This window comes from Anoplophora glabripennis, unplaced genomic scaffold (assembly GCF_000390285.2).
Source record: "Anoplophora glabripennis isolate ALB-LARVAE unplaced genomic scaffold, Agla_2.0 scaffold166, whole genome shotgun sequence".
Lineage (NCBI taxonomy): Eukaryota > Metazoa > Arthropoda > Insecta > Coleoptera > Cerambycidae > Anoplophora > Anoplophora glabripennis.
In genome coordinates, this window is record NW_019416519.1 from 29,825 (window position 1) to 101,913 (window position 72,089).

At 31.7% G+C, this 72,089-nt stretch overlaps 2 protein-coding genes across 6 annotated transcripts; one reads left to right on the forward strand and one right to left on the reverse strand.

Moving 5' to 3' along the window:
- Positions 1-2,972: 2,972 nt before the first annotated feature.
- LOC108907027 (muscle M-line assembly protein unc-89-like) lies at positions 2,973-41,542 on the forward strand. 4 transcript variants are annotated; one of them, XM_018710535.2, is made up of 7 exons: positions 2,973-3,427; positions 3,488-3,641; positions 4,232-4,488; positions 8,164-8,299; positions 34,173-34,909; positions 40,244-40,341; positions 40,404-41,542. In XM_018710535.2, exons 1-7 carry the CDS (start codon positions 3,237-3,239, stop codon positions 40,457-40,459), a joined length of 1,629 nt encoding a protein of 542 aa, XP_018566051.1. In that variant the 5' UTR covers positions 2,973-3,236; the 3' UTR covers positions 40,460-41,542. The 4 variants fall into 4 exon arrangements, with proteins under 4 accessions (XP_018566051.1, XP_018566047.1, XP_018566049.1 ...); XM_018710531.2 differs by lacking the exons at positions 34,173-34,909; positions 40,244-40,341; positions 40,404-41,542 and adding exons at positions 18,382-18,862; positions 19,375-20,863; positions 23,720-23,848 and having other exon boundaries at positions 2,996-3,427; XM_018710533.1 differs by lacking the exons at positions 2,973-3,427; positions 34,173-34,909; positions 40,244-40,341; positions 40,404-41,542 and adding exons at positions 18,382-18,862; positions 19,375-20,863; positions 23,720-23,848 and having other exon boundaries at positions 3,571-3,641; positions 4,227-4,488.
- Positions 41,543-45,420: 3,878 nt separating this feature from the next.
- LOC108907023 (tafazzin homolog) lies at positions 45,421-59,475 on the reverse strand. 2 transcript variants are annotated; one of them, XM_018710528.2, is made up of 4 exons: positions 58,900-59,475; positions 58,718-58,846; positions 50,327-50,539; positions 45,421-46,661 (listed from the first exon to the last, which is right to left on the reverse strand). In XM_018710528.2, the coding sequence occupies exons 1-4, from the start codon at positions 59,033-59,035 to the stop codon at positions 46,321-46,323; spliced, it is 819 nt and encodes a 272-aa protein (XP_018566044.1). In that variant the 5' UTR covers positions 59,036-59,475; the 3' UTR covers positions 45,421-46,320. The 2 variants fall into 2 exon arrangements, with proteins under 2 accessions (XP_018566044.1, XP_018566045.1); XM_018710529.2 differs by having other exon boundaries at positions 58,906-59,468.
- Between the last annotated feature and the right edge of the window lie 12,614 nt (positions 59,476-72,089).

Consider the following 72,089-nt stretch of genomic DNA (forward strand, 5'->3'; position numbering starts at 1 on the left):
TCCATTACCAAACACTTTTCTGGCTATATATTTTCTGTTTTCAAAATTAATACCTATACAAAAAACAGATGGTAATCTGCACGATGAAAATGAATAGGTAGCTGAAACTTCTTAAAACGCATAACGTTTATGTTTATAAGAGAATTATTATTCGCATTTCTACATTTGTAAAGTAAAAAGTTGAAAAGTACTTTAAAAAAATAGTCCTCATTGACAATAAATAACATATGATAATCACTGTTATTTATCACATTCATCGTTGAAGAATGTTTATTTATGAATTTCTTGGTATCACAGATTAGTAATATTGCTTGGTATTGTCATATCTAAAATTCTTGACTGTGGCATGGCATGGCAAGGCAAGTAACACAAGAAATTTAAAAGTAACTGGTTTTCACAAATGTGCATGAACGAATGTTAAATTTTTGTCGCATAAATCGTAAAACCGTTAATCGCAACTCGCAAATCACTGCTGCATGAACTTACCTTTAGGCTAATTCACCTATATCCAAAATCGCTTCGTTTGGCCGCTAGATGGCCTCAAAGTATGTGAAAAATTTTTAAATTTTATAAATGACTTGAATACGTATTATTCGATTTCGATTATTTTTGGGGTGTGGACTTTTGCTTTCAGTCTACACATTTTGGTGTTATACAAGGTGTTTTTTAAAACTTACAACTCTTATAAAATTGATGTATGGTGATAATATCCGTTCATAACTTTTTCCTCTTTTGGGCAATAATGACAACTATTTTTTATTTGATAGGTGATACCATTTGAAAGTTTTTGGGCCTCTTGTAGAATATTTTTCAAATGTCTACATTATCTTGTCACCCATATTGCAATACTTAACAGTGCTAGTAGGCACTGATTTTGTAGGTTGACTGTAATTTCAATTTGATCTTTTAAGTCATTGTACCTGCTAATTCTTAATGAGTGACAAGGTCACATGTTACTTCGATATGGATACACACACATAAGACGAATTATTTACAACATGCCTTATTTTATTGAGATAATTAGTAAAAACAATCAAATACAATAAAAAATGCTGGAGATAAAAGTAACAAAGTTGATGTTGTTAGATTTAGTACAACTTATTATAAAAACTGTTCAAAATAACCACAACAAAGGTTAATTCGGCGAAGAAAGTTAAAGGACACCCTTTCTAGTTTTTCAGGGCAATTTTTTAAAACATTTATGGCAATTTGGATATGCCTCCCACAACTCTTTTTCAGTGTTAGATGAGGAAGCATACACTATTGTTTTCAAAGTACCCCAAAGATATTAAGTCTGGTGAATGAACAGGCCAGTTAACAGGAACATTATCCCCTCTACCGATCCATCGACGAGGGAATCTTTAGTTCAGATACTGCCGGACATTGAAAGTGAAATGTGGTGGAGCTCCATCATGCATAAACCACATGTTAGCCCTGTGGTAATAATGGCACACCTTCCAATAACTCGGGTAAAGTGTTTTGCAAAAATTCTAAACAAAATTAGCCATTCAGTCTATTGGGTAGAATAACAGGGCCAATAATAATGCTATCAATGCTTTGTATTTGATGGTTTTTTCTAATTTTTTAAATAAAATTAGGCATGTAAATAATTCTAATTTGTAGTATGTGTGTGTATTCATATTGAAAAATGAAGTAACAGGTGGTATATCTCGTCATAAACACTCACTAAGAACTGTCAGGTACAGTGAGTTAAAAATCAGACTGAAACTACAGCAGGGTTCGTAGCGGCAGTGAAAACTGTGAATACCGGGAAAAGTCAGGGAATTTGTTATTCTTCATAAAAAACAGGGAATAGTCAGGGAATTTTAAAAATATTCATGAAAGTCAGGGAATTTGATGTTTGCAACTGGAAATTTTGTGAAAGCCGGCCCTGTGTTCTTGAGAGAAAACTAATTTTGGTTTTGAAACCTTTATAATAGCTGTTTTACATTGACAATTTATTAATCAATTAATTCATGAAGTCGCTTCATCAAGAAATTGGAAAGTGTAATGCACCAAATCAGCTGTCAAATAACTTCATGAATTTANCAAGAAACGAAGACAACGACACAGACACACACATACACACCCCCCATACCCTCCTTTCCCCTCCCCTCCCGCGCTAGCCTAAGGGCCACCTTAGCAAAGCGCATCCCAGGCTGCATAGTCGCACTACCCTACCCAACCATCCCCCCCCCTGCCCGCTAACCTTTTCTGTTTCAGAGACAGCCAGGATCAAGAAACGAAGACAACGACACAGACACACACATACACACCCCCCTCCCCTCCTTTCCCCTCCCCTCCCGCGCTAGCCTAAGGGCCACCTTAGCAAAGCCCATCCCAGGCTGCATAGCCGCACTACCCTACCCAACCATACCACACATAAACATGACACTACCCCCGGGGTTTACACAGACGAGCCGGCGAAGCAAGAAGAGCGCCAGAAGAAAGGGCCCTAGCCGGCGGGGCCCAGCCAGGACAAAAGGAGGTCCCACAAAGCGCCTACACCGGCCGCATTTGCGGTCGGGGTAGACGACGGATGGGGCCCACCTACGAAGGCTGTCCAGGCCTACACGAGATGAGGCAGGATAAAGAGGGATAATCCCCCTCGATCCCAAATCATTGAGGCCAATTTCTAGCCATGGAATAATGGCAGTCTCGTAATATGTCAGTGTTTCTTATGTACCAGGGCGCGTCGGTGGCCGTGCGGACTTTATCGTTTACGGTATTCTTAAAACCGATATTCAAAAACTCCCTAATATCTGCAATGAATGCTATCATAATCGCGTGCGTTCTAGAGTGAGATAGTATATACTGAGATACTGTATGTCTCTCTCGCATACTCAGACACACTTTTCGCAATGGCATGCTACCTCCAGTAGTACCTATATGCTCGAAGATATGGAGATTAAATGAATTAATAAATAAAAGCTGTGTAAATACTGACATTTCCGACATTTGTTGTTGGAAAATTTATAGCCAAATTTTTATTTGTAGTTTCAATATTTTAATAATTTGTATTTGTACACTTATAAGCGCTTTCAAATTCAAGGAATTAATTATATATGTATATTTTATAAAATTATTTCATTTTAAATCTACGCGCTTACCTATCGGGTTACGGGTTCTGTGGGTCACGGTCATTTTTGAAATAGTTCAAATTTACTATCGTCAAATACAAACAAAAGTTATCATTCTATATTGAATATTCTTGTTATATTTGCAAGTGTCAGAAAATGGCTATAAATAATTATTTTGACAATGCTGATATAAATATTTATTATCATATGAAAAATCACTATAAAAAATTGAGAAGTGCTAGAAGTACCATTGATAATTCTTTGCCTCAGAGTTTCGTTAAAACAAGTTCTACTTCTACTCCGCCAAACTCTGAAAGGTCCCTAAAAAGGACAAATTTCGAGGAAAGGTACGTGTTATGTAAATAGGTATTTGAGGAAAATTTAAATACTAAACTATTATTTTTTAGAGATATTAAGAATGATTCATATTTACCTGTTCATTCTGGTATTGTTCGGAAGCACAATTGTATTACCAATTCTGCCTCAGCAACTAGTAACACCACAACTGCAATAAATTTACCGTCCAGAAGAAATCCGTCTATAATTCCTTATAAAATGAAGGTGTGAATTTATTACTTTAATTTAATGTATGAGTGAAGATTTGTGGCAAGTTTATAAAACATTAATTATTATAGATGCAACGGATTAAGCTAAGACTAAGACTAGGCCTTAAAATTAGTATACAGTTATAACTTGGTTAAGATTTAAGATATTTTTATAAACTCCATTATTGTCAGCTAAACATAAGGCTTTTTTGCGACTGAATATTGGTGAATATCTGACTTGTAGTTACAATTTCTATCTCTTTTAATCTTAATTGTCATATGGTAGTTTAAAGGCTGGTTTTCATTTCGGGTACTTTGCTCCGATCATGTTCCGTTTATGTTGTGTTGTTTAGAATCTCAAATTTATATTTCTCCCTATAATAACACGGAAAACATCAATTCTCATATTCACTTGAAGTGAGCACAATACCCTGAATGAAAATCAGCCTTAAATCTCTTCATTCACTCGTACTACACATACTACAACATACTATTCCACTCGTGAAAGAGCTTTTAAATCTTTTAGCCTTTTTAAAGCCTTTAAATTACCTTAAACAAAGGTAGCTCATGGTTTTGTTTTAATCCTATTAACATTTGTAAGGATAGCATTTAGCAGTAAGATCGTGTTCCACGGACTCAACTAGACGGAAAGACATGAGCATTAAATTGAACAAGTTAAAAAAGAAGAAAAAAATTGCAGACAATAAATGTAGCACTGGAGATAGTAGATCAGAATCATCTCTAAATAAAATAGAAGATCTTATGGGTGATCATCAGTGCACAGTCGGAGAACACGATAAAAGTGAAACAAACCGAAGCATAATCACACAACAGTCTGAAGAAAAATGTAATATGCAGCCTAGGTAATATTTATTTATTTTTAACAAATATGTATTTGTATAAAAGATATACGTCAGTTTTATAATAATCTTTCAATAGCCCTGAATTCCAGTTTCTTTTTTCTAATAAACTACATAATACGATAAAATAATTGAAGAGTAAATTCACAGGAAAATTCACAACTTTGGCTAATATTAATGAGATTATTAACAAAATTAACAACAAAAAAAGCGCATATATTTGTGGGTTGTCTTAAATTTTTTTTTTGTAAATAATTTTTATATACATAGATTTCTAATTCGTCTTAAACTAATTTTTTCAAAACATCTTGATCTGCATGTATAGTTATTTTTTCTCTATTTAGATATTTTGCCACCAGTGAAAAAAATTAGTGGAATAAACCCTTGCCTCAAAAAGATCAGTCAAGGAAGGCTTATTTTTATGAAACTAGTAATGCCTGTTCAAATATCTCGTACTGAAAAAATACACATCACTATCACTCATTTCCATAAGTTGTTAAGTTTAGAATATATATCAATTTTTGTTATGCCCCGTACGATGTTTTTTTTTTAATTGGGGAATAAACTGTCACAAATAAGTAACTTCAAATGATAAGGAGTAGTTATTGCCATTGCAGTAGTACTTTCAACTTAGTAGTAAACGGCATTAAAAATAAAAGAGTTATAGCAATATTTTCATATTGCCGCTGATCACGAAAAGCCACTCTTGAGTCATTTTTTAGGAAAGAACTATTATAAAGAAAAGTCATCACATATAAGCTCGTACCTGTATATGTTCACTGTATGTCATAGTACTAATTATAGTAGGGAAGCCCACGATACTAAACAGGGATTTACTTGAGCGTCGTGGGGACCTATTGGATTTTGAAGATTAGATGGTAGAAAGAAAAAAAGGTTATATGATGTATACCCTGTCAGCGATGGGGGAAGCGTCTACAGGCTTTCAAAAATGTAAAAAAAAAACGGTCACATGGAAATACTCGGGCACGTCAGATATTGATAGTGTATATGCTGTACGTGTCTCCGATGATGGAGATATGTTAATCTGCCGATTTGGATGGTGGGAGCGGCCATACGGAAAGGTTAGAAATGGGGAAAAAAATTTACTCTAGCGCGTCATGTATTCAGAGCTCCCATTCAAAAGACTGACAATTCGGATGTGACGCAAACTCGTGGCAGCTTTTTGAAAATCCAAAAAAAAATCGCCATTTTGAAATACTCGAGTACGTCAGATTTTCATATAGATGGTTCAGTTTGATGCTCTGGATGGATGGATGGATGGATGGATGGATGGATGGATGGATGGATGGATGGATGGATGGATGGATGGATGGATGGATGGATGGATGGATGGATGGATGGATGGATGGATGGATGGATGGATGGATGGATGGATGGATGGATGGATGGATGGATGGATGGATGGATGGATGGATGGATGGATGGATGGATGGATGGATGGATGGATGGATGGATGGATGGATGGATGGATGGATGGATGGATGGATGGATGGATGGATGGATGGATGGATGGATGGATGGATGGATGGATGGATGGATGGATGGATGGATGGATGGATGGATGGATGGATGGATGGATGGATGGATGGATGGATGGATGGATGGATGGATGGATGGATGGATGGATGGATGGATGGATGGATGGATGGATGGATGGATGGATGGATGGATGGATGGATGGATGGATGGATGGATGGATGGATGGATGGATGGATGGATGGATGGATGGATGGATGGATGGATGGATGGATGGATGGATGGATGGATGGATGGATGGATGGATGGATGGATGGATGGATGGATGGATGGATGGATGGATGGATGGATGGATGGATGGATGGATGGATGGATGGATGGATGGATGGATGGATGGATGGATGGATGGATGGATGGATGGATGGATGGATGGATGGATGGATGGATGGATGGATGGATGGATGGATGGATGGATGGATGGATGGATGGATGGATGGATGNAGATAGATGGATAGATGGATAGATGGATAGATGGATAGATGGATAGATGGATAGATGGATAGATGGATAGATGGATAGATGGATAGATGGATAGATAGATAGATAGATAGATAGATAGATATATAGATACAGACAGACAGACAGACAGACAGACAGACAGACAGACAGACAGACAGACAGACAGACAGATAGATAGATAGGTACGTACCTACGTACATACATTCATACATACATACATACATACATACATACATACTATTATAAAAAAAAGGTACAATGTATATATCCTAAAACAATTAAAACCATTTTAACAAAAATCACAGAACATAAAATTATACAACATGTCTACATACATTCGCACAAATTATACTGTGAACTGTAGAGCCATTTCTGCTGTCATAACACATAAGTTAAACAACATATAAATCCTATACAGAATTTAATAAAAAACGATATTTTTAGTTTTTTATCGTTTTATTAGCAAAAATAAAAAATACGGGTCCCCTAAATTTGTCTTAAGAATCTATGACCAAGTTTTGTTGCATTAATTTCGGGACACCCTGTACATAATTACAGAAAGAATGATCAAAAATTTCATGTTTAATAACACATTAATAGCGATTTCCTGGTAAACGGTTACATTTATCGGCTTGAACAAAGAGTACATATTTTTTTTCTGATATTGTTTCTCTTTTCAATAATGTTTAAATTTCTGTGATGTCTAGCAAGAGAAAAAAATTAAGAACCAAACAAATTTTGAGTTCTAGGTAAAGTGCCCTCTAGTGGCGCATAATGAAACTTTTATCTGACTGGTCCAATAGAGCTTCATCTACTTAGTGGGTGTGCCAAATGAGAGATTAATCGAACATGAATTAAATAAGTTATTTAAATAAAAAAATTAAAAAAATGAACTTGGACAAGCTGTAACTTGCAAACAATTGACAATTCGAAAAAAATTTTCATTACATACTGCTATTATTTTAATCCATAGAATCACCTCCCGGAGTTTCCTGACGGAGTTTCAAAACAACATGTATTTCCCTGCAGCTGCACGCACTAAGCTTTATTAACGATTTTTGTTACTTCGTCTTGTGGAAATCGGCAGATTATATTTTTCCCGTTATCCTTGAATTATGTCCTTCAAAATAAAAAAAAAAATCGACCGCTCTCGAGAATGCTGAGGTGACGTTTTTTTTTTTTTGCAAATTTGTGACCTTCCGACTGCCTTACGTCATGCTCAAATCGTCAGATTATTGAAATGCACACTTTTCAGCATGTAATTAACCCATCATATCTTAATCTGACGCGCTCGAGTATTTCCAACTATCGATTTTTTTTTTTACTATTCTGATTGGCTGCCCTACACGCGCTGCCTTATATAGAGGACTTAGATATGGTGGACGTACTCAACAGGGTGCAAGGTATCCCCCATATGTTAATCTGCTGTGCTTGAGTAACTCCCAAAATCCCTTCTTGGGCTCCCCTACTATTATGTATCATCATGGATGAATGTATTCTTTCATAATTTTAAGATTTTAATTCTAAAAAAGACTTGTGGAGAGACACTTTTTTATATGGATTTTTTTTTTTGGTCGCTAGCATCCATTTATGAGATCAGTGACGATATGAATATAATAATATGCATAGCACAAATACTAATACATTTATTAATATATTTAGAGTGGAAGAACATGAATACCTCCAATTTCTGTTAAGAATAACTGAAGATATAATCATCAATAACTTATATACAAATGAAGATATAGAAAAAGTATTTCACACACATGTTGAAGCAAATAAGGATCATCTAAAAGTGGTAAATTATTTTTATATTATACTGCAAATTTACTAGAATTGTCTAGTCTTGAATTTATTATTTGAATTCATGAGGTGGTGATATCCATTATATTAATTTAAAATCACTCTCACAGGGAAAACATGTACTTATTTAATTATGGTTTTTGGCAATTTTCTTCAATTGCATCAGCAAAAGCCATAGCTTATTTTTAACATGAAGAGCACTAATAAGTCAAAGTCAAAAGTTATTTAGTTCAGTTTATTACTGCAAAGTAACGTAACAATTAGATATGTATCTATTAGAAAAGAGTAGAAAATTAAAGACTGACAAAACAGTAATCAAAGATACTAAAATAATAATATTAAAGTGGCCCTTCACGTCGGTAAGCAATCATTTTTGTGATTATTTCTTTATCTTTCCCATCGTCTGTTAAATCTCAGCACCTATGCTATTTCTAGTCTGTTCCATTGGCCTGTTGAAGTGTGTCTCCACAGATAGCAGCACATTACACGATTCTTGACAAGTTGCCTCAATTTTCGTTATATTGACATTTCTTAGAAATTATGACAAATCTCAACTATTTGTTAAGGTATTATTTTTATAGATTTGACAGTATACAATGGATGGAGCTATGACTATGATACAAATTGCGCAATATTGACTTTAAAAGAAACTATTATGAAATTCATTAATTTAACAATGAAAAAAGTTACTGTCAAATACGCAATAACGCTTAATATCATGTATTAAATATGAGAAATTGTGAGTACTAAGCTTGTAAATTCCCCATCTTGTTTTACATCCTGGCCCCTGCCGCCTCTCTACATACCATCCATAGTATACTATCAGATCTATGATTATTTTTATACCTACATACAGTGCTATTTTTTTAAAACCTAACATAGGCCAACTTTTTTATTTGAAGTGATAGACTAGTACTTCCAAATGCAGAGTTGTAGGAAATAACTAGATTAAGAAAAATTTACTAATAATTCTTTCCGGTCTTGTTAGATTTCTGCAGTAGCTACTAAAACGATATTTTTTAAATGGCAACACCGTATTTTTTTAACATAATTTGACAAACCTTAAAATTCTAAATAGAAAATGTTATGTCACATTTCTTTATCGGAGTAGCCCTTTTAAAACAATCAATAAAAACAACGAAAATAATCTGCAGTCGGCAGGAACTAAAAAAAGCTAACATAGCAATAGTAGGCCTTGGATATTAAACAAAAATTGTGTTGTTTGAGAGGAGCCATCATTATTGTGCTGTCATTGTGGTATTTGACAGCTGTTGTATTTGAATGTGTATAAAAATGTCTTAATTAAGTTTTTATGATGATTTTCAGTAGTGATGTGAGTGAAAATATATAACAAATTGATATATATATCAATTTTTGATACATATCAGCTATTATATATATGTTAATAGCTGATATATATCAATTTTCCCGCCATTTCATCAATAAAGCCAAATTTCAAACTTAACCTTACATTTTAAAACTAAAAACTTGTGGTGTGGTAGGCTTGAGTTGGACTGTAGTCCATGAATATAAAAATTTGAAATTTTAGGAGTGTACTATAGATGGGAAGAACTAAGAGTGCACGTAATTTCAAGTCACCCCTTCCACCCTAGGGGGTGAGGGGTGTTTTTTTTAGATGTACCCTACTCATTTTGCGAGTTTCGGATTCTACGCGTAAAACTACCCCCGAAAGCGCGTTCTTGCCGAATTCACACAAAAACCAAACCACCACCCTCGTATGGACTTTTTCGTTTTTTGGATGGGCATTTGGGCACATCTCCGTCAGAAATAAATATAGAAATCTGAAATTTTAGGGGTGTACTATAAGTGGGGCGACCTAAGAGCGAACGTGATTTCAACTCACCCTTTCCACCCTAGTAGGTGCAAAGGGGGTTGAGGGGTGGTCTTTTAGACGTATCCCCAAGAACGCGTTTCCGGGGGTAGTTTTACGCGTAGAATCCGAAAATCGCAAAATAGGGTACGTCTAAAAAAACCCCTTCACCCCACCCCCTAGGGTGGAAGGGGTGAGTTGAAATTACATGCGCTCTTAGGTCTCCCCATCTATAGTACACCCCTAAAATTTCAGATTTTTAAGTACTACTTTAAAGCAGTTTCTTTATTATCATAAGTTTTTGATAATTTTTATTTCAATTTTTATATTTAATTTTTTTTAAGTACGTATTGTGATATACAAAGACAAAATTTTCTTGTTCTAGAAATTTCCCATTTTTTATTTGTGGGTTGAAACTAAATTGCTAATAAACAGCGTACTTGCTTATAAACAGTCAGTAGTACGCAACAAAAATTAGAAGTCATTATGATAAAAAAAATAAAAAATTCCAATCTAAATATGAAAAAAAATAAAGATCACTTGATAACTTTTCTAAAAGTTCATATATATGACATGTATTTGGTGTCAAATTAATCAGCAAGGCATTAGCAATATGAAAAAACTAATTTGAGTATAGTTTTTTTTTAACAAAATTCATCTGATATATATAATGATATATATTTTGATATATTTCACCCAAAACTAAATAGCATGCTATTTTACATCACTAATTTTCAGCCATGTTAACTTCTTTTAGTTCCTGACGACTACAGATTATTTTTGTTGTTTTTGCTGATTGTTTTAAAAGAGCTACTCCAATAAAGAAATGTGACATAACATTTTCTATTTAGAATTTGAAGGTTTGTCAAATTATGTTAAAAAAATACGGTGTTGCCATTTAAAAAAAGTATTAGTAGCTGCTGCAGAAATCTGGAAAGAATTATTTGTAAATTTTTCTTAATCAAGTTATTTCCTACAACTTTGCATTTGGAAGTACTAGTATATTACTTTAAATAAAAAAGTTGGCCTATGTCAGGTTTTAAAAAAATAGCACTGTATATATCAAATACCTTAAAATAATGCAGTTTCTTGTGAAAGTAAAACAGCAAATCAGTTATTACTAACGTGTTCATGCACAATTTTCTCCAAAATGTAATGTTATGCGAAAAGTGTAGATAGAATAACTATGTAGGCTGGGAATGATATAAATCTTATATATTTTAAGTTTTAAAATATCACACAATAATACGCATATTGAAATAAAATGTGGATATTTTCTGTAAACTGCAAAAGTGTTAAAATTAAATGTGAAAGATTGACATTTACTACCTGAGATTTATGTTTCTTGAAAGAGGGTGTGTCTAATTGTTGACAGTGCTCACAGTTTCAGATGAAGTTAGGCTGTCTGGGGTCAGGGGGTGGCACGGTCAACGTCATTAGATGTAATAATAATAATAATTATAATAATAATAATGCATTTATTTTCCTTTAAGACGTGTGTATATAGGAATAGTCAATGTTACTTAACCTAAGACGACAGAAATTCATGATATATAAATTTATATAGAGGCATCCGGAAGTCACCATTTTGTCGCGTATTAATTGAGTGAATGTCCCTATTCATTTTGAATGTTGCTCGATTTTTAAAAATATATATACACAGTTCAAAAATTAATAATTCTGTACCGCAAAATGCGACAACTTGGGACACTATGATAAAATGGGACAATTTGCACCTGTTTTGCTGTTTTGGGAAATACACCTGGCATCGCTGAGATTCAATATGGCGCATCAGCACACGTCACGCTGGTCGGATATTGTTATTCAAGAGCGGTTGGTGCCAGTTGTTTGAGGTTTCTCGAAGAGACGAGTGCTGCAGGTCACATCTATTTTGCCGCTTCAGAAGCATCATTTTTGTACTTCGAAAACTTCTTGTGCAGCGCTGTAACCGTTACACATGGTAAGTTCATATTTTGCACAGATTAAAGGCTTATCTTGTTGTTAGTTTAATGTTGTAATTGGTTCTCTCGATTTTTTTAAACACTTGTTTTAGATCATGATTCTACAAGAAAGAGCATTGCGTCTTCAACTTGGGACGACCTGTCCCAAGTTGTCAATGCGTCCCAAGTTGTAAAACATATATGATTTTTTTTCACATTTGCTTAATTTTGTTGGTACTTACTATTTCAGGGCCTTACTATACTAAAAAAATTAGCGGACGAAGAAAAATAGGAGCCAGACGTTAGAGACAGTTTGATGATGACTATCTACAATTGGCCGTTGAAGCTGTAAGGAGTGGGAAAATGTCCATGAGGAAAGCAGCTGAACGATTTAGTATTCCAAAATCGACCATTAATAGGAAAGTAAGAGGAAAAAATATGAATCAGGTTGGACATCCCACAGTGTTGAAGAGGGAGGAAGAGAAAATGTTGGTTGAAAACATTGTTACTGCTGGCAATTTATTATAGTATTTTCGAATAATCTACCCGGTCCATGTTGGTGTCGAAGTTTCTTGAAGAGGAATAAGCAACTTCTTTCCGAGAGACTAGCTGAAAACATTAAAAGATGTAGAGCTGCCGTTAATCATGATACCGTGAACAAGTACTTTGCAGAATTAAAGGAATCATTAGAAGGTGTACCACCTGAGAGAATATTGAATTTTGATGAGACTAACATAACGGACGATCCTGGGAAGACCAAAGTGGTGGTGCGCAAAGGCACCAAATATCCAGAAAAGATCATGGACTCTTCAAAGGCAAGCATATCTGTCATGTTTACCGGCTCAGCTTCAGGTGTCTTATTACCACCATATGTGGTATATAAGGTGGAGCACTTGTACGATTCGTGGAAAGAGGGTGGCCCCAAATTTTGCAGATATACAAGATCAAAGAGCGGGTGGTTTGACTCTACGATTTTCAAGGACTATTTTCAAACTTTGGTTATCCCATATTTCCAACGATTGGGACCAGGAATAAATGTTGTAATCTGTGATAATCTAGCAAGCCACAAGGCTGTTGACATCGTCGAAATGTGCGAACAACATAATATTCGTTTTGTGCTACTACCTAAGAGTTAACACCCCAAATTCCCTAAATAAAGCTTTGCACGTGTGATAACTTGGAATACCCGCAATACATCTCAATACCCGTTTCTGGGCAATAATTGCACCAGGTGATAGGGTAGTATCCCCCCAAAATCATACACCGTATCTCAAGCGGGAGTCAACTTGAGCGTGGTACAAATTCATAAGCTGATGCTTCGTCAGAACTGATTTCAAGTATCTAAACAAGTAACACAGAGAATTTAATATTGCTATTAGGCTGGAGTAGTGATCTTTCCAATTTAGGCACTCGTCCAATGTGAAATCTAGAAAATTTACGGTTGTTACAGTATCAGACAATGGAGAATTGTATACTTGAACATTTAGTTTAAACATTCTTTCTGATAATTATGAAATCGAATATAAGATGTTTTTGAGGGATTAAAATATAATGAGTGAGAGCCGCACCAATTGCTAACTTTATTTAGGACCGAGTTGCATTTGAGTGCCAGTGCATCATCAGTTTTATCAGATACAATTAGCGACGTATCGTCAGCATACATAACTGGGAATGCAGCGGAGATTAAGCTATCAAGTTCACTCGTGTACAACACAAATAATACAGGTCCCAATATCGAGCCCTGTGGCACACCCATACAGACTTTCCACGTATCCTGAATTTATTCCTTGAACGGTACCAATTGAGGAACAAGAAATACTTACATATTGTGTCCGATTTTTGAGAAATCCATTGAGAGATCCATTCATAGGCCACCCCCCTTATACCATATCCATCTAGCTTTTATAATAATTTTTCATGATTCACACAGTCAAATGCCCTGCTGAGATCACAGAAATACCAACAGGGCACTCGCCTGCCTCCATAAGTTCAATAACCCTTTCACACAATGAGTGTAAAGCGGTTGTGGTTGATTTACCCGCACATAACCCATGTTTATCTGTAACAATATCATATTTGTTGAGAAATCTTACTAATCTATCGTGAAAACAATATTTGAATATTTTGGAAAAACATGAAGGGATGGACACACCTATAATTTTCCACATTATGACAATTGTGTTTTTTAAAAACAGGTACAACCTTTCCAATTTTCAGATAGTCTGGAAATGACCCAGTCTCAAAACGACAAATTAATTAAATACCAAAGAGGTTTTACAATAGCTGTCAGAACTTTTTTTATGATGAAAACCGGAACGTTATCCGGTCCCGATGAATTTTTATTTTTTAATTTATTTCCTAATAAAATCAACAACTCGTCAGACGCATACGGTTGAATAAAAAAAGAAGGGTACAGTTGATTTTGGCTGAAAATGGGGTAATTATTATTAGCCAATGGAATATTCTCAATCAACTTAAGGGGAGCATGTATAAAATAATTATTGAAAATTGAAGCTACAGACAGGGGATGGGTACACAATTCTCCATTATCCAATTTTATACTTATATTTTTTACAATGTTAGACTTATTGGACAGTTCTGAAATTACTCTCCAAGCGGTACGGGTTGGGTTATCAGAATTTGCAATTTTACTTTGATAGAATTCCTTTTTTGTTCTACCAACTAATTCAGCATGTGATTTTCTTGCGATTTTATAAAAGGGGTTCAACTCAGGATACAAAGCTCTCAAAATATGCAAGTCCTTCAGTTTAACACTGGATGTTCTTACAGCGTCATTTACCCACCACTTATGACTTTTCTTATAAAATTTCCGCCGAGGAAAACTTTTATTGAAGTGATATAAAAAAGTATTATGAAAACCTTCATATGCAATATTCATATCGATTGTGTAGCGCACAAATGTGTTAAGTGAAAAAATGTAAATTTTTCAGGAGGAAAGAAATAAACTTCTGAATGTTATAGTAATATAGCACAATGCCTAATTGTGATTATGTTTGTTAGGTAGGGTTTGTTGGTTTAATATTTATTGCAGGTCACATGGCACATACTCAAATAATTTTTTGAATAAGAAAAAAAAAATATTTTTTTTATAAATATACAGCACTTAGCACATTTGTGGTTCTCCAGTAATGCTTTACTCACTGAACAAAATAATTAACAATTCACTTTTAAACTAGATTTTATTGCAGAAAACAACCAGATTTTATCAAATTAAAAGAAATACAGTTACTGTAATCAAAAGTTATACAAAAAGAAAGTAAAAAATTAGCATTAATCATCTAATTTTGCTGCATCAAGCTGAGTTCCATTGTTCACTTCAGGAATTTCCTTAATAAAGTTGGTATAATCCTCGGGAATGATTTTGTTCGACAACAAATAAAGATCTTTTTTTTCTTCTGAGAAACCGGTATTTTGGAGTCATACTTTTGATTTAATGTTACTGTTTCCCAGCTTTTCTTTTTTTCTGGTTTACGTTTGTCAGACACATCGATTCCATGAAATGCTTCGTCAGAGAGGTTGTATTTATACTGTATAATAAATGGTTTTTCCTTCTGATATCGCATCCACTTTATATTGAGCCAGGTAACTTTTTCTTTTTGAATATTGTGGGTTGTATTGAAAACAATATCAGTCACTAGTTGTTGCAAGTTGAAAAAATCAGTATATTTAAGGTCATTGACAAAATAAGGACGAGGTTTAATTCTAGCCATTGATATCAAAAGTCCCCATTCACGGGTAGAATATACTTTTTTTTATGTCTTTTAGCCCTTTCTATAGTAGCGTGCATGGAATCGGCTTCCAGGTATGAGTGACCTGATTCCATGAACTTCATGTCTATAGTTTTTAGGTGTTTTATTTTATTAACGGCAAAAAGCATCGCTGCTGCGACGAATTTATTGCGGTTTTGTCCGCTACATGTATCAGAAAATGATGTGACATGTGTAACAGTTTCTGGTAAACTCGCCAGATATTTGATGAGACAAGTTCCTATTTCTGTACTACCTATCTATATCTATCTCATTTTGCTCGAAAAGTGTACTTAACACATTTGTGCACTACACCATCGATATGAGAAGTATTGTATTCCATAGCCCACTGCTCTCTCAATAGATCTAATTGAAACTCTTCGATATTATTAAAGCTTCTCCGAAAGTGAGAAGCCTGAAAAGGCTCTTCATCCCGCCCGTAATCGATTTGAAACAGCACAGTTCTATGGTCAGATACATCATTGTCAACTACAGCTGTAAGACTGTTCCGTATCATATTTGTGAAAACATGATCAATTATGCTTGAGCTGGAGTGTGTAACCCGAGTTGGCCACCATACCATCGGAACCAAATCGAAACCAGATAAAATGTGACACAAATTTCTAAAAACATTTATATTCCGACAAGTCTCAGACGAATCCAAATTAAAATCCCCTGTTAAAATTATATTAGCATTAGGCACAAATATAAAATCCAACACGTTAAAAATATTTTCAAAAAATAAATTTAAGTCTCCACTAGGAGATCTGTAACAATTTAAAACAATTGTGTGCATGGTGTTTACTTTCCAAGACACAGCACATATTTCTAAATGTTTATCCTTACAGAATTTATCAAGATTAATTGTTTAGACATTAATATTAGTTTTAGTATAAATAGCAACGCCGCCCTTGTCATAAACACTTCTACAATAGAAACCAGACAATTTAAAACCACTAATATGCTTAGTATGAATAGAAGCAACTTTTGCATATGTTTCGGTCAGACATAGAAAGTTTAAATTACTATAATTACAGACATCGACCTCAATTAAATCAATTGCATCTTGATTAAGACTTTGTACATTTAACAATAAGATGTCTGGGTTAAACATCATTTTTCCCGGAACAGTTTTCTTTCGAAACTGAAAAAAACCTATTCACACACGCTCCCTCAGGCCAAACCTTAGGATCCATCGCTATCTTGAAGTTGTCCTCAAACATAGTCACCTTGAAGGAAGAGTATAGATTTGGGTACTTGGATGTCATAGACTCACAGATCACTTAAGGAAAAGTATTCTTTAGTAAATTTTGTAGGTCCACGGCTGTAGTATGAACATCAATTCTATACACATGTAACGCTACTAACTTTCGCACACCCTTGATGGATGCTTCTTTATTATTCCCTATCACCGTTGCATTACGGTTACGTCCTCTCCGATGAATCACTGGTTTCCATTTATTATCATTTTCAGATAAATTTTCTTCATGAGAGACTAAGGTTGTTCTTGTATCTGAGCCAGGCATCTGCTGATTGGTCAACATAGTGCCTTCAGATTCTGTATCTCTTGTAAGATTAATTATTTCCTTACATTTTAATTCACTTTGTACCATCATAATATCAGCTGATAATTGTTTACTTCTGACAACAGAACTATCAATTTTCTGTTTATTAGTTTTTGTTTCATAGCTACGTCCAGTCTCTGTTTTTGAGCCATTTGATTTTTGTCGTTTTATCTTTCCATTCTTATCCATTTTTTGCGGGTCCTCGGTATCCTTATTCTGAACTAATGATAATTTATTTAAAAGGTCAATCTGACATGTTAATAACTTTATTTCATCACGTAGCTCAGTAATTATTACATCATTTTGTTTAATAACGTAGGAAAAAATGTGTAAAAAAACATGGCTTAAACAGAGATGAATTATTATAATGGGGTAACAAAAGATTATATGTATTAAGAAGTAATGATAAATGCACAATTCATTAGATCTGAGGGCGTCATTCGCAGTGCTATCTGGATCCTGATGGCCTACAAACATCAAGTGTTTAACTTATCTGATAGCTGATAAAATTAATGGCCACACAACAGGTTTGTCATAGTAACGAAGTTAATTACAGAATTCCTTAACCAAATTCGGTTAATTCAACAGAATGGTATTTCAAAGCCGATGTGATCTAGCTGATTATGCCTTTCAACGTGAAACATAAATACATTTCAAGTATTCACATTTTTAACTTGACATGTCGGGGTTTAAACAGATACAGCAATTTGATTTTTGATCGTAATGTTATGCAAAAGCTTAAATAAAAATTATGATTTGTTTTCCCTATAATCACTTGTTTGGTCAAAACAGCGCCATTTCTTGGTCGTTTATTTTTATAAATAGCAAATCGGATATAAAGGATTCAAATTGGAAAAATTTAATGAAAATAATTTGCATGGTAACTAGCTGATTTCATTTGTTTTTTTAGGAAACCTGACTCTCCTTAATTTTACTCTTGTACCTGTAGACATATTATTAGAAAATTATTTTAGGTGAAAATGGAAGCTCAGTTGGCTAGGCTGTGTACAGAACTAGAAATTCCATACAAAAATATTAAAAATAATTCTAGAGACTCGGCATGTTATGAGCAATTTTTTAATTCATATGCTCCTGATCAAAACGAAAGAACAGAAGATTGTGAATGTACTACAAAACGTGTATTAGATATTGAACTAAAAGACAACAAAATAATTTGTGAGAATGAACAAAAAGAAGAAAACAGTGAATTTTATCTAAAAAAAATATGCAAAATTATAGCAAGTAAGTGTAGTTTGGACCGAGTAACAGAATGTTCAGAGCCTAGTCATTCACTGGATGCAATTATTGGATCTATGAAACAACTTTCGAACACAAGTGTTTATGATTCACGCAATATTCTATCCTATTTTATGGAGATTAGTAACAAATGTTCAGAAGAGATATTACATCACAGTGAAATACATCTTGATACAGAAGAAAAAATTGTATCTAATGGTATGTAATAACTTAAAATTGCTAAGAAACTTATAATGTTTTTTTACCATGGGAGAAAATTTTAATAACCTACTTTAAAGATAAATATTGTCATGAAATAATCAGTTTTCCAGAATAAGTAGATATGTGGTTGCCAAATAATACTTAAATAAAGTTTTAATAAAATATAATTCCAGATTAATATCATTGCTAATATTAAAATTGATGAAATGAAATTATAATTAAATTACAAGGCATATCCACAAAATAAGGGTACTCAATTTTTCGGAATAACAGCACTCTTCAACATGTCACTACAACAACAGTTCTCAACTGACTGAGACAAATTAGGGCGTGTTCTGCTCCAACACATTGGCCTTGAATGCAGTGTTACCAACTTTGTCGAAAACAAAATCCACAGAGCATCTCAGTACTCTTACATTGTAGATATTCCTCGAACTGAACACAAATTATTGAAGTTTCCTCACCTCTTTCATTTCATTTTGTATATGAATTTGCTTATTTGCTTTTAGATAATCTCACTGAAAAAGAAAAGTTGGGTTGTAAGGAAGAGGAAATTTTGTTTGAAAAATTAAATAGTACTTCGATAAGTCCAATAGGGGACAATAATATTAATGCAACTGTAAATTTGAGTACTGAAAATGATATAAGTACAAATGAAAATGATAAACAATCTGCAGTATATATTCCTGCTAATGTTTCAATAGAGAATTTAATAACTCGTACGATAGATCAGGTTAAAGAAAAACCAGACATTATTTTGAACAGCCATGTTGATAGATTAGTGGAAAATTTCAGCACAACCTCCTGCAAAAACATAGAAAATTGTGGACAGGTATGTTTAAATTGCGACAAAGTGGAAAATACATCAGAAACAATTTCATCACAGAAATGCAATGAAAACGAAACGAGCTGTACCGCAAATGATATATTAGACACTATTCAAAATAATAAAGAGGCAAGTTCAAAAGTAATCAATGAATGTTTAAATTGGCCCCCTGTTGGAAATGCAGAACATTGTGATGAAGATTCTTCTTCTTTATTAAAATGTAGGGAAAATCGTGTAAACAATACAAACGATATGAAAGAAAATGTTAATAACATCAAAGAAATAACATTGAGATGGGATAATGTACAAGCGGCATTTGCTGAAAATTCATGTAAAGTTACTAATGACCAGAGTACCCAGATGGAAATAGCGCAATCAGATAAAGAATGTAATACGAGTTTAATATTGAATGATTACCACAGAAACGATTATGTTTTACTTAATGGTCCAGTTTATGTTTTGAAAACAATTCTAGATTCCTCAGATAAATTAATCATATATGATCAGGATAACGTTGGAAAAAATGTTGGTAAAGAAATCGACCAACCATTACACGATGAAGAAGTTAGTCCCATAAATTATGATAGAATTCCCACACTTCAGATACAACCAAGATTAGAGTATATACCTCCCTATACCCAAGACGATTTTTCAAAGCTGTTAAACTCCGATTATGACTTAATGCCACAACGCGACAGCGATACATCTAACAAATACCATCACCTACTGGTAGATGCTACGACCAGTATTTCTAATATTGATTTGAACGAGGCAATAAATAATACATTCACAAATCCTGATGCCTTGTTACTCAGTGATAAGTATGAATTAATCGGTCAGTTCCGCAAGGAAGAAAACCTTATTCCTGAAACAGACAATGTAAAACACAGTAATTTTAAGAGAAAGGACTTTCATTTTGAGCATAGTCATTGTGAATTACAAAGCACTCTGCTGAAGGAAGTAAATAATCTCCCAAATGTTTCTGATAGCAACAAAACAGAAACGTCATCACATATACCAAATCTGGATGTGCCTCTAACAAACTATCAATCGTTTTCAAAGGATATTATAAAAGAAAATGATGTCATAAGCAAGGATTTAAGTGAATCTGGAGAAATTGTTAGGGCTTGTGTTTGTACAGATGAGGAACTTTCTCAGATGTCAACATTTAGGTAAGTTCTTTTTGATCATCTAATCTAAAAATAAATTCAGTTAAAAACTTCTATAGAAATGATGTTAAAATTGTAATTAAAATTCCAAAATTATTACATAAACAAATCTATACAGTGGAAATTGGGTTTCATATTAACAGAAAATTAGAGAACATCATGGGGAAATTAAAAAATATTAATAGTTGTTGATTTAGTGAACATTTAAAAAATGGTATTGAAAAACGACAAAAAATTTTACTTTAAATTATTTATACAGGGTGTCTCACGATCACGGCCCATTAGAATTACTTCAGAGACTACTTCGATTTGAATTTTGAAAATTTGGGATACCGGGCTTTCGGGCATGACCTTCTTAACTAAAATAATGGCGTCCACGTACCATTTCCGGTTATACCAGAAGTCGCCATCAACTTGCTTATTTTAAATGGAACACCCTATATATTATTGCAATTTTGGATTCTACGTGTTATTTTAGGTGGGCTTTTATGAAGTTTCCCTATTCCTAAAATTAACCGTTTTCAAGATATTTAATTTTTTTCAAAAAAATGGAGAGAAACAGTGACTAGCTTCAAACCATGTGTATTTATAGTAAGAAAGATCCAGCAACAATATTTATAGGGGGGATAACTAGACCCTTAAGCTTTCCATCCATACTTTCAAAGTGGGTTAATTGCATACAGGGTGCTAGAAATTTAATGCCGAGTTTAGTTAACTTCAAACCTTCATAAGTCGGTTTTTTTAAATGGAACACCCTGTATGTTTTTCTATATTCTGATACACAATTATAACTCTTATACCTATCTCTTCTAGTTTTTAAATTATCTACTATTTTTTGTGTAATCACCTAAAATCATGTAATTTCTTGCGAGGATAGCTGTGGAATTTTTAGCAAAACTTCAAAACAAACAACTAAACTGTCAATTTGTTGTTAGTCTCTTGCAGTGACAGTTTAATTTAGTGTTTATAGGAAATTAAAAAAAAAATACATATTCAAATGCTGATATTTTAAATTTGTTATTCATTCACGGACGTTGCAATGGAATTATAAGCAGAACATGTACAGTTTTTAATTAGACATCCAAATTTGCCACCAATGAGCAGAAAAAAGTTAAGAAGAATTTTAGCAAATCAACTAGAGTATGGTCGAATTTGTGCAGAAAAAAATTTACCAAAACCAATAACTTCAAATGAAGATAATGTAATAGATTGTGAAACGATGTTAGTCCGATACCAAGAAGATTCACAATTTTTGCAACATATTATATGGACAGATGAGTCAAAATTTACGAGAGAAGGTATTTTTAACAGACATAATATTCATTTGTGGTCATCTGAAAATCCTCATGTTATCCGGGAAAGAAACTTTCAAAATAAATTTAGTGTAAATGTTTTTTGTCTAATTAAAGATAACCAAATTTCTTACTATATCTACGAACAAAATTTAAATGCCGACAGATATATCAATATTTTGCAAACGGTTGTGGCAGATTTTCTAGATGATATACCTTTAGACCAACTAAGGAAGTGTTGGTATCAATTATACGGGGCTCCACCTCACTGTCACAATCAAATCGATCAACAGCTGACTGAAATGTTTGAAGATAGATGGATGAAACGCCTAGGACCGTGGAATTGGCCAGTCAGGTCTCCCGACCTCACTCCATTAGATTTTTATGTTTGGGGAGTAATAAAGCAAAATGTTTATTCTACACCCGTTGCTTCAAAAGAGGATTTTATTACTCAAATACGAAGAGCGTTCCATGAATTGCCTTCAGCTGAAATAGCAAAAGTGGTGACTGATGGTGTTATCTCTAGAATTCACAAGTGCTTAGCTGCTAATGGGGGTCATATTGAACACTTATGACTTTTTTGTCATTTTTTTATCTTATTGCATTATTATTATCAACATACATAATTAAAATTGTGTACTATGTATGAAGTCGATTTTTTAGAATTCTTCTTTATTCTGCTCATTGGTGGAAAATTAGGATATGTCTCATTAAAAACTGTAAATGCTCTGCTTAGAATCCCATTGCAACGTCTGTGAATAAATAATAATAAATAACTGGTGACAGTTTACACAAAAAATAGTAGATAACTTAAAAACTAGAAGAGAATTAGGTATAGGGAACCCTGATACCGTTCGGAAGAGAATAAAATTGTGTATCAGAATATAGAACAACATACAGGGTGTTCCACGTAAAAAAACCGACTTATGAAGGTTTGAAGTTAACTAAACACAGCATTAAATTTCTAGCACCCTGTATGCAATTAAGCCACTTTGAAAGTATGGATGGGAAGCTTAGGGGTCTAGCTATTCCCTCTATAAATATTGTTGCTTTATCTTTCTTACTATAAAATACACATGGTTTGAAGATAGTCATTGTTTCTCACCATTTTTTTGAAAAAAATTAAATATCTCGAAAACGGTTAATTTTAGTAATGGGGAAACTTCATAAAAGTCCACCTAAAATAACACGTAGAATCCAAAATTGCAATAATATATAGGGTGTTCCATTTAAAATAAGCAAGTTGATGGCGACTTTCGGTATAACCGAAAGTGGTACGTGGACGCCATTATATTAGTTAAGAAGGGCATGCCCGAAAACCCGGTATCCCAAATTTTCAAAATTCAAATCGAAGTAGTCTGAAATAATTCTAATGAGCCGTCACCGTGAGACACCCTGTATATATTTTAATTGTAACTGACGTCCTGTTTCTTGAAATCGGACGTTTAAATGAAAAACCACTTGAGAAATTTTCAAAGAATCTATTGTTAATGGCTCGATCTATTTCTTAGTAACACCCTGCAAAAATACAGTGCATTATGCTTCATGATTTCTAATTTTCTTGCAGATCTGATAGAGAAAATAATAGCAGCAGTTTATCTCCTAATCACAATATTTTGGGTAAACGAAAACTTAAACATCCTTTGTAACTGTTAAAAGAATATGTGCTATTAATTTTTTAACATTCAATAAAATATTGAAGTTACAATATTTTTTTATTTAATTTGCACATTATTACTAATTATTATGGTATCGCATTTTATATGTTAGGTACCTACTAAATTCAAAATTTAAAATCGATTATTCTCGCGAGACATGCCTGGTCAAAGAGATACCTATCTTCATGCAGCAAACTGTAGCATGGCAGGTATTCATTTTATGAGACATTCTGTGAGAGTTCTCCTGAAAATGCTGCCATAACATCGTCAACAACAATGCAGATGTTTTAGATGGTCAAGTCAACTCAAAGCTTGTCACACTAAAGTCTGAACCAGTTTATGTGAAAATCAACTTCATCCATATTACATCCAGTTCAAGTCATAATGCCTATTATTGCAAAGCATTACTTTGTACCTACTGGCAAAGAATAATCTGCTGATCTGTCGATATTATAAATGCATGATTTTCTTCATACTAGGTGATATAAACTTTTTATCTGATGATGTGGGAAACAACTACTCTGTGAGCTCTACCACCAACATTGAATTACACCCCCAATATAAACAGCTGAGATCAGCATCATCAGACTGTGACTGGTATCAGCATGCATAATGTGAGAGGAATGACAAAGGATTTAGCTACAAGAAAAGTTGGTGTATAAAGCAAAAGGAATAATAGAAAAAATATGGTCGCTTCTAACAGCATGCAGTGACATATGGCTTTCATATCTTAAGTGCCATTGCTGCTCAAAGCTCAGTGTGAAATAAGCCATGTTTTCATAGTACCTACAGATTAGCAGGTGACTCTTTGCCAGTAGGTATACATGCAGTAATGATCTGAGTTGTTTAGTAGATATTGGGAGTGTAATCCAATGTTGGACTAAGCATGTAGCTCGCAGAGTAGTTGCTTCCCACAATGTTGTTACAGTAAAGCTCGGTTACAACATACACACTTATTACGTACTTATGGTTATAACGTATCAAATAAACAAGTCCTGGCATTGTTATAGGGCCTTTAATGGTTCATTATTTTGTTAAAACGTACTCCGTTATTACGTTGTTCTGATATAAAGTACCAAAATACCTGGTCCCAGCGTCTAAATTTCATTATAACTTACTTTTTATACATAGATTTATTTCGGCAAGAACGGCAAAAGCACAGGGCACGTGTAGCACGGCGGCGACATCTAAATCAAAGGCGGCCGCTTTGACCAGGCCGATATATATGTTTTCGCCGACTAGCTGCCCGGTATTGTTTATGTATCTACTTAAGATTTTTTCTCCCAACACATGTTGATAAAATGCAGTTGTCTAAGGTTATTTTAACCATTCTTTATTCAATTTCTTTGTTGACATCGTACAGTGTGTATCTAAGCGTAAGCGAATTTTTGCATACTGTTAAGTATGGATGATTCAACCCAAGCTGGTCCTAATAAAATGGCTCGGAAGGCCTTAACAATAGATGAAAAAATTTCTATAATTCAAGAAATAGAAGGAGGTGTTAAACAAGTTGACATCTGCAAATCTAGATGTATGAAAAAAACAACAGTGTCCACGATATTGAAAAACAAACATAAATATTGAATTCCCGCGGAATTTCTAAACAAAGTAAAAGAATTTGCAAACCCGTCCAAAAAAAAACATCGATGAGGCATTACTTCAGTGGTTTATATATCAAAGAAGCTTGAATACTACAATAAGTGGGCCCATTCTTCAGGCAAAGGCTCAAGAGTTTGCAAAGTTACTTAATGCTGATGGATTCTCTTGTGGTTCGGGTTGGTTACATAGGTTCAAAAATCTGCACAATATAAGTTCCAGTAAAATCCATGGGGAAGTTGCATGTGTGAACATGGAAAATGCGTTGGATTGGGTTAAATCAACATTGTTCTACTACTTATGAACTACGGCAAGAGTGATGTTTTTAATGCCGATGAACTTGACCTTTTTTTATAAACTTGCTCCAAATCGTACAATGAGCTTTAAAGGTCAAAAATGTGTTGGAGGAAAACTTTCTAAGGAAAGAATAATGGTTCTTGTATTATATGATTGGGACAGAAAAACGTAAATTCTTAGTTATTGGTAAATTTAATAGGCCCAGGTGTTTTAAAAATTGCTGGTTAATTATATGGCAAACAAGCTCGCATGGATGACCGCAAATATTTTAAAAAGTGAACTAAGATCTTGGGACAAACAATTGGTAAAAGAAAACAGGCGGATATTATTGCTTGTTGATAAATGTTGTACTGCTCATCCTCACGTTTCCAATTTGACCAATATTGAACTGGCATTTTTCCCACCAAATTTTACATCTGTCCTGCTACCAATGGATCAGTGTTATCCACAGTTTGAAAGTTCATTATCGACAACTGCTTATGACCAGTAATCTTAAGTGCATCGAAAATAGCACATCAATAACAATAAATTTGCTTGATGCTATTGAAATGGTTGTGAAAGCGCGGCAACAGGTTGCCGAAAAAACAATTGAGAATTGTTTAAAACATGCATGGCCCTCTCTTTGCGAGTTCGACGAAACTCACCTTTAAGTGTGTGTGTGTGTTTTAACTTAAAAAAATTAAATCCAACTGTGATTGATGCTTTCATTGACGTGGATAAAGAGCTTGTTACAACAATTTTGCCTACAGAGCAGATTAACGAAAATGAGCAGGTTGATAGTGGACAAGATGAAGAAGAACTGGAAGAAGAAACGCCTGCAATGTTTAATGACGGAATAAAAAATGCATAACGATTTTTAGAAAGAAAAATTAATACTGAAGATCGTATTGTAAGCGCATGGCTGGAAATAGAAATGTATTTAGAGCAACAGATCCTTATAAATCGCAAAAAACAAACTCATAACAGACTTTTTTGGAAAATAGTTTTAGTTTTAGATATTTTATTATTATATATATTATATTATATTATTATTATACCTATTTTGTGGTGCAAATAAAGTGTATTTTTAGTTTTGCTTTTAAGTTTTAATAATAAAATCCATATATACTGTTAATCTATTGCTGCTTTTGTTAAACATTTGTGTTTGTATTTTTGTTAAGAATTAATAAAACTAAATAATTTTTTTAAAACGTAAGTACTTCTGATATAACGCACCGATTTTTTAAGTCCCCGCCAGTACATTATAACCGAGCTTTACTATAATTAAAAAGTGACTCCTGGATATGTCAAACAACAGATTGTGTGAATGTGATACTTTCAAATATCTTCTTTAGGCGGCCTCAAAATGAAAAATTTTGCTTCTTTTCATTGCTTTTGGATTTCTGACAATATGTTATTTGAAACATGTCCGTTTGTCTAATTCTGATTGTGTTAAAATGGACACTATAATCATTATAAATGTGGTTTTTAAATTAATTAAATGTGTCCTAGAAATAATAAATTACATTTTATTTTTGAAAATAAATGAATCGGTGAGTTCGAAAACCATACATGTCCAAAAACTTCATTTTGAGATATACGGACATATACGATTCTCCACCTCATTGGTCAGTAACGACCTGCTAAATACTGTTAACGGTTAAGTATATTGTATGTCCAATTTTGGACTTGTATGGTTTTCGAACTGATTCAATATAATCAAGTAACAGCAAATTTTTATAAGAAAAAAAATAGCTTGTCAGTGTCAGCCTAACGACAGAGCTCAGTTCAAAACTTCAGTCAATTTATGTCACTATGTAGATTAACTACCACACAACTATTATTTAACACACTGCCATGATAGAAAATAAGAGTAGTTTAGTACAAAGTAAAGAAATTTGTGAAAGATTGTGTAAGAAGAATATAGAAGAAAAAGCTGCAAAATATTGTTACAAAAACTGTTTAAACAGTCTCAGGCCTGGGAATGAAGTTCAGAAACATGAAATTAAACCAACAAATGTAAATCAAAAAGAGTCACTGGTACAGACTGTGACTGCCAAAACTTTCACCGAAACTAATACAGCAATTATTAAAAAAGCATCAGAAAAAAGTGAACCAGTTTCTATTAGAATTAATTCAAAAAGTCCAGGTAAAAACCCAAATAGGCCGTTAGAAACTATATTTCCCTCGGATAAAACTGAAAATGAATATAAATGTACACTGAATTGTCGTGATGGTAAAATATGTCCCACTATTAGTATAACTGTGGATAGAAAAACATTAGAACAAGCTGCAAAATTGGCTATCGAATCTGCTTTAAATCATAAGCTATCAGAAATAATATCTGCTGGAATTTCTCAAAAAGAAAGTTCTTCAGGGACTAAGCCAGAAAATGATGGAAAAGAAGAGTCGTGTAAAAATGCTGAAATACGAACTACTGTCACTACACCAATACATTCTAATTCAGAACAGTGGCACTCTGAAAGTAAATTTTCAAATAACATAGATACTAAAAACTTATCTAATCTGCGAAAAGGAAACCAACATGAAGGAAAACCACGTTCTACACCCAATACGATTATAAGTCCGAAAGGAGTAAAAAGTGAAATAAGTGTTCATAAATCAGTTTACGTTTCAAGTGATGTACACACCTATGGTTCAATTAATAACGGCAAAATTGGAACACAAATAAACAGAGGAGATGTTAAAAATCCTTCCATCGAAATTAAGTCAACAGATTTAACTAAAAAACCCAGTCAACATTCAGTGAGTATACTTTCATACGACCCTGAAGAGGAAAATGAATTAGATAAGTGGAAAAAGAATTGCCAAGAAGGAGTATTTGCATTGCAAAGTTTAGTGGATAAATGTGAGAAAGATCCTAATTCTGTACTATCTACTTTTAAAGTAAGTTTAGGTACTGACAGAAAATTACCAAATGGTTCTTCTGAAACCATTGATGAACCAGAACCACTTTACATATTAGAAAAGACTCATGGAGACAATTTTGGGGACCCTAAATATCACCTGCTAATGGTCGATGCTTCTACAAGCATCCACACGATGGATTATAGGGTTCCACCTAAGGTGATTTATTACTACTATAATAATAAAATATAACAGTAATGCTAGAAATGCTATTGAACAGAAAATGATATCAATGTTATGAATAGGTGTATATTTATTCTGACTTATGATTTTTATAGGGTCAACCAGAGGTTAGGTAATTCTTCACGTTTATAGTAATGGCTTCCAAAAAATAAGTTATTCATATTTTGAAAATGAGGCATGGAACTATACTGATTTTTAAGATACGATTTTTAAACCCACATAGAGAACTTTCATGATAAAAAAATTTCGAACGAAATTTGTGAAGTACGATATTAAAATAAGGGTGGCCGATCCTGAGATCTCGAAAAGGGTTGTACATATATTTATAAAGTATTTTTTTTTAATTCAACTGATATATATGTATACAGAGTGTTCTCAAAGTTGAGTCATTTATTTTAACAGCTGGTAGAACTCAAAAAAAGTCGATTTACCAAAAATCGTTTATATATATTGCAGAAGTTATAAAAATCCTGTTCTACAAAAATTGTTCAAAATTGTTACCATTTGTTTACCATTTATGTTTTTACAATGCAATGGCCGAAAATGACAATAAATCAGGTTGTATTATAAAGTTTTTAAATTTCAATTTTTTAAAATAATTATTGTTAATAATTGCTTTATTTGTCAACCTATTATATAAACAATTTTTAGTAAATTGCTTTTTATGAGAATGACTTAACTTTGAGAACACTTAATATATGTGCAACCCTTTTTGAAATTTGAGGGTCCGCCATCCCTATTTTAATTTTTTATTTTTTAGAAAAATCTCTTAAAACATGACGGGACATATCGCATGCTTCATTATCAAAATATACCATTTTAATTTTTGTCTATTATTTAAAATCTTGCGGTTTTTGAAAATATATATTTTAAATATAAAAAATCCATAAGTATAAATATCGGATTTGACAAATTTAATGTATTTGAGTTTTAATGTTTCTATTGATATAATTTTTGTATAAAAATATAAAAATCGGTATTAGTATATATTTCCATTTTTATTTTATTAAAATAAAAATAAGCAAACAGTTTAAAAAAAAAATAAGTATTACAGCGACCCTGTTTTCTGAAAGAAAAAGTAAAAATAAAAAAATAGGTAATCTCGACTCATGTCAATAGAATTAACCAATTTCGAGATAATTGATCTTCTCTTGCTAGTACATACATTTTGTGATAATCGACATATTTCTAAATTATCTCCCATCAGTTACATAATTTAATTCAAATTATTTAAGAGGTCTATGAAAAATGACAGACTTATCAGAACTTTTCATTTAATTTGTCATTAAATTATAAGCATAAAAATAAATATTCAATAAAATAAATGACTGATATGTATTAATGTTTACGGTATGTCAAATGGTAACTGCATTCAGGCAATACAAAAATATTTCTTCAGTGTTCGAACACTAATAAAACTTTTCCCTAGTACTTTGAAGAAAAGTTATGAAGAGAAGTAAAAATTAAAATCATGAAAATATGTATGCTCTAATGTTGATGACGAAGTTGGAGATAATCGGACACGGACAGCAAGTATAAGGCATGTGCCAAGCTTTCACAGTATGAATCACGCGTCTGTTTGGCAAACTCTTAAAAACAATTTTTTCTATCTACCATTTTCGAAAAGTTCAGGAGGATTATTGAAGGAGACAAAGTTTTTATAGATGGATGTACAGACATGGCATTGAAGGTCTATATTTATTCTCTTCTTTTCATGGATGAAGAAGATTTTCATGTAAAAAGAGATTTAATTATCGTAATTGTCATATCTAAGCTGAAGAAAATCCTAATGAAATCTTCACTAACAATATCTTTAGTGGAGAAAAGTGATAACCTTGTTTGTCTTTATTATTTTACCTGAAAGATTCACAAGTGAACATTATTTACTTCCTCTTTTTCTGGATGATGGATATTTACAAGAAATATGGTTTATGTATAGGTTCACCAAATCTATATTTCATGACAGACCCGGAGACATGATCTATTTGTATAATTGATGCCTTAAAAAAAAAAGGTTATGCAAATGCAACCAAGAAATCAGGGTGACAAAAAACGCTATCAGGAAATGTAGGAAATGTTTTCGAAGAAATCACGTTTTTTACTCAACAAAGAAAAGAAGAAAACTAAAGAAAACCCGGAGCCCGAAGATGTACCATAAAAACCCGGAAATCTGACAACCCTATTTATATATAATCCTGCTAATTTTAATTACATATATTGTATGAAACTATTTGGATATATTAAAGGGAAAACACCGTAGTCCGCTTGGTTGCCAGACCTAAATCCACTTGATTATTATATTTGGGAAGAACTAAAAAGTTTTGTACTCATTTAATAATGCAAAAAGATGCATCAGAATTCAACAAAAACCAGGCGGTTTATGAGAAGGGCTGAAATGAGTGTAGAAGCAAGCAGTTGATATTCTGCATCCTTTACTATTATCCATTTTTATCTTTGCAAGGATTTAAATATTTTGTGTAAACGTTTTTTAAATACTTACATACAGAACTAATACTCCAGTCGGCAGAGGCCGAAAAGTTACTGTTGGTGACATTTTCTTGATAACTCGGAAATACCACACAGGTCTACTTTAAATGATGAGTATAATAACAGGCTAATTTGCTGACAAAGTATTTTATCAGGAAAAAAAGTTATTAACAATTTAATCGTGAAAAAAATTTTTTTTAGTAGTTTTCTTTAAATAACTCAGCGGGATGACTTTGTACGAAAAAATGCTTAGGACATTAAAAAACGGTAACATATAAAACTAGGGGACGTATAAACCCTTACCAAAACTGCAAAAATGAAGATACTTGAATTTTACAAATTGCTTTTGGTTTCTGTATATTTACACTATGTGTGTACCAAATTTCAAGTGTCAGCAAAGCTTCAAACAAATTTGGCAAAGTTTCGAGTTTCATATGCCGATGAATGTATAACACCTTATAGAACAAAAAGTTTTGCTCTCCTGACTTTCGGTTTTAGCGTCATTATTGCATATATATTGAACTATATTTTTCAAAAGTTTTATCACTTTTTGTGTATAATCGACATTTTTACAACTTAAAAAAATTGGCGTTTTAAACCGTTTTTTCCATCTCACGGCTTTGTTATTGCAAATTTCGTAATCGGACCTCCGCCATTTTGTAGCTATTTTTATTACGAACAAAATCATGTCCTAAGCATTTTTTCGTACAAAGTCATCCCGCTGAGTTATTTAAAGAAAACTATTAAAAACAATTTTTTTCACAATTAAATTGTTAATAACTTTTTTCCTGATAAAATACTTTGTCAGCAAATTAGCCAGTTATTGTACTCATCATTTAAAGTAGACCTGTTAATTATTTCCGGGTTATCAAGGTTTAACACACGCCGAACCTCTACCAACTGGACTATAATATTTGTCGAATATCTCGAAAAAGTTGGCTCTGTCAAAATGAGATTTTTTTTTGTTTACTTTAAGCTTTTTTTTTCAACTATAAGTATGTTGCAAACAATGAACTTTGGCATCTTACCAAATTTTATGTGAATTAAATGTACACTCTGTATCTCGGTAAGACTTTTAAGACATATATTCATTATTATGAACTTTTGCTTATTTGTGCTAGGTCTATCACTTTTCCAGATTTCCCTCCTTATCAGATTTTTGTTAAATATACAAATTATTATAAATTACCCAAATGGGTATGGAGCCCTGAAATGGAATTTATGGTCTATTAAAAAGTTTTGATTACACTGTCTAACTAGTCTGTAAACTGATGGTTAAATTAATATTTGAAACAATAAAAAATTCATTTTAAATTTTGAAGAAAAATATGATTTCACTGGTCTCTAGTGTGAATTATAGTTCCAGAAAATAAAAAAAAATCGTTTTCCCATCTTCAAACAGTTGGGTAACATTTTTCATTGTTTTAAAGTGTTCATCAGGATTAAATTACAATCTTTTTATATTTGAAATGAAATAAACCATTATGTAACAGTTGGGTATTTAGGACTCAGGAATATTTGTAGCCTGAGATTTATTTTTATTTTGTTTATATTTAATTTTATCCTGATATTTAATTTAAACTCTTGCAGGGTGTAGGAACTGTAAGAAAACCTGTGGGACGTGTCAGTTTTGTAGGTTCTCTTTCATCAGCTTCAACATCAATACAGGATCTAATCGACGAAATATCTAAGAATTTCTAATTTTTGGCGCAATGGACACTTTTGGAAGTAATTTGAACAATACTCAGTTTAAATCAGCATTCACTGTAATACTTTTATCTGAAGATTTTTTTCAGTCATTTTTTATTAAGTATATTTTTTCAAATTTAAAATGTATAAGTGCATACAAATATAAAACATGCGTACAATGAAATGGATTTATATGTGGTAAACAATTTATGGGAAGTTTAAATAGCATTGGTTTATTATTTATTTAACAGTAGCATCATAAGTTAAGTATATTAACCAAATGTTTATGATTACTTCCTGCTTTTATTTAAACAGAAATAGTCTTCAATGAGAACAAGCTAAGAAGCTAAGAACTACTAACAATAGCTACCCTTTTGTAATGGTGGACTACTCTAAAAGTAATACTTAACGTTGCTTTTTTTTGTTGACAAGGGCACCAGATTACCTCATTTAACCCCCTTTAATTGCTTCATTTATCATGGATTGGGTATATGGTACTATCAAAACATCATTTGAGAAAGATCATGAAAGTTGCATGTTAAACTTAGTTTGTGTAATTATTTATGCAAAAGATAGTACTTTCATAATAAATGTCGTAGTTCTCCTTTTAAAGAGGATAATGTTGGATAATTCGTATGTTAATAAAATATTTTGTCAAACTATAAAAGTGTGTGCCTTGTCACAAAATAATTAAAAAAATCATGAGCTGGATCTGTATATGAGATAAAGTAAAAAATATAATATATATTTTTAATTGATGGTTCCTATGAAATAATCGGAAATATTTTTTACCAAAATATGTACCCAATTTTTGTAGTAGGCGTCATATTAAACAGGCAAATATGAAAAAAAATTAGTAGATAACTTAAGAAAAAAAAATGTAAGCAACTACTACTTTAACTAGTGCACACATTTTTCTTTTTTTTTTTCTAATTAATGATGGTTCCTCTTATCTCTTTACTGTTCATTTTGTCTAATAGCTACCTCTCAGAATATAATAATCTAATTTAAATATCTAGATTAGTATAAATACTTTCTAGAGAATTCAACACACAAATAAGACTTTTGTAAACCTATATGCATAGTAAACTTTTTATTACCTATTTTAAAGTTTATAAAATTCACAACCAAGATTTAGCAATTTATTTCATTGACACCTAACGAAAGTAGCAATGAACTTAAATGAGATTCTTTTTTTATTAGGAGCAATTAGAAAAAATTCCACAACGTAGCTCTGTTCATTATGAAGGAAATGAAGTAGCTGAAGAAATTGTAATTGTTAAAGACAAGGCATATCAAACAACATATGCTCTACCAAGACAACAAGAAAAATCGGAAGAAACAATTCCTGAAGTCCTACAATTACAGCAGTCACTGCTCTCACAACGGTCACCACTATCACAGGAATCACCGAAGCAATCACCACAGCAATCACCACGGCAATCACCTCAGCAGTCACCACAACAATCACCGCAACAATCACCACGACAATCATTGGAGCAAGCACCACTGTCACCGGTCCAAAAAGAGCAAAAACCACCCCATCCCAAAGAAAGAAAGACGAGCATAATTTTTAAAGAGGTCAGTCCTGCAGAAATCATGGATGAGGAAGAAAAAAAAAGACAAAACACAAGACGTCCCAGTGGTGTAAGTTGGAGAGCCATAAACACACCATCAGATTCTGATTCCACTGCAAGTCTAGACCAAGTAGTAAAGGATGCTACTGCTAAAGCAGAAACATTCCGCCAAAATTTAGATGCTAAAAGGCAACACTCATTGCTTGACATAGTAAAGAGAAAAAGTACTATCGATAAAAAGATAGAAGAGGTTCCCAAACCACCAACTCCTCCTTCCCCCAAACGTAAAAAATTTTTTAATTTCAAATGTCGCGAAAAGAAGAAGCAGCCCGAAAAAGAAAAGGGGGAGGCGCATACTGATTCGTAAGAGACAATATATTTGCCACATTATTAAATAGATTAAGTCAGGGTTCCATCAAACTGAACTAAACTGGTGGCATGAATTGGCACTGTAACCCAGTTTGGTGAAAATCTCGGTACTGATTATTATACAGTTGGCAAAGCTGAAGTCCCAACTCTCAGAGGACATGGTCAACTCTAAGTGCTGTCATTGACTATTCACTTAGGCCCTTCAAAAGGTTCTTGCATGTTGAATCACATTTATGCTCTAAATCTTGATTACATCTAATCTGTTTAAGAGTACCAACCTCTCTTTGTGATCTTTCTCTCTAAATTTTGGATGCACAGTCGTCTACTAAAAAAAACTAAATCTAGAATCCCAACATCAAAGGGGTCGACATAAAGACAGCTATCTGTATAATAGTCTTGTCCCGGTCTAGATTTGAATAATTTGTTATTGGATTTTTTTATTATCAGGACTAATATCCTTGCATTGATTTTATAAGCTATCAGATAAGTCAATGATAGGGGCACAAATTTTGTAGGCTTAAAATTCAGGGGGCACTGACATTAAGGCCTTCAGGTCTGACAAATTATACATTTATCAATGTTATTTATTACATTTATTACCTTATTTTAATAGTTTAATTAATAAATTGCCTCTTTTTGAAGCGTCCTTTCGTAGATTTCAGTGTCAACTGCACTGCCCCCTGACTGCGGACAGCCTAACTGGGCAATGTCAACAGTTAGATGGATTCTCTTGTCTTGCATATCCAATGCTCCTTCTTTATATATCGACATTTTAGTATGAAAACATGATATCTCATATTTCGGTTGGAAAACATGCTATTTCAAATTAAGCTTGGAAAACATGCTAGCTCAGATTTTTAAGTAAAAACATGCTATCTCAGTTTGACTAGAAATTTAAGTTGTTGAATGATTGAATTCGTGCATTCATAATAAACTTATATATAATATATTTTTCAAAAAGTAAGGAATATTTATGTTCAGGTACATTGTTTATTTTATTTTTTTTATTCAACATTTTTCAATTAATTTTAAGTTACTGTTAATTTTTAATTAAAGAAATATAATAATACGCAGTATGCTGCAACATGTACATTACTCAATGTTTTTTGAAATAACAAATTATAAAAAAATAGTGTATACCTTAATATATAAAAATGTTTGTTATTACTAAAAATTATTCGATTTTTTCATACAAGTTTGCTTTGATAACAAAATTAATAGCGTACTCTTATCTGATTTATAGTTGCTACTCTTGATACACTTATTTTCCTTTTTTCACAAAATCTGGGATGAACAATTTATTCTGAAAATAATTTTGTATGCCTAATGCAGGCTAAGGAGACTGCAGTAAAAATAATTATATAGTAAACCAGACTAGGCCCCAAACTCCGGGTCTGAATCATTCTTACTGCACCTCAATAAAAACACGGTAGCCCCGTCCTTGCATAGATTTTGGAAATGAAATGCAGGTATGCAATACTTTTATTACCGGTACTTTATGATCTGCTGATGATAAATATGTGTGTATGGGGAATTACGGAAATGTGCACGTGCATATCATATGCGCCCGTCGCATCGATATATACATATTCAACTTTATACATTATATTTATATTCTGTTTATTATGTTAACTCTATTAATAAAATTAAGAGTAGTGACTATAAATCAGGTAAGAGTGCGCTATTAATTTTTATGTCAAAGCAAACTTGTATGAAAAAAATCGAATAATTTTTAGTAATAATAAACATTTTTATATGTTAAGGTATACACTATTTTTTTATAATTTGTTATTTTAAAAATGTAATGTACGTGTTGCAGCATACTGCATATTATTCTATTTTTTTAATTAACAATTTTGTCGTTTATGACGGTAACTTAACAAAATTAATTGAAAAATGTTGAATAAAAAAAATAAAATAAACGGTGTACTTGAACATAAATATTCCTTACTTTTTGAAAAATATATTATACAGGGTGTTTCATGAAGTTCTCCCGGCACTAATAGAGGATGTTCCTTGGGTTATTTCTAGGAAAAAAGTTGATATAAATATGTGTCCGATTTGCTTTACTTATTGAGCTACACGAATTTGAAAATAAAATAATGGAAATTAATTTTCATTTTTATTTTTAGAACATCGGTAATAGTGATACATACATTCTTAATTTAAAAGGTTTTCGAAAATTCCACCTCCTACTTCAATACATTTGTCAGCACGCCTGTGAATTGCTCGCGTTGCATTTCTAATATTCGCGTGCTTTTCTTTTATTTGCGTTGCAGCATTAACAATTCTTTGGATTAGAGCTTCGCGTGTTTCCACTTTCTCTTGATAAACCAAATCCTTCATCCAACCCCACATGTTGTAATCTAACGGATTGAGGTCTGGAGACCTAGCTGGCCAAATGTGTGGCCCACCTCGACCGATCCAGCGACCAGGGTAATGCTCATTTAGGTGAGCAGTGACAATTCGGGAAATATGAGGTGGAGCTCCATCATGTTGCAAGTACATTCTTAATCGTCTTGCCAGAGGTACATCTTCAAGCAATCGCGGGAGTTCTTCCTCTAAAAATTGTAGATACTTTGGTCCATTAAGACGACCTTCAATAATAAATGGCCCTATAAGTTGATCGTATAACATTCCACACCACACATTAACGCTAAATCTACGTTGAAAATTACTTTCTACGGTGGCATGAGGGTTGACGTCCGACCATTGATGCATGTTATGGGTGTTGTTGATACCGTCTCTGGTAAATTGTGACTCATCCGTAAATAAGATGTAGCGATACAAATTCCTATTATTATTCAACCACTGACAAAATTCTACCCGCCTAGGGAAATCTTCTGGCTCCAGATGTTGAACACGCTGTAGATGGTATGGATACAACAGATTCTTGTTTAATGTTCTCCATACCCTGGTATTGGGAATCACTAAAGGCGTGGATATCCGTCGTGTACTAACACCGGGATTACGCTCGGCCATAGCAAGGATATTCTCTTCTTCTACAACACTCTGCTGACTTACCCGTTCGTAGTGAATGCGAACACTTGGAAGTGAACCAGTTTCTCTGAGTGCATGAAAAGTTGTGGTAAACGTTTTCGGGGATGGAATGCGACGATTTGGGAAACGCCGTTGATATTCCAGTGAAGCTAGAGTAGCATTTCCATCGCAATTACCCAAAACAAACACCATATCGGCATACTCAGCAGTCGTAAACTTAAAAGGCATTGTTCGCGAATTTGCAAAATTGAATCTTCACACTAAACTGCAAGCTTGTCAAAACTGACAGTAACCTAGATAACATTTTACCTTGCAAATGTCGTCAGAGCACACTTGACCAATGCGTAGCGCGCCGAGACGTAACGCAACAAATTTGATTATTACTTTTTACATTTAAATTTCAAATTCATGTAGCTCACAAAGTAAAGCAAATCGGACACATGTTTATATAAACTTTTTTTCTAGAAATAACCCAAGGAACATCCTCTATTAGTGCCGGGAGAACTTCATGAAACACCCGGTATAGCTAAGTTTATTATAAATGCACGGTTTCAATCATTCAATGTGCCAACTTAAATTTGTAGTCAAGCCGAGATAGCATGCTTTTATTTAAAGATCTGAGCTAGCATGTTTTCCAAGTTTAATTTGAGATAGCATGTTTTCCAACCGAAATTTGAGATAGCATGTTTTCCAACCAAAATCTGAGATAGCATGTTTTCATACTAAAGCGTCAATATAATATAGTTAGGACAACCAGTCGAACTTAGGAATGAACATACTAGATGGTGATTCTCCCATAAAATTCCTATTAAAGTTCCTAGATTGACCAAATGCCACAATCAACAGTTTTGTTTACCTCAAAACAGTGATTTGATGTGTGTACTATTTATATAAAAATGTACAAAAACTACATTCTTTATTCTTCAGATTTGTTATTCTTATTCTTTGGGTTGAGATCAATTAAAAATATTAAAGGATACACAATAACAAACTAAACGAGAAAACAAAAAGATTTCTGGTTATACAGGGTGTTTATAAATAAGTGTGAAATATTTTAGGGGGTGGTTGCAGAAGTTATTTTGTGAAAAAAGTTCATATAAACGTAAGTCGAAATATGCTTCGTTTCCAAGATACAGTGTTTAATTTTTTATTTAGTTTTATTATTTGAAACAGTTTTAAAGATATTGATTTGTAATTTGAAAAACGCTTTGGATGGATAATTGTGCATTTTTTGGGGTGATCCGAATATTTCTACTTGCACCAGTGGCGTTTGTGCGAGAATGCCACTGGTGCAAGTAGAAATCCGCCATCAATTCTGAATGAAATTAGTCTCTTCAATTTTTTCGTAGGATGCACCGTTTTTGAGCAAAAAAATAAAACATATTTTATTGCAAGTTGTATATTGTTAATTTCTATTGATACATTATCCAGTAGGTTGCTGTCAATATTTCTAAATAAAATGTAACTGACAAATTTCGAGGCAATATCTTTAAAACTGAAAAAATTAATAAAAAATAACTAAAAAATTAAAATTTAAACACTGTATCTCGGAAATGAAGCATATTTCGACCTATGTTTATATGAACTTTTTTTCACAAAATAACATCGGCAACCACCCCCTAAAATATTTCGCACATATTTCCAAACACCTTGTATATTATGATGCAAAATTATTTATACATTTATGGTTACTTTTCTACGTTAAGTACATACACCATCTACACAAGATCAAGAATCTGGTGGTTGTACATGGTATATTTTACAAAGATATACAAAGGAGTATAGGTGCATTTGGAGTCCTCCAAGAAATCTTAGCATGTTCATATGAACTTTTTTCATGTTTTCATGTATATAATCATTGCTCAGGTTTATACATATATCCCAAAAATAATGTATAACAGACTAATCCTTCCAGTTCTGAAATAAAAGAATTAAAAATATATTTTTATTTTCCACATACAAAACACTATTTGGAAAATTTAATATCTAACGAAGTTAAAAAACCAAGTTAATTTTTTTTTAACTAAATTTGGCTATTTTTTTTTTTCAATTAAGCTACATTTTACAAATTTGGTATACCTAATTATTACTGATGCCAAAATATAATGGAAAAAATTCTCTAAATTCTAAAGCCATAAAGGGGTTGAATGGATGGAGTTATTGGTAAGAAAATTGACTACAACTTCTATTTGCATTTCGTTTTGGAAGAGTCAGTTTAACAGCAAAGTTATTAATTTGAAATGAGAAAAAAAAATGCTTTAGCATCGAGTTTAAAATAATGGATATTAACGGAACTGTAACATTTTAATAATTATTTTTTATTTACAGTGAGGAGGAATCTGTAGAAGAGCTTCAGGAGAAGAAAAATGTTCATAGCTCTTCAATGTATCTTGATAACTACCGGCGACGTAACACATCGTTTATTGGTATTGTTACAAATCTGTCGTAATATGTAACATGTAGGTGATATATTTTTTTTAATTTTCAGAAAACCCTGTCTTCGAGAAAAAGAAGGAACTCAATCAGTTTTTAAACAACATCTAATAATTAAACATTTATACATAAAAGTTTATTTGCTAATTTATTTATAAAAATGTTTTCACAACAAAGTCAATTAATTACATGTTTTAAAATCATAACAGTTCTAAAACATACTAAAAGTTTAATGGGATTGAGGGAAATAATTATGGAATGGCATATAAAAAAATGAGGTTATAGTAAAAGCTTAAACTACCACAGAAACAATCCCAGATACACAACTCAGAAATAACAAAAAGCATGCTGGTTTCCACAAGAATATTTAATACAACTTGTTTCAAAGAATGCACTGTGTACAGGGTGGGTTAATTTTGTCCTTAAGAAATAGACAAAAAGTAGGCAGAATGTCCTTTTCTATAGTTTTAATGAACCTTGTTATCATGTATAACCATAAGATATCGTTTTTCTTGAATAAATGAATGTTCAAACTGAAGACAAACATAGGATGTACGTCTTTATATCTCAAATGGAGATCCATAAATTAAACATCTATAAAACATCCTTTTTTATCCTAAGGGGGTACATGGCCTCAGTAAATCCGTAAGATATTGTTTTCTGTAGTTTTGATGGATATCTTTATTGTACATGTCCATAAGGTGTCGTCATTTCGTTAATACAATATCCTAACGGTGGACATCCATAAGATGTATTTCCGTTAACTTAAATGGATATCCATAAATTAACCATCCATAAAATATCATGTTGGATTATTTATTCAAATGGACAACTGATCTAAGTAAGTATATCCATAAGATATCCTCAGGGCCGTATTAAGGGCGTCACGAGATCGGTTTTTTTTTTTTGAAAGAGGGCCTGCGTAGACCTTGTAGTCCCGGACCTCGCCATAGGTTAATCCGGCCCTGGATATCCTTTTATATAGTTTTGACAGATACCCTTATTATCCATATCCATTATTTCTTTAATAAAATAAATATCTCGATTATGGACATCGATAAGATTTATTTCTGTTAACGTAAAATATACAGGGTGTCCCAGAAAAACGTGTACAACAGAAGACCTCAAATAGGCCGATTTAGGCTAATTCACCTATATCCGAAATCGCTTCGTTTAGCCGCTAGATGCCTCAGTTCATGAAATTTTTTTGAAAATAACTCGAATATGTATTAATCAATTTTGATTATTTTTGGGGTTTGGACTTTTGCTTTCAATCTACAAATTTTGGTGTTATACAGAGTGTTTTTTAAGACTTACAACTCCTACAAAATTGATGATTTCATAGAGGGAGCTAGTTACGCTATATTACTATTACATTTTAAGTTCTAATTTTTGTAAGGCCTAGGTTTTTTACCATTCAGGCTCCAATTTCTAATGTATAATTCTATTATCTAAAAATAATGGACTCTTTGTTAGAACTTTCTAATGTGGACGGTTTTCGAGAATAAAATGCTTTTAATTCAATTCTTATAGCTGTTTTACATTGACAATTTATTCATGAATAAATTGATGAAGTTCTTCATGAATTAATTCACGAACTTATTGGTAAACAGTGTGGTTTTACACTGCTACAGACTTTGTCAAGTTTTTTGACGTATGAATCAGTTCTACCAATGAATCAAAGAAGCAAATAAATTTCAAAAATGTCACCTTTCTACTCATAATTGTAGTGATACAACAGCGGTACCGTTCTGACATAAATATAGACCATTGCTTAAGCCTTCAAAAATGGTAGAAAGTGAAAAAAAATTATAGTAGGACGAAACCCATTGGAAAAGGAAGAGAATATAACAGAAATGAAAAGAAAAATAATTTACGGGCGACCTGAGGTCGGGAAGGGGAAGGGGGTTAGTTTTTAAGGGTAAAAAACGGTTTATCTTGATTTCCGGAAAAACTACAAGTCTTATGGAAAAAAGTTAAATGGCAAAGTTGTAGGTAATAAAAAGATCTACAACTTTTGTATTTACACTTTTTTCACATAACCTCAAAATTTATGTGAAAAATTCAAATAACCAAGTTTTTGGTTTTTTATTTTTATCTTTTACAAACAAATTTTTTTTTCACGAAATTTGGTGAAAACTTACCTATTTATGTCCCAAACACGCTGTAATTTTTTTGATTTGAAATATTTATTTTTTCACCTTATTTTTACTTAATATCGAAAAAGCACCCTAATTTTCAATCGAAAATTCTCACGTCAAAATATCTGCTTTTTTAAAAACGTCGGTGGGCTTTTTCTTCGTTGAAATCTCTACTTTCTGATGGTGTAAAAAAATATATACATTACTATGGTAAGTTTTCTCAGGAAATGCAAAGAAACGAACTAGAATCCGAAAATTTTTTTCTAATCATTATGTACAATTTTGAGCTATTTATTAAAATTTACACTTTAATTACTCGAAAAACGTAAGATTCCATGTTACATTGATAAACAAAAAAATTACAAGTCGAAATATACTATTATAATTAACAACCAAATAAGTTAATAAAGTTAATATTTAATAAGACATCTACAATATTTTGAGAAAGTTGTAGAATCTTCTTTCGTTTCTTTGCATTTCCTGAGAAAACTTACCATAGTAATGTATATTTTTTTTAACCATCAGAAAGTAGAGATTACAACGAAGAAAAAGCCCACCGACGTTTTTAAAAAAGCAGATATTTTGACGTGAGAATTTTCGATTGAAAATTAGGGTGCTTTTTCGATATTAAGTAAAAATAAGGTGAAAAAATAAATATTTCAAATCAAAAAAATTACAGCGTGTTTGGGACATAAATAGGTAAGTTTTCACCAAATTTCGTGAAAAAAAAATTTTTTTGTAAAAGATAAAAATAAAAAACCAAAAACTTGGTTATTTGAATTTTTCACATAAATTTTGAGGTTATGTGAAAAAAGTGTAAATACAAAAGTTGTAGATCTTTTTATTACCTACAACTTTGCCATTTAACTTTTTTCCATAAGACTTGTAGTTTTTCCGGAAATCAAGGGAAACCGTTTTTTACCCTTAAAAACTCACCCCCTTCCCCTTCCCGACCTCAGATCGCCCGTAAATTATTTTTCCTTTCATTTCTGTTATATTCTCTTTCTTTTCCAATGGGTTTCATCCTACTATAATTTTTTTTGGTTTCAAAAATTATCGACCCTGGTCTAATATTAGTTTTTGTAAGTAACAAATCAGTAAAAACAATGCAAAACTAGCACGACGGACGACACACAATTATTTACATATTCCAATAACATAACCTCATTACTGATCTGAGGTTGGAAATCTGTTGGATTGATACTTCACGAAGAAATTGACGAAAATTAGAACATGCTCTAATTCGTCAAGAACTTGATGAATAAATTCATGAAGTTACTTGGCAGCAGATTTGGTGCATTACACTTGTCCAATTTCTTGATGAAGGGACTTCATGAATCAATTGATCAATAAATTGTCAATGTAAAACAGCTATTACAATATTACGGCGTATACAAATAAGTGACTTTTCTCAAAGTAGGTTATGTCAAAATTTATTGATGGAAGCCTCATAAACAACGTCCTTAATAATATTTTAAACTCTCATTAACTTTATATCAAAATTTTAGTGATTTTTAGTGACTGTAGTTAGTAATGACTTATTAAAGTCACTAAAACTTTGATATAAAGTTAATTAGAGTTTAAAATATTACTGAGGATGTATGTATTGTTTATGAAACATCCATCAATAAGTTTTGACATAAGCCTACTTTGAGAAAAGCCACTTATTTTCCTTGTAATTCCGTAATATTGTAAGATTAGGAAGTTCTAACAAGAGTACATTATTTTTAGAGAATCAAATTAATCAAATTATACATTAGAAATTGGAGCCCGAATGGTAATAAACCTAAACTTAAAAAAAATTGAATTTAAAATGTAAAAGGAATGTAGCATAACTAGCGCCCTCTATGAAATTTCCAAAAAATTATTAGACCAGCTAATTTGGCGTCCTTAAAAACTCCAGAATACTAAATTTCATAAAAATAATTCGTACCATTTGGAAATTTTCGTAAAAATTCTATTTAAAAAATTTTATTTTGTCGCTCTTTATCTCGAAAATTAGAGGAGATAGACAAAGAGTTTATAAGACAAAAAATTCTTATTTTTTGTCATACTATCACCCCCTGTATCGTCGGTTTGATCTTTAAGTCATTGTACCTGCCAATTCTTAATGAGTGTTTGCTACGATAAGATATACCACACGTTAATTCATTTTTCGACATGGATATACACATATGACGAATTAAGAGTTATTTACAATGTGCCTAATTTTATTGAAATAATTCGTAAAAATAATCAAATAGAATAAGAAATGCTGGAGATAAAAGTAACAAAGTTGATGTTATTAAATTTAGTACAACTTGCTATAAAAACTGTTCAAAATGACCACCACTGTTTCTACAACAAAGATTAATTCGGCGAAGAAAGTTAAACGACACCCTTTGTAGTTTTTAAGGGCTATTTTTTAAAACATTTATGGTATTTTGGATACGCCTCCAACTCTTCTTCAATGTTAGATGTAGAAGCATGAAGTCAAACAATGATGTGAAATTTATACTAATAACGTTTCATTTTGACAGCATGTGGATTTTCTTGAGCTTAAACAAGTTCATTGTAAATATCTATTATTCCACTTCTGGTAAAACAGAATTAACAAGGTACAATGACTTAAAGATCAAACTTAAATTCAGTCAACCTACAAAATCAGAACCTACAAGCACATTGTTAAGTATTGTAATATGGGTGGCAAGATAATGTATACATTTAAAAAATATTTTTTTGTACCCAAACCGCTCATTTAATAAAAATTTTACAAGAGATCCAAAAACTTCCAAATAATATCACCTATCAAATAAAAAATAGTTGTCATTATTCCCTAAAGAGGAAGTTATGAACGGATATTATCACCAAATATCAATTTTGTAGGAATTGTGAGTTTTAAAAAACACTGTATAACACCAAAATTTGTAGATTGAAAGCAAAAGTCTACACCCCAAAAATAATCAAAATCGAATAATACGTATTCGAGTTATTTACAAAATTCAATAAACATTCACAAACTTCGAGGCCATCTAGAGGTGAAAGAAAGCGATTTCGGATATAGGTAAATTAGCCTAAATCTGCCTATCTTGAGTACACGAATCTGTGGTCTTTTGTTGTACACGTAATTCTGAGACACCCAGTATATTCTACAGTGTTACAATTAAATTGTAGATCTAGGAAGTCGCAACATAATTTCCAAAACATGATATAGCATACTCCCATGGTACAAGGTTTTAAATAAGATTAAAATGATAACAGTTCTGATAAAATGTTTTATTCATTGAATCAGTGTTGTTCTTTAAAAATATCAAATGTATCAGGTGTTTTTTTATTTTTAAAAAATATTCAAAAAGTTGGCTCTAGAATAAAAAAGTACATACTTTCTTAAATAATGTACATATTAACAATTATTTAAAAGTAAACTTTAAAAGCTGTATATTTATAAAATATTACAATTTAATACTAACAAATATACACTTATATGATATGTCACCCATCTTTGAAAGGTTTCATATACTTTGGTTTTAAAAAAATTACAAATGGAAGAATGGAAACATTCCTAAAATATTAGGAAAAACCTATTTCCTATATTAATTGTAAATGTAAATATTGCTGATGATATAATTTATCTATAAAACAAATTATAATAAAGAACTGCATAATCTTAGTGCCTAGGTCAGTTACGAGGTAAAATTGGAAATATTTACGAGTTTAACTTGACTAGCAAAAATTGAAAAGCAAAAGTGTCTAGCTAGTTGTCATCTTATTATTATCTCAAATTATCTAAACTACCTGTTTATTTTTGTTGATAGAATAAATTAAATTACACATCCTATAATATCGGCACTATCATGACTTTAACTTGTAATGATTCCTATGCAATTCTTCTGTCTCTACCTTTAATTTCAATAAAGTGTCTTCCAAGAAATCAGTTATTTGTTTTCTTGCTTCTTCATCAGTTGTTTTCCTTTCTCTTAATGACTTTACCATCTCAGATAAATCTATTGGGTTACCGTAGTTGAATGTTAAATTTTTGTTGAACTTTAATATATACGGGGGTTCGTTGGGAAGAACATCATCCATTCCTATATGCCAGATTGGTACCACAACTGGAGTTACCGGAGATTCGAAAATCATTCTTCCGACTCCCCATTTCAGTCTCATATTTTCTTTTGTCATATTCACTTTCCCTGAAATAAGAATATTCCAATGTTTTTTTTTAATACTTCTATTATTAGCTCTTTTATTTTAAACTTAAAAGTTATCCTATAATAACCCTAATTAAATATTTCAAAAGAAGTACTAAAAATGTCACAAATAAATAATTAAAGACAATAGACGTTAAAAGGGCACTAAAAAAAATAAGAAAAAGAGTTAGTATGACCGTATTTCCAAGGAGATTGTTAGTTTTTATTAAAAAAAAATTGTTTACATTTTCTGGATGAGTTGATCTAATTAATTCAAATTAGGTACAGGGTATTAATTAATAAGTGTGCATGGTTTGAATATGGTGATGATAAATATTTCATGTGCAGAGGTTCAACTGTATCATATTTTGTTTGAGCAGTACCTACACCACTGAAATTATGCAAAAACAGGATTTTCTGGAGAAATGAATGAAACAAAGGTAATCTTATATTTCGATAGAATGCACTGTTTTTATCATTTTAATTTTCAAACCCTTCTTGATGGTATGCCAACACAAAACTTGATGACACTCGACAGCGATTAATATATCTGGAGAACATTGTTAAAGATATAACAATACAAGACAGACAGTTTAATATTTGAGAATTAACCATTAACTTTGTCAGTTTTTTTTTTTTTTTTTGATAAATACATATTGAATATTATTTAAACTTTCAAATAAAATTGCATCAAAGAATGTTCATATTTTTGTTTAATAAGATTTTAAAATACTAATTTGGTTCACTATTACTTATTTAAAAAAAATGTAACAAATGTTTAAAATGAGTACAGCATGCTTTTGAAAATGTTTTGTGTCCTACATACAATATTCTGTAGATTTCTTAGGTAAGTAAGTAAAGGTGAGCCAAGTTAATATTCCAAAAATCTCATTAAACAAAATTGTGAATATTCTTTAATGCAATTTTATCTAAAAAAAATTAAATAAAATTTAACATAAATTCTAACAAAAGACATTGACAAAGTTATTGGGGATAAATATTTCAAGTTCTAAAATATAATAACTGCTCCTCTTATTACAGGGTGTTTCAAAACGTGTTGAAAATAAAGGATGTGATTCTTTGACTCATTCTAAGAAAAGAAGTTCTTAACATGGGCAAACGCACCGTTTTCAAGGTATATCAGGAACCGTTTGATATATAGAACTTAAATTTTTATTCATATGCTTTTGGCGCAGATTTTAGGATTACAAGAGGTTCTTTTGCCCTTAATTTTTAAGACTCTGGGAAAATTGGTATTTGATAGCAAATTTTAAACCGCCAATGTTTTCTACACAAAAAAAGGTACTCATCATTAAAAGGTCTAACGCGAACCATTTTCAAGATAAATGGTATTTTATGATGGAAAACATGAAACAAAGTGGCAACATGATAAAAAAAAATCCAGATCTAAATATTTTGGATTGTTTTTTTTGGGATCACTTAAAAATTTTAGTTTACACTACCAGTTAATACTGTTGAAGAACTGAGGAATCGCATTATTGCATCCTGCAATACGATCCGCAACATTCTGGGCATTTTTTAATGAGTACATGTCACTCAGACGTTGGTTGGAGTTGATTGTAAGCCTGCATTACCATAAAAGGAGACTATTTTTCAACAAGTGTTGTGGTTTTTGTTGTTTATTTGCTGTTTTGAAATAAATTTTATCATGCTACCACTTTCTTTCATGTTTTCCATTATAAAATGCCATTTATCTTGAAAACGGTTCGCGTTAGAGCTTTTGATGATGAGTACCTTTTTTTATGTATACAACATTGGCGATTTAAAATATGCTTTCAACATACCAATTTTCCCAGTCATAAAAATTAGAGGCAAAAGAACCTCACAATCCTCAAACTTCCGCCACTCTCATATGTATAAAAATTGAATTAGTGCTCAAAAGTAGCTAATATTAATGATAAGACATGTACAAAATTTGTGTTCTGTATCCCAAACGGTTCCTGAGAACTGTCAAAACCGACGTCAAAAAAATAAGAATATATATTTTTAGACACCCCATATCTCGAAAACGGTGTGTTTGTGATCCATGTTAATAACAACTTTTTTTTAGAATAAGCTATCACACCCTTCATTTTCCGACACGTTTTGAAACACCCTGTATATCATGAACCATACTCCCTAGATATATTAAATGTATTACAGTTGAGCTATCTGAATTTCTTTATACTTACAAATCTTACACGGATCTCCATTCTTGACAATACCTATCTGTATATATAGCGTGTGTCTGGCCCAACTGTCTCAACACTACTCACAAAATTTGACTTTTTCATCTTTACAAAAATACTTTACTATCTCTGGGAACTCTTTAAATTTCACCAAAATATGAGTCAATTCTGTACTGTGTGTTCTTATAAAAAAGTATCAGAAAAAGCAAAAATAGTAAAAATTTCATTATTATGTCTCCTCGAAAATGGTAGAGAAAGTTACAATTTTTTCCAAAATTTTGGTGGCATAGAAATACTACTCAAAAAAAGATGAGACTCCTGAATTTTCTCCCTTAAATTACCTCATTTATCATTGTATACCCAGTACCAAATTTGAATTGATTTGGTTAACTCGTTTGGAAGATAAACAATATCAGATTTTTTTTTTGAAGAAAGTGTTTCTAGACATATGCATCAGTTTGTTTTTCCTTATTTGGAGTACTTTATAAAGTTAAGAGTTTTTTGACACATTTTCAGGGAGTTATTTCTTTAGATTTGGTATCTAAACTATCTAACAACTGTATTTGACGAAAAATTAGAATTAGTTTGGATTCATAATATTTTTCAATCTTGCTAAGTTAATTTTCTTAAGTGGGAAATTACTTCAATAAGTAACTTTAAGTAATTATCACAAATATAAGCACTTCCTTTCTATTCTACTAATTGGGTATAAAGTCTTAATTACAAGTTGCCTACAATTATTTTAAAAGCTGTTAAACAGACACATTTTCAAATGACTTGTACAGAGCCTTCAATATATGATTACAAGCCACGTGACCAGTAATTTTGTTTGGAATAAAGTTAAAAATTATTGAAACAATGAATACTACATTAAAACAAACGTTCTGTTTCACCGGTTGGTGATTGGTGTAATTTATCATGAGATTTTATTCAACCAATTAGCGATCACTTTAGGATTATTTTGTGCCATAAAATTTAAGAAACAAAGTTTTTTAGTGACAATACAGCAACAAGAAGTAAATATTTAGTTTACACTTTAATTTTAAATATCTATTGTCTCAAATTTTGAAAATTTGAGAAAATTTTATTATTTTTCATATTCACTATATTTTTTTGTTGTTTTTTTTTTCAATACAATGATAGGGATTCAGGATACAATTTGGTAAACATTAAATTTAATGATTTGAAAAATTTGTTTCTTTTGAGATACTTCAAAATGATACAGTAGAATTATAGTTTGTCCAATTGTACTTAATAAGGTAATAGAACTAAAGCAAACATTTCACTATAATGCATCAAAGAACTAATGAACCACAAGATTTTTTAAAGTACTTGAAATGACTTAAATCTACAGGATAGGAGGCAAAGCGTCAATTATTACGTCATTTAAATTCCTCGTCTTATATCAGCAAAAAGGTTTTAGATCTTCATAACCCCTCCGGTTCCAAAGATATAACCATTGAAACTTTTATATTTTACCTTCAGGAAATACATGCACCCATCCACCTTTGGCTAATTGTTCTATACAAAAATTCACAGCATCCTGATATACACCAGCACCTCTTACAACAGGTATACATTTTCCTAGACTAAAAAAAATGGCATGTTGCCAACAGGTGTAACAAATGTCATGTGCTGCTAAAGACCACCTCATTATTCTTGGACTTAGGAGATGCTTTAGTTTTAAAGTACCTGCAATCAAAACAAAATATTATACAAAATTTAAATGTTTTGTTTTGGAAACGTCTCATTTATTAGATAATTTCATGAGAAGATTTACAGTGTTTAAATATTCTATTTTCAAGGGAAAACGTACCATAAAGATAAAATTTTATTTCTATAGAGATCTATCATCTCTTGTTTACAAATCTAAGATCTCCAAAAGTAATTGATGTAAAATTAACTTTTCTTTTGATTAATATATAGAAGATGTCTGTTATTCTTCAAATCAGATACATTTTAGTTCCAATCTCTTTTTGATGTTAGATTCTTAAGGTCTTTAGTATGATTTTCTTATTTATTTCTTAATTCTGCACAAAAAATGTGCGCTCATTAAAATTTGCTAAACCGCTTCATTTTCGAGAAAAAGCATAAAAATTGGCGATGTATCCCACTACTTCTATCAAGTCGTATATAATATATTACTAAGGTTTAAATTTTGTTCAGGCATATATTTTTACACACTGTGAAATAATATCACTAATTTAAATAATTGCAAGCCCTAAATAATTTACAAAAAACAAATAATTAATATACATATAGCAACACTGTGGAAGGATAGGTAATGGTTTTAACAAATTTAAAAATCATCCAAAGCTAGTGGACGAAATGTTTTGTTTAGAAAATTAAATTAATTTATATGATATTGCAAATATTATCACAAATTTATACGATATGCTATGTTTATTGCTAAATGATCTTGATTTAAAATTATTTTACCAAATTTTAGTTCAGCATAAGTTCTGCAGTGATTGAATAAATAAAAATTTGCAAACATATTAGTTTTGGCAATTATTTTAATAAGCAACTTTATTGTATAGTCTATAAAACACATGTTTACTTGAATCAAAAACTAAGCAGTTTATTCAATTTTGACAAAACAAACATCTATCAAATTTAAATACGATATATTAATAGTTTTTAAAGATATCGTCATAATTCTTTAAAAAAATGTACTCTAAACCCACTGTATCTTGAAAATAAAAGACAATAGTTGTTATATTACACCTAGGAATCCTAGGACTTATATTGTTATTCTGAAACACCCTAAATGTACGCGAAAACATTACAATTAAAAATTAACTTATTTTCTGTTTGATTAATGGTTATTATCAATAATAATAAAAACTAGTTGCATTAATTATTTGCTGCACACATTACCTGTGAAGGTCAAATAATAAAAACAGTTCTTTTCCATAAAAAATATTATTTTAATTTCCATTGATGTCATAAATAATAATAAAATGTAGGTACGTACATTACATACAATAATTTAACTCTTTAAACTGTCATTGGTCCTAACATTTAAACAATGACAGATATAAAAACAATTTATTAGAATATGGTTTAATTGTACTTTAACATCAGAACTACGTACTTTAGTTGAAATACTCCTTTTATTAAACACCAAGTAAAAATAATTAATAGCTTTAGATAAGAAATCTATATTAAGATGATTCAGTAATTATCTATTTTTGCAATGATTTTAGTGTTCTTTCAATTTGATATGGGCACAGGAAGATTATAATAATCAATTTATAATCTTCATCATAAAAAATAAAAGACAAGACAAAATATCACTGATAAAAAAAAATTATTGCCGTGACAATAAAGATGTTTAATCGAGTGTTCAATACTATAATTTACAAAGTCTGAAGACAATACGTCTATCTGTGTGACAGAAACATACACACTATCAGTAGGTACTTTACAAAAAACTAAATATATTCTAAATTGCTTGTATTTTAAACATTTTTCTAAACAAGAGTAGCACACTTACCTAATTCAGATGAGAATTTCAAAAGTCTGATAGGTAGTTTTAAAATCATTACAAAATTTATTTAGCAAAATTGTTATTGACATTTGTGTAGTAGTTGTTTGAAAATTAATGTGTACTCATTTATGAATAAGGAATTTAAATTACTAAATTATAAGTAGGGCAGAGAACAATTGCATTAATACTAAATACTATGTGTATCCATTTATCATGATTAATTTAAAAGAAAGCTGTAGGTAGAAGAAAATAAATTGAGCTACATTTTTTATTTTGAAAATAATGAAAATTTTCTTTATTATTTTTTTTATTGAAAATGGAAAGAGTGAACCTTTTAAACTACAACATTATCGAGACACTTTTTATGGAGGCTTTTCTGATTACAATGATGTTTACTTTTTGTTATTGTTGAAATATCAAAGTATCTATTTTTTCATAGAATTCTTTGAAAACAGAACATCCGACAATTATTTACACAAACCTTGAAAAAATCTAGAATGCGTCAGTTGCACATTTTCAACAGCACATTTATGGCTAATTTAAAAAAACCACAATCTTTGTAACTCTCTTTTTGTGCTGATATATTGAGTTCGGGGCATCATACGTAAGTCAAACAGTACTTTAAAATTCACAATTTTTTTAAGTTACAAAGGATCGACAAATAAATTTTTCATCACATTGGCTGAAGCAGCAGACAGTCGACTCTTAGAAAATTGGTCATATTGAGGGACCACTCCATATGTCATATTTGACTGATCATCACGTACATTTAAATTTTTCTCTAAATTTGTGATCATTTTAAATGAGATTTTGATAGTGACACCAAATTTTCATTGACGTCAAAGTTTAGAGAATGAAATTCATTCATATTTTCTCTCTTAGGTCATAAAAATTATTCAAATGAAAGAAGGGCTTCTCGTAGATCATAAAATTATCCCATCATAAGAAAAATGTCATTTAGAATTGTTAACGGTTACGTTGGCCTAGCATTTTTCTTCTTAATAAAATATATAAATATCTGTTCAGTAAAAATAGCGGAAAAGCATAAATATGAACTGGTTTCATGGCAATCTTGACTTTTTTAAATTGTAAAGGATCAGTAAATAAATTAAAATATTGTGCAAAGCAAATATATGACATTTATATATCACTGTAATTAGCGAAAAGGAGAAAATTCCAAAAAGTGACAAATATATCCATGCACGTTCCATTAAAAAAAAATAAATGTTTGGTTTACATCTTCAAAATGCAACAGTTGAGGCAACAGTTAATTATTTTCTATATATTTTTTTGAAATACAGGAAAGTTTTCTAAAACTTTAGTCTTTAACATTTGTTTCCTAGACAGAAAAGTAAATATGATAAAATGATAAAATATTATGAACATATGTTATGTATTATATGAAAATGCATTCATTTGATACTTCAAATTTCTTTCTTTCTTTTGTCTTTGGAGATCATTGGTAGTCTCAATCCAGATTTTTGGAATTTCACCCTTGTAACGGCAACTGCTATTTTGAATAAAAAATGATTTTGCTTTTGTCAAATATCTCGCTTATTTTCAATTTTTGACGAAAAATGTTTATAATCAAACTTGTCTGAAGATTAATTCTCTACAACTTTGTTCATTAGTATTTTTCATCTATTATTAAAATATTTCAATTTAAACCTGAAAAAAGAGTGAAACTGAAATATTAGAATTATTTCTTATCCCTATACCTTCTCTATAATTTCAGTACTTTAATTTAAGAGCTACTTTATGAAGATGACACTGATTACCAGAAAGATAATACAGATGAACCTTCAGAACACCAACTGAAATTGAAAATCTAGAAATTTGTTGGTGACGAATGAAACTAATGATGTGAATTTGGCAGGCTCATCACCAAATGAAAAAAATTGTGTAGTTTGAAAACAAATTTACAAAAAAAAAATTAATTAGAATTTTAGAAACTTGTAAAGCATAATGTATAGATTAGGCCTACCAAAGGATATATAAAAAAAAAAAGTGTCTGCAGTTCTAACCCTATGGTGTCGGAAAGATATTTACCGTAAAAAAATAATAAAATTTGAGTCTTTTATTATACCTAGAAAGCCATGCAATTGTCGAATGGTTCGAGAAATAATTTATTCACACCTCTCCTTTCCTTTACCATATCAGAGGACCTAGAATATTGTTACTAGGAGAAAAAGGGCACAAAATTTTATTCCCTACGAATTTGTTTATGATCGTTTATGAGCTAAAAGTTAAAAATAAACGGCACAATGTTATAATTTAATTTCATACCATTTTTTCAGGTTTAAATTGAAAAATATCAATCGTGGATGAAAAATGATAATGACCAGTGTTGTACAGAATTAAATTTCTGACAGGTTTGATTATAATCATTTTTAGTCGAAACTTGAAAATAAGCGACATTTAATAACAACAAATTCATTCTTAAATTCAAGGTGGTAGCTGACACTACAAAGGTGGAGTCCCGAAGATCTGGATTTAGACTACCAACTACTCCCAGTAACTAGAAAAAAACTTGTGGTACCAAATTAATGCAATTACATTGATATTTTTTTTTTGTACTTAATAACTGAGTTACTAATATGACCACATACCTAAGTAGTTGAATTCATTACGAAAAAATAACCAAATAATGTTAAAGTTTAAAAGATTCACAACTTTTCGTTTTTGATTAAAAAATAATATAATTTTCAGTTTCTTATATCAAACAGTGTCTCAGGATCAATATAATTATCTGTAACTGTACGGAAAATGTGGCTAAAAGAATATAATCAATCAATATATATATATACAGGGTGGCCCAACGAAAACGTAACAGAGCCCATAGCGGCTAGGAAAATTTTTTTTTGGAAATACGCAAAAACTCGTCGATTTTGTTTGCGAGGGGGACATCTTTTTGCATGAATTAGATGGTTCTAACTGCTACCCCCTGAGTGGGGTAAACATCCCCTTCAAATTTTTATATGGGAAGGGTGCTCAAGTTGCATATCGTTCAAAAGCTCTTTTAATTCTCTACACAGTCATGTGCCACTTTTGAAAATCAGCCTATTTTTGTAAAAGATACAGGATTTTGAAAGCAAAATTTTATTAATGAAATTTTATTATAGTAAATGTTCAAAATGTTGGCGCCCTGCGTCCATGCAATTATAAATATTTTGTTCAAAACGTTGTCTTACATTCTGGAGCATTTCAGGAGTGACTAGACGACATTCATTAATGATACGTTGACGTAGATCTTCCAGAGTCCGGTTGGGTGGCATAGATTTTGGTTTTCAGGTGTACCCACAAAAAGTAGTACAATGGGCTTAAATCTGGGGATCTAGGAGGCCATTCAATGGCACCTCACCTACCTATCCAACAATTCGGAAATGTATGGTTTAAGAATTCGCGCACATGGTGGGCATAGTGGGGGGAGCCCCATCTTGCTGAAACATCAATTTATCTTCGAGGTAATCATTATTGTTTTCCACAATTACCGTTAAGGCTGGATCAATGGCTTCTTGCAGCAATTCCAAATACATATCACCAGTCAAAGTACCATTTATAAAAAAGGACCAACAAGGGAATCACCAAAGATACCAGCCTAAACATTTAATTTTTCTGGGTGTTGAGTATGCTGTTCCTGGAATATCCTTGGATTGGAGTCTGCCCAGTAACGGCAATTATAGCGGTTGACGGTGCCATTTAGGAAAAAGCTGCACTCATCGGAAAAACAAATGTTGAAAAGAGAATTTGGATTATGCATCGCCCGTTCAGTTATGACCTCGCAAAATTGTACCCGGCGGTCAGTTATCTTCGTGAAGTTCATGGAGAAGGTGAATTTTGTAAGGATGGAACTTGTAATGTTTTAAAATTTGTTGTACACTACCCCGACTTACACCACTTACAGAAGCCAATTCCCGTGTACTTAGCCTATGATCTAAACTTCTAATAGCTGTTTTACATCGACAATTTATTGATCAATTAATTCATGAAGTCGCTTCATCCAGAAATTGGACAAGTGTAATGTACCAAATCAGCTGTCAAATAACTTCATGAATTTATTCATCAAGTTCTTGACGAATTAGAGCATGTTCTAATTTTCGTCAATTTCTTCGTAAAGTTCGGAAGTACCAATCCAACAGATTTCCAGCCTCAGAACAGTAATGATGAGGTTATGTTATTGGAATATGTAAATAATTGTGTGGCGTCGTACGTTTTGCATTGTTTTTACTGATTTGTTACTTACAAACACTAATATTTATATAATATGTGTCAAAATGGTACCGCTGTTGTATCACTACAATTATGAGTGGAAAGGTGACATTTTTGAAATTTATTTGCTTCTTTGATTCGTTGGTAGAACTGATTCATGCGTCAAAAAACTTGACAAAGTCTGTAACAGTGTAAAACCACACTGTTTACCAATAAATTCGTGAATTAATTCATGAAGAACTTCGTCAATTTATTCATCAATAAATTGTCAATGTAAAACAGCTATTAAGCAACGTGTCCCAGAACTGCAACCTCCACAGCTTCATTACGTACAGGACGTTCATTGTTTCGCTTTTTATTGCCCACAGATCCCGTCTCCCGGAATTTTCTTACTAACTCCAAGACAATTTTGCGATGGACGGGTTTATTGCCATGTCGTTCAGTAAACAACTGAGCTGCTCTCGAAGCACATTAATTATTTTTATAAAATAATTCAAATTATTTCCACCCTCTCTTGCTTCGAATAAACCATTTTTAATTATTTTGTATTTAATGCGAAACAGACACTAAAACCAATAACGCCACTTTACGACAAAATCACTGACTGAAAAATGGTCTCTTATCTATACCGTTTTTAGTGGAATTTGTGAAAGAAATAACTGCAAACAATCTAACAACACGTTGGAGTAAGTAATGAGAATAGTTCACGTAAAATTATTTATTATTGAATGGAAGTTGCTGGTCAATTATTTCCAGCCATTTGGATATGTTTAGATGCTTCTTTAACTTAATGATTTTGAAATTAATAGCGAACTCGATAGCGAATTTTAATTAGAGAATAATTTGTAAAGATAATAGGAAATTTTGTATGTGTTAAGTTCTGCACCCTTTTTCTTTTAAAAAAATGGGTTGATTTTCAAACAGGACCCATAACTGTGTAGAGAATCAAAAGAGCTTTTCAACGATATGCAACTTGACCACTATTTAAAAATTTGGAGGGGATGTTTACTCCGCTCAGGGGGTAGCAGTTAGAACCATCTAATTCATTGAAAAAGATGTCCCCTCGCAAACAAAATCGACGGGTTTTTGCGTTTTTCCAAAGCCGCTATGGGCTCTGTTACGTTTTCGTTAGGCCATCCTGTATAGAGGTGCATGACTGTATATATAATATAATAAACCCGGCAAATTGATATAGATTAAAATTCTGTACTATTATCAACCTAATGCGAATTTCTTTATGTTCAAATTGTTTTAATATATACTGCAACATGCTTGTCTTTAAAAGTATCTGATTTATTTATTTATATTTTTATTATTCAATTGTAAATATTGTTGATTATGTGTTTCTTGTAATTGGGTTTTCTTACCTGTTGGAAATAAATAGCCTTTATTATTATTATTATTATTAAATATAATAATTCAAAAAGTAGAAATAATATAATATTTAAATTTTCTAGACGTATATACTTTATTTTTATTTCATTTAATGCAGAAATTTCTTGAAATGATATACCTATATTTTCATTTAGTTTACAGCCTCCATATACTTCATATTCAGTAGGTAATAAAAGATAATTTTTGTCGGTTTATTTTTCATTAACTTTTAAGGGGGGCAATGCTCAATTTTCTGTCCAGCATTTTAGAAAATCTAAGCAAGTTGGAAACAATATCGCTTCAGTGTAACAGTTATACAAGTTTTCGTCAGGCTATAAGACAATTGTACATACAGAAAATCACGTACAGTACTATAAACATAATCACAATGTAGAATGCTTTTAGGAAGCTATTAACACATGCAATCATGTTGCTCTAGTTTAGCATTACACTTTGTCACTTCCTGGATGGACCTTGTTCTATTATTGTCTTATTAAAAGTGTAATTTCTTGTCTTCTATAAAACGCCAGCCTTAAGTTAAAAATGAATGAAAATACATGTACAAGCTGTAGGACTTTATGATTTCAGATAGGTTACTAATTTGTCATAACATTTAAACAAATATTTTACATACTATACAACCTACATGTGCAGTAATTATTTATCGATTTCAAAATAATTATTTAAAAAATGACGTCTAAAAAACCGTGACCCTCTTACGAAGCAATAAATTTAAATCAATAGATTGTGACCATTTGGTTACATTTGTGTTATAATAATATAAAGAAACTTACCCCATATTCCGGGATCATCAAAGCAAGAGTGATGGTTGGACACTGTAACTAATGGTACATTTTTTGGTCGTTTATCTAGTAGATTTACTATAACTTTCTTATTATATATTTTGGTTCTATTTAATAGCTCTAAAATATAATCTACGATTATTTAAAAAACATTATAATTTACAGGTATGTACTATTACGGATTAAAATCTTGCTAAAGAGTCCCACTGCTGCCACTGTAATACTGCTGGCAATACTCCACAATCTGGTTGGATTTCTTAGTCTAGGAATTATCCAATCAATATTATAACCCATTTTCTCTGATGCCATTTTTAACTTAATTTAAAGACATTAAATTGGATGTCATATCACTATGAATTCTTTTACATGTTTAGAAGCTCATGATTAAATAACAACTTAAATAAATCACAGGATCACCATCATTTTTATTATTTTAATTGATAGATTGTGCTATAAATTACATAATAGTAGTGGGAATACCCCTTGCTTTAACTCTATGCAAACATGAGTTATCTAAGGAAAAATAATACTACACCATATCACTAGCCACACTTTAAATGTTTAATGAATTGATTTATTTTTTTTTACTTTACTTTTGACAATTCTGACATTTTAGTAACTCATTCGTGCTTTGTCAATTGTATTGACAACTAATCTGTCAAAAATGTCATGATGACAGTTGTTCGATGACATTACGTTTTGTTATTAAAATGTAATACCCAGTTTACATCAGAGCAATATAATGTGTAATTCAGGGGTATATATTTATTACTTAACTTAAATCTACGTACGTCATGTCCCATATTATATTATTTTTATTTATTTTTGTATTACGTGGATCTGAAGTTGCACATACATAAACATAACAAAATTTATCCACTTTTATTTATTATAAATATAATTTTTAAACTACCTAGTTAGAATTTGATGTAAAACTAAGCGCAAAAAGTCCATGGTCACGTGTATATAATAGGTATGTTCCAACAGGAGTCAGGAATTGGTTCCGAACCGTTCGAAATGACCGAAATGTGCATCCAACTAATTCTTGTGATATATTCACTGAAGACACATTTAGAACTTAGCTGGCCAAACATTTCAAACGGTTCGGTACCAATCCCTGACTATTATTGAAACAGACCTAATATGTAAATGTGATCACCTAACCAAAACAGTGTCCTCTCTTTTACCTACAATACTAATGGACAATGGTCACTCATCAACAAGGTGGCCAGAGAAATTTATCTATCATCACCACTAGATGGAAACACGAAACACAGTAGCCAAAAAGTAGCCATCTCTTTGAAATAATAAGGAGCGTTGTTATAATATGTATATAGATGGCACGACATTAATTTTTGTTTTGGGTAAAATATTCTGAAAGAATATTCAAAAATCGAATATTTCGATAAATATCGTTACCATGTAATGGAAAAACAGTGATATCATAGATACAAATAAGTCGTCACAATTATATTAATAATCGCTAAAAAGTCGTCAGTCACCTCGAGAAATTTTTGGCAATTTTTTCGATTATGATGAATGGCGATAAATCCACAGACACTTGATAAATCGCTACATCTGGCAGATCTACTACTCTGCTTTCAGTGGTTTTTAAAGAAAACCCATTGTAGTTCTCTTCTTTCGTACCAACCATCAATACCTTTAAGTTTGTTTAAGTGATGTTAGATGGCACATGATGGCAATATGGTTCAGTTACATTGGCTTCACAAAGAAATGTGGCGACAACGGTGATGAACCATTTTGATTGGTACCGCCATGTAATGACTGGTGCCAAAATTGAATATATTTTATGTTTTGCAAGAAAATTTTTGATTTTTATAAATTCATTTATAAAGACCCTACAGTAGTTCAGCAAATATTCTTTAGTTTTTGTTATAGAGTTAGTAGAGGGTTATACATACTTAGTCGTTAATAGGTATATATATTTATTATATATTTATATATAAATTTTAATGCCTAAGTGCCGATGTTACTATAAAATTTATATTGGAATTTATAGGCAAGTAAAGTTTAAAAAAAACACTGAATATTTAAATTTCGATGGAACTTTTATTTCATAATAAAGTTTGGACTATGCCATTATGCGTGAAAAACAATATCATTCAAATGTCCTCCACGGAACCGTTTGCAGGACTCAATCTTTTTGAAGTAATTTTCGAAGACTTTTTCACACAATTCGGGCAATAATTCGGTCATAACTTGATGTATTTCGTCTTTCAATTACTCCAAAGTTGTGGGATTGTTCGCATAACCACAGTCTTTCGCATAGCCCCACAAAAAGAAATCTAAAGGCGTTAAATCGTAGGATTTTGGTGGCCAAGCCACATCGCCGAATGTGGCACCATTTTGTTGAAACCACATCGTCCAGATCAAAATCTTCAATTTCAGGCTAAAAAAAGTCGATGATCATGGCGGAATACCGCTGAGAATTGATGGTAACGGTGACTCATTTGTCGTTCTAGAAGAAGTACGGCTCGACGACGCCGCCGCCGCCGGCCCACAATGCACACCAAACAGTCACATTCTGCGGGTCCAATGGTCTCTCAGCGGTCACTTGTGGCTGCTCACTACCCGAGATTTGGAAATTTTGCTTATTAACATAGCAGCCGAGCTTGAAATGGGCCTCATCACTGAAGAAGATTTTCTTCGAGAAATCAGGATCGGTGGCCTGTTGTTCCAGCACCCAATTGGTATAATCACGGCGCAATCTATGGTCAGCCGGCTTGAGTTCTTACGGGAGTTGGACTTTAAACGAATGGAGATGCAAGTCCAAATGCAAAATGCGCCACAATATGCCGCATGACAGGCCCAAATGCTGAGCTCGACTTGGAATCGAAAGATTCGGATCATCGTTAACACTTTCACTCACAGCGGCTATGTTTTCGGTTGAAAGGTCAAAACGATGTTGCACAGGTCTTACGATGTCCAGTTTTTTGGAATTTCCTCACTGTATTGTTGTGGTTGTTTGGTGAGATGGACGATTATGTCAATCATAATCTCCATTTAATGCGCGAAATGCAACCACCGAAGATCCACCATTTTCGTAGCATGATTTAATAATTTTAATGCGTTGTTCGGTCGTAAAACGTTCCATATTGTGAAATGGCAAACCTTTAACTAAACAAATACCAGTCTGGGTGATAGTGACATTTGACAAATATGAATTGGCAGGGCTTTACTATCCCAAGCTCAAAATGAATAACCCGTTACTTACAGGGTATTCCAGAAATAACTATGTATTTAACAACTTTCGTCCAATAAATTATTCACTGTTATACTTATTAAAATAATGATAAAGCTAGAGTTGTTTCAAAATCTTATGAGCTTTGACCTTGATATGCGCAGAAACATAATTCCGACCGTCGCCTAAATTATTCTATGTCCTAAAAACATTACATCCATTATTCACAGTCTATCTCGAGCTCTAGTAGCGTAAACAAGCCTTTGCTCCCATTACAAATATCATAATAAAATGCTCTATTCTTTATTATTTTAATTTAAGCAATAAAAATACATATTACGAACGTTCGCCAGTTGACTTTATTGATGCCAGAGCGCCTTAGTTAATTTCTGGTTGTAATGAGGTATGTGGTCTAATTCACAACGTTTTCACAACGTACTTATTAGAAGAATTATGTGGATTCGCCACGCCTTTCGCGCATTTCGCGGCTCATGAGATTTTGAAACTACTCTACCTATGGATGGATTAAACAAATATCAAGTTAAAATTTTCTATTTATAAATTTTACGTTATTTTCCTTTGATTTGTTTTTCTAAACTTATATTTTTATATATTCAAAAAAAAAATACAAAATCAGATTTTCGTCTTTGGAACAACCCCTTTGTTCATATTTTCCCTTTATTGCAATTAGCTCTTTGGTTTTTTATTAGGTATTATTACACAAACAGTTACCTATAGCAGAGATAAATTAGTAAATTTATCTGTGCCTATATGTATTTTAATCATCTCGCGAGGTAACTGATTAAAACAATAAAAAAAATAGCCTTCTACAATCACCAAAAACCCCTGGGTGCGCCATTGTATTTCTGTAACAAGATATCTAGCAACGTTTGCTTGCAAACAGTGCCTATAGGTACACGCAGTTTTAGGTGAAAAGATTACGAAAAGGAGAGCATAGATGGCATTCCTCAGTGCGAGTAACATATTTTGCGACAGGTGGGATTATGATGTAAAATAGGAGTGCTCGCCTCAGAACAGTTCATGCGTGGGTTGTGCGGGCATACCCAAAGGCGGAATACCAATAAATGGAGATCAGTGAGAGATAATACCTTCGTGCAAAAACGATTGTAACTAACATTTAGGTAACGGTTTAAAAAAATTGCAATATAAACGGTATATAAACGCACTAGGTATATGAAAGGTCATAAGTCTAATAAAATATCAACATTTTTGTAACTTAGCCTCACGTTAATATTTTATTTTTAAATCTGTAATACAATTTAAGGTAATTTAATTAATTTAGTTCTGCCAGTTAATAAATTGTATGTAACTCAGTTAGTTTTTTTTTCTAGTCGTCTGGCTAAGTATTTAGTTTTAGGGTTCAAATTTTTGCAACTGGTTACCTAATAGTTCAATTAGACTGTGATTATATCCATAAATAGCCAATTACAACAACGCTGAACAACATATGCATGAGCGCTGTTAACTCGGAATCCAAGGGAAGGCACATTTCCAATATCAGAATACAGGGTGTTTGGAAAAGTTGGTACAAAATTTAAGGGGGTGAAAGTAGTGCCAAAAATAGTAAACAAAGTTCATATAAACATTGGTCCTTCGGAGCACCGTTACTGAGATATGGCCCTCCAAAGGGGTCTTATCATTTGGATATATTTTGAAATAACTTTCTTTCTAATTAAGATAATGGAATGAAAATTGTAGGTAATAATCATACCATAAGGGTCTTTAACTACCATAAGTTTCATCAAAATCGGTTATAAATAAGGATAGTTTTGTAACTACTCTTTTTTAACAGAAATTTTTCGAATTTTTTTTATTCCTTTGAATTATCAAGCAAATGATATTATTTTTTAATGAATTGGACTTTTTTGAAGAAAAAATGTATCTACTTTTTTTTTGGAATTCTGCGTAGTTCAGTCAGAAATAACAATTTTTTAAAATAATGTATGGCTCAGAACAGTAACTTTTTTAACATTTGCACATACAGGGTCGGAAAGTCCCAATGGTTCATCGGCCGTTACGTGAGAGCGATAAAGAAAGTCAGAGAAATCCGTGCGATAGAGAAAGATGGCTATAATGAAGGCGTCTAATAGTCACCGCCCATTTCGTCCTTCCACAAATAAGATCCACTTCTTATCCATGAACACCATATCTGCTAACTCTTGGTCAGAAAAGATTTTATATACTGGCTAAGTAATACTGCAACACACAACTAAAAAATACTACTACCCGACCTGCCATCAGATTTGCTTGGTTTTAGAAGTTACATGAAACGTCAGTCAATTAGAGAAGAGTTTCACAAATGTAGCGAGTCCGAAGCATTCTGGCTGTGCACGTGCACAAGATGCACGGGGTCGGCTTACATTTGTGGTTAATTTCCTTAATTAATTTTTTCGAAAACAGAAGCATTTAGACAGACCATCAATTGCGTAATAAAATATGCTTATTTTCGTGTCCTCTACCACCCTTTTCAAGGAACCCACATATTTCAGAAACACCCTGTATAATATCCTTCTAGATCTATGGTTTGCGAATAAATCATAAATATATAAAAAATTGAGAACAATTTAGAACACAGCGCTGACACACATATACAGGGTGATCCATTAACGGTATCGAGCGGCTGTATACAGGGTGTCTCATAATTAACTGCCAACCCTGAACAGGCCGATTCTATGATCAAAACTAAGTAAAAAAGTTCATATGAACATGGGTCCGGAAATGCTTCCTAAGGGCACAGGGACCCATTGAAGAGGGAGGAATGGAAATCATTTTTTTGCAATATCTCTCAATCGCGTTGTGATAAATGAATGAAATTTGGTATACACAGCTAAATTTTGATGAGCAATTTGATGGACTAATCCATTTATTTCCACAAGGTCCATTGGGGTGGGTACGGGGGGGCCCTTGGTACTTTGCGTGTGTAACTTTTTCATCTTTGACTTTTTAACAAATTGGACAGCAAATTCCGTTTTCCCGAACTGTTTTACGTTAAAAAGGTACTCTTGTTTCAAATCGTTATCTTTAACGGTTTCTGAGAAAATCGCTCTTGAATTAATCCCACTTTGGTCAATTTCATAGTAATTTAAACAAAAAAAAATAATAATAATTTTCCTTTCCTCTCTTTTCCATTTAAAGGATTAATTTTTATTTAATTTAATTTTTTATTATTATTTTTTTATTAAAATTAGATTAAATTTAAACAAAAAAATTTTTTTTGTTTAAATTACTATGAAATTGACCAAAGTGGGATTAATTCAAGAGCGATTTTCTCAGAAACCGTTAAAGATAACGATTTGAAACAAGAGTACCTTTTTAACGTAAAACAGTTCGGGAAAACGGAATTTGCTGTCCAATTTGTTAAAAAGTCAAAGATGAAAAAGTTACACACGCAAAGTACCAAGGGCCCCCCCGTACCCACCCCAATGGACCTTGTGGAAATAAATGGATTAGTCCATCAAATTGCTCATCAAAATTTAGCTGTGTATACCAAATTTCATTCATTTATCACAACGCGATTGAGAGATATTGCAAAAAAATGATTTCCATTCCTCCCTCTTCAATGGGTCCCTGTGCCCTTAGGAAGCATTTCCGGACCCATGTTCATATGAACTTTTTTACTTAGTTTTGATCATAGAATCGGCCTGTTCAGGGTTGGCAGCTAATTATGAGACACCCTGTATAGGAAACTAGACGTGCTACGATTATGGGGTAAAAAATCTATTAACAAATACGACCAAAAGAAATTGATTTAAAATATTTTAAAGTTTGTAATTTCACCGCTAGGGGGCGCAACTGCTATAGTGTTACAGAAAATTGTCGGTTTTTCAAAATTTCGCTTATATAACCTAAGTTGAAAATACATTTTCTAGATACACTGTTAAACCCTTCACAAGTTTTGTTTGAACTTTTTTTAATTATTACCATAGCAACGTCAGTATGAAAGAAGCTATCTTGAAATTTTTAAATTGTCATAACATTTAAATGCCTTAATCGATTTCAATAAACGATGGCTCATTTTAAAGAACTATTAATAAATTTTATTTTTATGATATAGGAAAAAAAATATATTTTCCTGCGCAACGGTCGACGACGTTAATGGGAAAAGTTTTGTAATTGTATCCGTTTACTAAAAAAATTAAATACAACGATATGGGTTTTTTTCATGGCAAGCAAGAGCTGTCACATTTCGTTTTCAAGTTATTGCTAAAATAGTGAAATTGTGCTAGAACATCATCCTTTATTTAGTTCTCTAAATAACATTGACATAATCCAAGCCAAAATTAAATTGTAAAACTATACCAATATTGGCCTTAAAAAGAATTATTGCTTCATTTTGAAATTTTTTTGATAACTGCAATATTTCATTTTTTTATTAATTCCAAATATCTGAGTAGTTATAAAGATTATTGTTTCCATAACGAAGGAGGCTTTGTCCTATGAAAATAGACATATAAAAAATTCTGTCGAACGATATGTGGCAGCTCTTGCTTGCCATGAAAAAAAAACTTATATCGTTGTATTTAATTTTTTTAGTAAACGGATACAATTACAAAACTTTTCTCATTAGCGTCCTCTACCGTTGCGCAGGAAAATAATATTTTTATTCCTATATCATAAAAATAAATTTTATTAATAGTTCTTTAAAATGAGACATAGTTTATTGAAATCGATTAAGGCATTTGGAAGTTATGACAATTTAAAAATTTTAAGATAGCGTCCTTCATACTGACGTTGCTATGGTAATAACAAAAAAAAAGTTCAAACAAAACTTGTGAAGGGTTTAACAGTGTATCTAAAAAATGTATTTTCAACTTAGGTTATATAAGCGAAATTTCGAAAAACCGACAATTTTCTGTAACACTATAGCAGTTGCGCTCCCTAGCGGTGAAATTACAAACTTGAAAATATTTTAAATCAATTTCTTTTGGTCGTATTTGTTAATAGATTTTTTACCCCATAATTGTAGCACGTCTAGTTTCCTATATACAGCCGCTTGATACCGTTAATGGATCACCCTGTAGATAAACGTTAGACGATATATGTGTATTTTGTAATATACCTGGTCATACAATATAACTAGGGTAATAACTCATTCTTCATTTTTTGGGAGTTTGATGTACTACAAATTAAAATAAACACAAAAATGCTATAAACAAGTCCTATTAGACAATTTTCACTGGACATACAGTAGTATCCACTTGTTATTTACAGAGACAGACAGTCTATTCCTAAGTCTACAGTTCACAGAGGAAATAATAACCACAGCACATTTAACATTTAAATTACTTGAAAGGAAATCATTGATATATTTTGATATTGTAGCATACCCAAAAAGATTTTTAAATCAAATCACTGCTCTCTCTTCTGCAACCAGTCGCAAAGGTCTCTAGTTTGATTGTTGCATTTTAATTTAGATTTTTAATTATAGATACAAAAATGATTGATTCTTTTACATGTCAATAGGTCTGTTCGCCGTCTGTTAACACAAACTGCAACACTTTTTGTAATATCATCTGCTAACTTATTAAAGTTTTCTTCTTAGATTTGGGAAGTAACGATCAAAATTCTTTGGCAATAATAACTTTAAAAGTTAAATTGAATATCATATAAATATAAACAGAACAGTACCTTTACTTATCATGTTTATCAGAGCTGGGTAATTACTTGTAATTTAAAAATAGTTACAATTACAAAATACTTTTTAAAAAAAAAAGGGACTAATTACAATTACAAAGTATATTCTTTAAAAAAGGAATTATATTAATTTAATTACAGTTACATGGAAAATGGATTTAGCAATTACTTTTCTAATTACTTTTATGATAAAGTAAATTATAGTGACCAAACAGAGAAAAAGGAAAAAGTTAAGTTAAAAATTTAAATTAAAAGTGTTGTGTAATATTGCGTTTTATTATTTATTAGAATTGATACTAAAATGAAAAGATTATTCTTATTCATTTTCTAATATAGAATTTTTATATTTTTATTCCTAATCTAATAATTTAAACTAGTTCAGTTCATACTATAATTTTATATTATTGATCAGGTAATTAATTCAACCCGATGCTCTTTTTTTTGGTTGTTAGTACATTTGCAAAATATAGAATACAGTAGTTTTGGGTAGACTGGAAAGCAATAATTATTATTAAAAAAATTACGAATCGAACAAGCACGAGTGAAAGGCTGAGTAACCGAACCAAAAGTTTTCTCAACTCAAAATAAGAGCAGTAACACATAGATATATAATATATATTTTTATAAAACTTGATGCTATAGACAACATATTTTTACTTCGTATATTTTCTAAATTAATAATAATTATAATAAAATAAAATGTACTCTGTTAATTCTGAGGTTAATTCACCAAATCATTTTTTATTGTTCACGCGGCACAAGGCTTTCCTCAAATGAAATAATAGAAGTCTGCAAGTCTGTACGCAATTACGCAATACGCATGATCTTAAAAGTAAATATAATTATTAGAAAAAGTAATTGTAATTGGAAAAAGTATTTGTACTTATAGAAGTAATTAGTAATTCGATAGTTCAAATAATATAATTACAAATTACAATTCTTATAACAATTTTGTTGCAATTACAATTCCAAATTACTTTAATAAAAAAAAGTACTTAAATTCAATTACAATTACAGGAAAAAAAAAGGGAATTGTAATTGCTAATTACTTTGTCAACAGGAATTACCCAGCTCTGATGTTTATTTTGAGCTAATGTCCAAATCCAAATAAATTATTCAAATAAAATCACAAAATTTAAACATTGGAATTTATTCAAATTTGCGATATTTACTCTTCACTTGTCCATAAGTTAGATGCATGTAAGCATTAATGAGATGTAATACAGCCAAATTTTATTATTTTAATACGAATTATTAGTTGTGATGTTATTCCATTATTATTGTGTTTAAATATATTATGTTAATAGGCTTTATAATCAAATAAATTAATGTTTTAACGTGTTATACAAAAACTGAATTTTTTCGAAAACGGCGGATTTTATCAAAACAGATGTAGAGTACCTTTTTTAAAGAGCAATAACCAAAGTATTTAAACATTCAGTTTTGAGCTTTATAAAGTGACACCTGTCAAAATTTTGACCCAACGAGTGTGGTGGCAAGTCCGTTCCTGACTTCCCTGACAGTGTAAAACATCTAATGCAGTTAGGTTTTATGAGTTTTTATGGCCTACATAAAATATTAAAATTTTATTAAATTGTACATGTCGGTTCGAAAGTTAGAACCGAAAAGGTAAATCGCTGGGTACCCCTTTGGGGCTCTGTATCTCCGTTAAGGGGCACTTTAGGAAAAAAAATATGACAAACTAGGGTTATTTTGACCTCCCCTATACACTCCCGACAGTATGCCATTTACTTACTAGACACCCTGTAGAATCGCCTCAAACATTTTATACAATTTCAATGAAATATTTTTATATACATTTTTTTTTAATTTGGGGTATAGAATTTAGTTAAATATTTTAGTTACACTCCTGTCTCTTTATCTGCACTTTTTTTAATGTAGATATTTTTGTAAAGTAAAAGTAAATGTAAATAGTTTCATACTAACCTACCCTTTTTTTTTGAAAATAAAATAAACAAATTTAATTTTAAACAATATGTATTGAGAAGCAACGGTCCAACCATATATGCCGAAGCATGAAAGAATTTGTATCGTTAATGTATAAAGGGATTAGTAGATTAAGTCGCCTATTAAAATTTACATTAAAGCTTTTATTTACAATCGCGGAAATACGTGTGTTGCATCTGCATACCTGCTGTTAATTTATGGGCTATGAAACGGTCCTAATATGGAGTCAGGTTCTCAGTCATTAAAGTGATGTACATGAACAACATTTATGTATAGCGAAATGCTGCTTACTTTATACCGGATTTTAGGGCAAGTTTTCAACTAAATAGTAGATTTTCTGAGAAATATCCAGGTCACAGGAAAATTTTACCAATAGCATCGTGTTCAGCACCTCAAAAGTACGAAGATGATATATCCGAACTCAGATTAGGAAAAAATCAGTTTTGACCCGTATTTGGGCCAGTTTTCACGCAAAAATTTCACTTCTCTCCAAAATGTGTCTTGAAGTCATGAATTTTGACTACAGGATCGTGTTTAATGCATCGAATTCCTTCGGAAATTATATGTGGCTCTCTTGGGTTTGGATTTTTGATTTTTTTTTTGTATGGCTGTGATCAGAAGAAATAAAATATACAGAATGTCCACAAACTGGTGGACAATCTCGCAGATTTGGATAGGTTTTGTAAAAATACCTTTACAAGTTTGTAATTTTTTTCTTCGGTAGTATTATCAATTTTGAATGCTGAAACGTGAAATCGATTTATTGTTATAAATTTGTAATTAAATTTGAATAATTTTGAATGCATCTACCGAAGAAAAAAATAAACTTACCTACTTATGCGGTTATTTTTGCGAGATCTAGCCAAATTCAAGATAACCCAACTAGCACAAACAGTGACAAAAACTAATGTTAAAGTTATTATAACCTCTAATTGGTATTCGTGTAGAGAATAAAACTATAAATGCGTTCAATGAGAACGAGGAATTATTTTGTCGTCTTTAAATATAGTAACTGGAATGTTAAAATTACTTTAAATATGTTATATAAAGTAGTAACATCATAGACCCTCACAAAGTCGCATGCACTAATATTTAACTTGAAAATTGCGTTTAAATTGACTTCTACCTAAAAGTCGCTATTAAATAGTAGCGGCAACTATGGGTTTTACTAAAATGCGTCACCAAAGTAAAAATCCTAATAGACTGAAAGTCTACAGTAACTGCGACTTAGCCGGGTGGATATAATTTTGTTTTAAAGTTAGTAACACATTAGAAACATTAATTGTAACTTATTTGTAAATTTAACTGTAGAAGAACATGGCAAAGTAGCAGTAACTAAGTAATTTGTTTCCTTCTGACTATAAAGTTCCCAAAACTGCAAGAAATTACTTTGCAGTTTGTGGGACTATTAAAGTACCAACAAAATTAAGTTAGAAACATTGTTGCGTTGTGTGAGCAACTGTTTGTTCTTTAGTGTTATTTTGTGACTAAAAATATGTCTAAACATACAGAAAAAAAAAAATAGACATTCAACAACTTTTTATCGAAAACTTAAAAAGTCGAAATATAATTCGTTAGGGATAAATTTGGGAGAGTCGTGTAATGTAGTTGCCATTAGCTTATTTGCCAATGGCCTTTAAACTGAATAAAGTGTCTTTGTCACTAATTTTCAATGTACACGGAGTTCCACCATTCAAAAGCGCACCATTGGAATTTTGGCCAATTCTATTTAGAATCGCAGAGTTACCAGATGTAAAACCAATCGTAGTGTCAATTTATTGTGAAGAGTCGAAGCCACCTTTGCAGCATTTTCTTAACCGGTTTGTTGACGAATTAAATGAAAGGTATTGTTTATAAAAATTGTCAAATAAAATTTATATTGCGAAATAATATAAAAAATAAATGGTTTCTGACAAAAAAAAATGTTATCGTGGATGATAAATGCGACTTATTATAGTGAAAAAAATTCATATTTATGAAAATAAAGTGATTTTTTTAACCTGCCTATTTAAATATATACCTATGCAAATTGCAAAATAATTATGATAGGTACAATTGGTGTTTTTGCAATTTTGTTCGAAATTTAAATAGTTTTTAATTTTTGAAATACTTATAGAAAATAAAACATATGTATTTTAAATACAAATGAATATATATTTAAATAAAGCATTTAAAATAGAAATAACTATACTAAAATTAAATAAAAACATTATTGGACTTCTATTTCATCTTCATTACCACCTTCTGCAGTAACAGGATAATTCGAAATTTCACTTCATGAGCAGCCTGTGTGATTTTCTTCATATTTCTTTCACTTCTTTTCTTAGCATTCCTTCTTTGGGCATTTTTTCATTTCTTTCTTTTGTATGTCTATTGTCGGCTTTTAACAAAACTTCAAAAATGACATAGGTATATAAGTCGGAAAGGGCTTTTTCCCCCTCGGTACACCATGAAAACTTTTCCACTTCCACAAAATAAAAACTATACCATAAAACTAAACAATAGTTCACATTAACATGCATAAAAGGGATATTTTGC

Coding starts and splice junctions, on each gene's coding strand:
- LOC108907023 (XM_018710528.2), bottom strand. CDS start 59,035: ATGGCATCAGAGAAAATGGGTTATAATATTGATTGGATAATTCCTAGA. Junction 58,847..58,899: donor CAAGATTTTAATCCGTAATA/GTACATACCTGT, acceptor ATTATATTTTAG/AGCTATTAAATAGAACCAAA. Junction 46,662..50,326: donor GGTGCATGTATTTCCTGAAG/GTAAAATATAAA, acceptor TTCTTATTTCAG/GGAAAGTGAATATGACAAAA.
- LOC108907027 (XM_018710531.2), top strand. CDS start 3,237: ATGGCTATAAATAATTATTTTGACAATGCTGATATAAATATTTATTAT. Junction 8,300..18,381: donor ATAAGGATCATCTAAAAGTG/GTAAATTATTTT, acceptor AAATTATTTTAG/GTGAAAATGGAAGCTCAGTT. Junction 20,864..23,719: donor TCTCAGATGTCAACATTTAG/GTAAGTTCTTTT, acceptor ATTTTCTTGCAG/ATCTGATAGAGAAAATAATA.